This window comes from Melospiza melodia, chromosome 11 (assembly GCF_035770615.1).
Source record: "Melospiza melodia melodia isolate bMelMel2 chromosome 11, bMelMel2.pri, whole genome shotgun sequence".
In the NCBI taxonomy this organism is placed as follows: Eukaryota; Metazoa; Chordata; class Aves; order Passeriformes; family Passerellidae; genus Melospiza; species Melospiza melodia.
In genome coordinates this window covers 11,958,634-12,030,722 of record NC_086204.1, presented here as the reverse complement: position 1 = coordinate 12,030,722, position 72,089 = coordinate 11,958,634, and the positions used below count along the sequence as shown (strand labels likewise).

At 37.6% G+C, this 72,089-nt stretch overlaps 1 long non-coding RNA gene across 1 annotated transcript; it reads right to left on the bottom strand.

The window, feature by feature from the left end:
* Nucleotides 1–27,583: 27,583 nt before the first annotated feature.
* On the bottom strand, nt 27,584–68,965 carry LOC134422828 (uncharacterized). The gene is made up of 3 exons (XR_010028947.1): nt 68,862–68,965; nt 29,304–29,434; nt 27,584–27,693 (listed from the first exon to the last, which is right to left on the bottom strand). It is a non-coding gene; the product is annotated as an uncharacterized LOC134422828 (long non-coding RNA).
* Nucleotides 68,966–72,089: the final 3,124 nt, after the last annotated feature.

Below are 72,089 nucleotides of genomic sequence, written 5' to 3'. Positions count from 1 at the left end.
CATTCTAGCAGTTTAAAGAGTATTTTCATACTCTGTACAGACTACTTGCTGCTAAGGGCAGGTAAATGCTTACTGCACATGGGGACCAAGCCTAAAGGGTTAAACAAAGGCCTGGCTGAATTGTGATCAATGCAGCTACTGACTTCAGTCTACCCCAAACCCCATTTTCTCTTCATTATTTGTGCTGAAGACCTTCACTGTATGCTGAACTTTTCCTGCTAGCAGGGTTCTCTGTAACAGAGCTGGACAGTGTGAATGCTGCATTGGCTGGCAGGAATCCCCCAGCTCTGGTGCTGATATTCCCACTGTGCCTTTTGATAAGTTAATGAAGTTTAATTTAGTAGGCACTGTGGGTGCTAAACATACTGAAAATCCAACCTTGTTTGGTGGGTTTAAATCTCCTATTTTCAGGGAGATTTAGGCCCCCTCAACCACTTAGAAATTTCAGGCTTGCAGATACTTTATCAGGATTAATATGATAATACAAGAAAATTTGCTAAGCATCATATCCTATAGAACCACTCACACATGAACTTTAACTCAGACTTTCTGTGGGACATTTGAAGCCAAAAGGACAAAATTTTGTGAACAGGTAAACATCTGCCTTCTCTACACTTCAGAGTCTGATTATGGATAAACTGTATTAAAAACCTATGGAAACCTTTTCCATTAATACTTACTGGAACCATATTCTCAAGCTAAACACTTTTAGGGCTTTTATTTGCATAAGAATATCTCATAGTCCTTAACAGATTTCATCTGCAGATTACCCTTGGGACTTTCTATTCTTCTCTGAAGACAAAAAGTAAAGTAAATGGGTTTGGCCAAGGTCAGACAGAAATTTGGGCTGAGCTGCAATCTTTAAATGAAATGACTTTTGCCTCCTACCAGTTTTTCTTCCACCATTCTGTGTTGTAAGAAAGAACTTTCTTTTTTGAAGTTATTATTGCTTGGATTTCTTGTGTCACAGAAATATACAGGGCACGGGAAAACTCGGGAAAACACACAGCATACGTGTAGAACAGCAGTTTTCAGAAGCTGTAATTCAAGGGCTCCTAGAGAGAACCTGGTGCAGCTCCTCCCAGCACAGCTCTGTGCCAACTGCAGCCATCGAGGATGGCTGCAATCACTGCCCAAGCTGTTGCAGCCCGGAGGCAAAATCAAGGGAATTTAGCTTTTTAATCTCCTCTTCCTTCTTGTAGCTGTTGCCCAGACAGTTTTCTGCATATGATGAAAAGGTAGCCAGTGGCTCTCTTTGGAGAAGAGGTGTTCTCTTGGTGTGCCACAAGCTTAGGCCAGCCCCAGAGCCTCATGGTCTCCCTATGTGAAAAAGGCCGCACATTTTTGATGTGCTACAAACAGCAGCATTGGTGGTGTTCCCCTCAGATGTGATGGAGAAGTGAACAGATGTTCTTTTTATGTATCTTTGGTGGAAAGTCAGCATTCCATGGCACTGGTGCCTGGACCATTTCTCTTCCATTTAATTAAGAAACGTGGTGGGGTGATGGATGGAAAGGGCCTGGTCCCAACCCCAATGAGCTCAGGAGAATGACTCTTCAGATAAATGGACACTGCATTAGGAGTTAAGTGCCACATGGCTGTACAGACTGCTGACACAATCACTGTAATTTCACAAAATAGCTTGTTCTAAAGAGACACCCTGAAGTCTTCATGTGTTTAGAAAAAAGAGAAAGAAAGGAAAAAAGAAATTTTCCTCCTAAGTCTGTCTAATCTTCTTAACTGTATCAAAAGGCATGGGAAGATTTAGGAAAATGAAGCTCAGAGGAGAAGAAAGAACCAGCCAAAGGATTTTTGAAAGGATTAAATATTAGTAGGGGCTGATATGAAGGAAGAAAATAGAGCCACAAGACTTGAAGATTTACCTGTTCTCTGCCATTAGGTGCAATGATTATTTCCTCATGTACCATTGGGAAGAGATGCTTTGAGGGTAGAAAAGGCATTTTTGTAATCCTAACCATCACTCTTACTGTTATTATTAAACCCTTACATAAGGGAAATCCAATAGGTTCTTTGAAAAGCAAAGATCAAATTAATGAGGGATTTCACTTGCAAATAGGCAGTCTGTAAACATGAGAGACAAAAGGTAATACAAAAAATACAAATCAACTCTGAAAAAGCCTCATGAAGTTGTTTTAATTATTGCTGTCTCAGATTTAAATTGCAATTAGCTTTGAGAGGTTTTGTACAAATGAGGTGTACTTGGGGTTCTTCTGTTTTAGGGATACAAACTTAAAAGCACCCATGCAGTGATTATGGAAAGCATAGCCTGCTCTGAAAAGACTTAATCTTAATGTTGTCTGATATGAACACAAGTGATGGATAAAAGAGCATCCAAGCACCTGGAGAAAACCCAGAGAGTCTAACTCTGCCATTTTAGATGTCTGAACATTTCCACTGCAGTTTAACACATATGTATTGCTTGTTCTTTTAAATAATGCTTTAGGACTAATAGTGTAAAAGATAACTACAGTTACATGCAGCTTGAAGAGAAATAAAGCAAGTTTATACAGGTATCCAAATTTTAGAACAGGTTCTAATTTCAGTTTCTATGCATCATGCCTTCTTCACACACAACTCTGAATGTCATGGATTATTGTTCTGTATGGCATGATGGGCTAGATGTTCAAGGTGCATTGGGTGACATTTGGCCTAAAGTACTACATATAGGAAAACCTGTCCTACTAATCTGTCAGTACTTACTGTCCTTTTCGATGAACTGATCTGGGTGTGAGGCACTGAAATTCTATGGATTAAAACCAAACAAAAAGCCTGCTCTCCTATTCTTTTCCTCATGCCATCTTCCATCTCTTACTCCTGACATTCTTCCCACCCTTTAACACATTAACACAGACAGAGGATGGGCCAAGTCTGTTAGGTCTATCAACCAACCCCTCTCCTATCATTCAGGTAGTTCAGTGTTACCTATGAGGAGGTATAAAGTGAAGAAATACAGGAAATATGTTCCCACAAGTTGTTAGCACAAATCATAGAAAAATAAAGAGCTGAAAAGCTTCTCACCAAATAGATAAAATGCTGGTGTCATGCTGAGGAAAGAGAAGGGGAATAAAGGCCAAGCAGCTAAATCTGATACTAATAGGTCAAGATTTGTCAAGTATCAATGGTATGTGATAAATAGAGACAGATTCTACACCTAAATTCCATACCAAGAAGAGTTGGGTTTTCAGTCTTCGCCTTGACAAAAGAAAATATTATCACAAATATACTACAGTAACAAATTTAATTTATTGTGAATCACTAGCATTCAACTACCATTCACAGATGTACATGTAGCTTAAATATCATTGATATTTGAAATAGCTATACTAATGTTTGCACTACAAAGCATGCACCCAAAAATAACTGCTAGTATTCAAAGGGTTTCAAAGGAAATCTCCACCTGGTTGTAAGTAGTATTTTATTTGGAACAATTGGAAAGCCAATAATTGTACATTTTTTGGATCAATTGTTGTTCTCTGCAGTAGTACTGAGGAACTGTCAGTTGCATTGCTGGAAATGATCCTTATAATGTAACCTCAATCAAAAGATATAATAATAAAATTGATTTCAAATCCAGCTGTTAGTTTTCCAATAAACTCCAGACAAAACTGCTGCTATTTTTTCTCCATGAATCATATTTTGACTGTGATCTCTTTGTGTGACTGCATCCTACTGGGTTATTAGTAAAAAGAACACAACTTACAGCTTTTCTCCTGGTTTTCATTTAGTCAAATTTTGTATTATTTCCTTGACCTTAATAACAGAATCTAACCTTTGATTTGTTTAATCTCAGTCAGAGAGGAAAAAATGTTTTTACAGTCCAGACAAGAAATCTGAATAAATTGGTACAGTGAGTATAAAGTCCACAGGGTAATGTGTAAATGTAGATTCTGCTTTTCATTATAAAATACAGCCATGAAGTACTTATATGTAAAAGCTGCACTAAATTTTAACAATACACCACGTTGCAAATCTATATTTTAAAGTGCTGGGATGTTTTCTGCTACCAAATAAATTTTTATCTGTGAAACAGAAATATGGCCTCAGAAGCCTATAAATATGGGCTTTCCTTGCCTTGGAATGTTGTGAGATTTATCTAAATATGAATTGTAGGTAACAGCAATGACACACTGTAACTTACCATGATTAGGTAAAGATAGTTACATCTAGAGAACTGTTTCCTTGTATTACAGGAGACATCTTTGTGGGAGGATAGAAAAGAACAATGTAATGTATAAAACACCAGGAAAATAAAACAACACTCCACTCTTTTTTTCAGTACTTCAAAGTGAATGAATCCCCGTTTTATATTGCAGGGTGATGTATAGTAAACATCTGTGTGATGGGGCATATGTAGCAAATGTTATTTAAACTAAAAAATCATGCAAATTCACAAGGACAATATTTTTTACTTATTTGACTTCTATCACTGTTAAAAATGGTTTGTGCCTTCAACAGCATTTCTCATCCAGCAGCCTCAATATGTATGTTGTAAAGATTAATGGATGAGATGTTTAGAGTTAATGATCTGTATCATATTGCATCCATTTAGCTAAAAATATATAATCCCACACAGTTTGCTTTATATTGACTCTTATTCAAGAACTACATTTTTGAAAGGCCATCATGCTCTCCTGACAGGTTAGAAGATGAGAATAAATAAGACAATATACTCAGCCTTCTGTTTTATAGATAAAGTCTACAGGCTATTTGATAGTTTTACTTCTTATATTTTACAGTGATATTAGAGTTATTTATCACCAAATTACAGTCACATTGCATTTTATCACTTGAACTTTTTGTGCTTTGGAAACATTTGTAGTTCATTTTATTTCTGCTAGCATAAACGTATTCTATATCTGAGTGTGCATGAGTATATGTTCTGAATAAATACATCTTGTTTCAATGATTTTTATGCATCCCTACCAAATGCATCCTTTTATGTCTACAGAATGAGATTCACCTCAAAGTAACAGTTACCAAAAGATATGATGCAATTTTAAATAAAATAATTGCAAGGAGACTTAGACAGTACTAGATGTAGTTTTTGGAAGAAGAATGATTTAGTATGTTTCCTGAGCTCAGAGCTGTCCTGTGTTTCTTGGTTAATGCTGCCTTTTAGGATTACACTGCTGTGCTTCAAGTCAGCTGAAGAAAAGTCATGGGTAGTTTGTGTTTGTTATTTCCCCAGCTGTGTTGGGTCAGCAGGGCTGGACTGGAAATGCCTCATTCAGAGAGGACATTTTCATCAAGTATCAAAAGAAAGGCTGTAAAATGAACAGTGGTATTCATTCATTTTGTGGCCTTTGTACTTTTTTTTTCATCTTTATCATGTCTAAAATAATCTGTAGTCTCCAGTAAACTACTCTCAATAAGAGCAGATAGATTTCACAAAGTAACCACTGTAGGGTTTCACCTAAAATATGTTCTGTCTCCACAGCCTGTGGTCCAATATTTATATTTATCACATAATGAGTTCCAGGTGTCGAACACATGAACATGCATCGAGGCAGTGTAGAACAAACTATCTGCAGGGTCCTAAATATTCTTTTATGGATCATCTGTGCTCTCAGCAGAACCAACACCACTGATACCTAAGTGTGATGCCAGGCAGGAATTATGGTAATTTTTTGAGATTGATCTATCTCAAAATATCCTTTTACCTCAGGAGAACCAGAAGTTTTCCTATGGTAAAAGGAAAAATCCTCAAATTACTCTCTAACTGATAATGAAAATCACTTTTCACAGTGGTTTTGGCGTGGGTTAGCTGTGGAGATCTACAAGTATCTGCAAGAGAACTGGTGTGCCTCAACTTATTTATTAATGATCCAGAAAGAGCCTCTGCAGTGACAGAATGAAATTTGCTGATGTGATCAAAGTATTCAAGGTACTAAAGACAATATCTGCAAAAGGCTCAAAAGGATCTTATGATACAGAGTGACTGAAAGATAAGAGTGGCAGATAAAACTCAGCATCAATAAATTCAAAGTGATGTATCTAGAAGAAAACCAATTTTAACCATATGGATACACCAATGGCATATAAATTAGCCAGCACACAGAAAAGAAATCTTAATGTTTTCATGGGCAGACAATAAAAGGGTTATCTTAAAAAAGGGATGATGATGATGATAAAGATGATTATGAATTGTTAAAACAGAATTAAAGAGCTCATCAGAAATTACCACTGGTGTCACTGCACCATCATCCCTTGGTTTACCTGTACCTTGAATATTGCATGCATGTTTGTTTTCTTCACCCTAAAAAAGATATAGCAGAATTGGGAAGACTTAATGAAGATTCACAATTATGATTAGATCTATTAATAGATCATCTTCTGTGAAGGGAGAGAGTAAATAAAACAAGATATTTTAATTTGGAAAAGAGACATCCCAAGTAAAATATGATAGAAAATTATTAAAAATTTTTAGAGAAGAACAACGATAGATAGCTATTTTAGTTTTATAACAAAATGATAGGGAACATATTGTTAAGAAACAAATATAAAACTACTCAGAGTACTTAACACACAGAAGGCACAAGAAATTGTTCACTGCTGCACAATATTCTTGAGTAACAAAGAAGGTATTTGTTTGGGTCAGTGGGGTTTTTTGAACAGCACTATTTGAAGAAAAAATCACCAATTGCGACTAAACACCAGACTCTATCTTAGCAACTCCATTAGCCAGAGATTGCTGTAGAAATAAGTCTATCAGAGACAGTTTGACTGAACTCTTGATCTGTCCTTACAGTCTTTGCTTCAGCTTTTAATGAAGCAGGTTGCATGTTGTGCTCTTTCCATACACTGCCTTATTGACAAGTTCTCAGCAAGATAAACGTTTGCTTTCCAAAGTATGAGCATACTTTCCAGTGCATTAGGAGGAACTACTGCTTAATACCAGAGATTACATCAGTTCTACAGATTTTTAAATGATCTCAGCTGAAGAAGCCTATGTCTGACAAGGCAATTGCTGTGTCTCTATAAACAGTGCCTGACACCAGACATAAATAAATCACTGAAATTACTTCCATTCCTGTTCTTCAATAGGCTTATATCTTAGCACACTAGAACCAGCCATGCAGACCCATATTCAAAAAACAGGGACCATTTAAAGATGCATGTCTAGTCATGATAAGGGACTAAGGGATGGATAGAGTGGTACTTCCAGGCCACTTGGTGGAACACCAGTTTGGAAGAAGGAACCATGTGATCACTCACCTCTAATTTCCCTAGATTGTGAGGCACAGACCATGTCAGAGTATTGACACACAGGTCAGAGAGCTGCAGCTTTTCAAGCTTTGATGAGCCACACTTCCTGCTCCGGCAGGCCCTGCCTCTGAGCCTTTGTGCTCCTGATACAGAAATGAAATGTGAGAGAGACTGGGACAGGGGCTTGGGAAGGTGTTCTTGTGTTTCACAGATAGCTGCAGTTTGCACATGCACAGGAAGACCATACCTGAGAAGTTAGAAGACAGTGGAAAAGATATAGTCCTCATTTGCAAAGGTACAGAGCAACACGGGAAGTCAAGGGGACAGTGCAGCTCCTGGCCAGGTGACATTTTGGAACTCTGCTTTAGTCCAGCCAGTCCAGTCTTCTGTAATCCTGAAAAACACAGGTGCTAACAGCAGAAGAAAGAAGAGTGTTCATAGAAAACAGCAAATCAGCAGAAACTTCCCTAACACTTGTCCATGACTTCTTACTCACCTCTAGATGGAAAATCTCTTCAGACAACAATCATACACTTTTCTCCTTCCTGACCAGCAAAATCAAAACTTATTCAAATAACCCTAACAACCACTGCAGATGATGTGGATTTTTCCTTGTTCGTTTACATGAGCTGCTGAGAACTCCAAAGGGTCTGGAAATGGTGATAAACGGGAGCAGAACATTTTCAATGTGTGTTTTGACAGAAGACAACCTGAGCAGGATATATCAATTAATGGAAAGAGTGAAAACCTTTGGACTGAAAGAAGTTTGCTTTCCCAGTGAGTGGGTCCACTCTGGGGGCAATATGCCTGGAGTAGACTGTAGAGTTCAGCAGAGTGTTGACAGTCAGCCTCGTTATAGGCCTTGCTCCCAGATTGCTAATTAAAGAATGTACACTGCTTCCTGCAACCCCACATATAAATGGTGGAATGGAGTCATGCCTGGGGCCCTCAACTCACATTTGCCTCTATTTTCTTCTTCTGCTGAAGAAACAAATGCAAGTTCTCCCTAAATTAAGAAATGAGCCTTGATGAGGTAAATTATTATACGTTCTGCCATGCAACATCCCCATGGAAAACTCATCCTGTGTCATTCTTGCTATTTGGCAATATTTCTTTTTCTCTTCTACAATTGCACAAGTGTGTAAAACTTCTGCTACTGCTCTCCACCAATTTTCCTTTTCTTTCCATTTTCTCATGTCCCGCTTGTTTCTTGATGTATTGTATCTTTTTCACTACAGCAGGGACAGAAAATTGAAGCAAAATTGGTGAAGGACTTGTCTTATCAGAAATGTCATTGGCTACAGATGTTTGGTACAAACCAGCACTATTTACTTTTCTGAGGATCATGAGATTCACACGTGGTGGTAAAGCGAAGCTATGGCAGCGTAGAAAACACCTGAGTCCATAAAAGTGATGGAAAGAGAAAGGAGGGACAGGAACATAGAGCAACAGTGAAAGAGTAAACTACCAGCAATATTAATCTTTTTCTTGCCAAGTGGCTGCTTACCACAAAACACCAGGGACATTTAAAAGTGGTGATTTTGTGGAATTTAAACTGAAAATAGCAAATTTCATTGTGCATAGGCTCCTCCTCATTCCTTTTTGCATTCATGTGGTAGACTTTCAGGAAGGAATTTTCCATTTAATTTTCCTCTCATTCATGCTTCTCTCCAACAACTCATGCAATTACTACACACCTATATACAGGTTTACACAGCTGGCAATCCTTTTTGCATTAACTTACAGATTTACAAATTTAACCTGTACTCCTGGGCAAAGTGACACTGGAGGAGGAATAATTCCATTGCTGTGAACACTCTCCAAAGAGGAGCAGGTGAATGACTCCCAAACCAGCTGCCGTGAGAAACACAGAAATCCCACTTGGATGGGGCAGGTGGACAGGCTGGAGTCTCTTGCCTTTTACCAGCCCTTTACATCCTTTTTCTCCAATGGTGTTGGGATAGTTTGATCCCAGATCTCTGTGTTCAGTGATGAATTGCATCATGTCAGACTCCATCCTCTAGGCCTGTATTGCCCAAGAGCTGCTGCACCCAGGGAATACATTCCTGCTGTAATGTGGCACTGTGATGCTTCTTCAAGCAGAATAAATCTGTTTGGGTTTATGATAAAAAATAATGTGCAGCATGCTCAACTATGTTCACACTATCTTAAGTGCATTTCATAGAACTTTATGATTTGATACTTTCATGGTTGGACTGGAGGGTTTGAGGAAAGGCCCTGTGAGTGATGGGAGGCCTGTGAAGATGAGCAAAGGTGGAAACTTACACTGCCAGGAGCTGGGACTGGGACTCGGTTTTGTAGTAATTCCCCTGGAGCAGCGCTTTGATATTAGTTTAGAACTTCTATCTGCTCACATTTAAATTAATCTAGAAAAAGCTGACAAGCAGCAAAGGGAAAAAGAAGGCAAAATGAGGAAAGTCTGAGCTTATGCACAGAGAGCCATTAGCATTCCACACTGAAAACTTTATCATGTACAGATCCCTTAATATTACTTCCATATGTTATAGAAAAGGGAGAAATGAAAGAAATTAAATTTGACCACAGCAGAAAGAGATTTTTAGAAGCATAAATATAAAATTAACCTTAAAATTTAGATACAAATGAAATATTTATATCAGTATATCTGAATTACCTCTATGTTTTCTGAATAAATATTATGGCAAGAATGATATCAACATTGCAAGTTCTAGTCTAGTCTATCACTACAACTGCTGGCTAATTTTGTTTGAATGTTACTCTGTCATCAGAGTATGGTTCAATTACAGTTATATACATAAACATAGCTGTTGCTTAGCATTTAGAATACTCTTGCCTTATGTTCACTGATTTTTTTTTCTGTCAAATATTTCTCTATGTCCTTTCAGCTCCCCTGGTGAATTATTATAATCAACATCACCATCAGGTCTTTCTGCTGCTTTTAGTTCTAATTTTATTTTCAACTTTAACCTTTTGTTGCTTTTTTCTCATCTGCACAGACTGAAGAGAAGTCATGAGGCTTCTTCCTGTAAATCCCTCTGGAATTAACCTTTCTGCCCTCCCCAGACTATTAACTAATATATTCACCTTTTCTCCTTAAACTGGAATCATTCCTATCTCCTTGTCTGTGGTCATCACATCTGAAAACTCATCCTTAAAGTCTACTGTAAAATCACTAAAGATTTTCCTTGCTTCTTGGACCAGCTGACACATTTTAAATGCCCCAATCTTTCTTTTCCACTGCATGAGAAAAGGGTTTCTGGTCCCTGTCACAAGGTCTCTCAAGGCTGGTCTGGCATTGATTCCAGAGCAACTCTCGTTGCAGTGATGCTAAACATGCATGACGTGGGATTTTCTACTGCTCTGAGGAATACCTTCAAAAGCTTTTCCCACCTCATGGTTTTAGATCTACAAAATCCACTTTATCCTCTCTCATGTTGTTCTCATCTCTTCCATGCTGCAAGCAGGAGTCTGATTCACCAGGAAGGGAAGTATGGCTGGTGCTGCTGAAGGCCAAAGACTGAACACATTCCTTTTCCAACTGATTTGTCTTTGAAATCCTGTCATCTGTCTCACCCCCTTTTAGCTTGCAAATCCATGATTTGCAAGTCCAGGGTCTGTGATTTACAATACATTTATAATAGCTGGTATATGTTGTGTTTGGCTTTCAGTAGCAATTTAAATTACCTGTATTTTTTGCAGAGTTTTGGTTTACTTTTCCATAGCCTAAGAGGATGAGAGCTTTGCATGTGATGAAGCTTTTTTTATATTTTCCCTCTTATTTAGTTAGCAATGACAATCAACATAAACACTCCCAGAGAACTTTATTTTTCACCATTTACTCTAGTTTCCAAAACTTTTTTTCCATCTAGAAAGACACAGATGAGTACGCCAATTTTAGACATGATGGTATAAAACTAGAACTGTTTTTTATTTTCATTTTCCTACCCAGTGATGTATCAGCAATGTGAAGAGTAAAATTCCAGAGTCCATGTCATAAAATGAAAAGAGGACAGGTAAAACAAAAGCAGACAGAAGGGAATGAACAAATACACACCAAAGATGGAAATAAATGATACAATTACCTTTTGATATGCCATTCTGAGAAGTCCCTGATGTAGAGGGAATGATTTTCTTTCCATGGAATCCTACAGAATCACAGAAGTTTGCCTACTTGTTAAATACAAAAGGTTAAGTAAAGTGTTATGAAGCTAATTCAAAATTCAAGACTAATTTAGGTTTCCTGAAATAATCATTATGACCACGTCACTAGCCTCTTCTTATATATTTGCCTAAATAATAGTTATAATAAAGTTAAATAATTTTAAAACCTTTCCTGTCAGGAGCGGGTTTTATGCTCAATCCTGAAGAATGGTACCTGAATGCTCAAGTAAAGGGCATGCCTACGAGATAATAAATTGATTAATTGATACAGAAAAGCTGAATTAGGAATTTGAAAATGCCTTGAAAGATTAGGACTGTTTTAGAGGGGGAAAACTGAACACAGTTAAGGAAGATAGCAAATTACAGAAAGAAGAGTCTGAAAGAACACACGCCTAGTATAAAAGATGGACTAAAAGGGATAGAAAGGAAAGCAGATGAAAAGAACCTTATAGACATAGTAAACCATAGTAAACCATTATAGCTCTTTTGCTTTATGGAGGGTTATATTTTGCCATCTCTCACTGTCATGGTGGATTTAGCCCCTCTCAATAAAACACGAGGCTGTAGTGCTGGCCCTTGAGCAGGTGCAGCTGTGGCACTGGTCCCCCAGCCCCCAGAGGGAGGATGCTGGTGCTGGGCAGTGTGAGCAGAGCTCCTCTCTGTCACAGACATCTTTTGTGAAAAATCCTTTCTTTAGGATTTTCCCTTCTGGGAAGCTGAGGCCCCAGAAAAAGAATGTAAACAATGGTTATCTGCTGCTGTGGAATCCAACAGGTGCACCTGTGATTGGCCCATGTTGGATGTTTACAATTAAGGGCCAATCAAAGGCCAAGCTCTCTCTGGGACAGAATCAGAGCGAGCTCCTTTGTTTATTCATTCCTTTTCTATTCTTAGCTTAGCTAGCCTTCTGAGAACTTTTCTCTCTATTCCTTTTAATATAGTCTTAATGTAATATATATCATAAAATAATAAGTCCAGCCTTCTGAACATGAGGTCAAGATTCTTGCCTCTCTCTTCACCCTGCAACCCTTGCAAGCCCAGTAACACCTCTCTGGGCACCGGCATCGCCCGGGGCTGCGGCTGTGGAACTGCCAGCTGGGACAGGACAGTGGCACTGGGGACACTGCTGGGCTGCCTGCATTCCTGCAGCATTCTCTGGTCTGCCTTTTGCCCCCCTTAGAGCGTGAGGGCCTTCTGGGGATACTCAGCCAAACAGGAGGGTGCAGATGCCCTGGCTCCTGATGACGCTCAGGTCCTGCACAGCCCCAGGACACGCCAGCTCCTGCCAGCGCAGCGCGGAGCCAGCTTAGAGCTGCCAAAAGTTTCCAAGGTCTTCTGTCAGTCAGCCTAGATAAAATGGGCCTCTCCAGGAAGCAAAAGGATACAATCAGGCTTCTTATCCTCACTTTGAAAGTAGACAGTAATTTTAGAAATTCTCTAAAACATATCCCGAATTTTTGTCTGGACTGCTACTTTGCTTTGGAGAAAATAACTTGTCAGAGCCAAGAGGGTTTTAACTTTTACTTATGAATGACTTTATACCTGACTTGTGTATTTTTAAATGTATGTGCCTCTAAGGTTGAAGACGTAAAATCTAAAATAATTACTAAGCCTTGTAGCCAAAAGGAAAAAAAAAAATATTAGAATTGGACTTCTGTGCTGGAACTTTAACCTATCAGAATTACATCAGGCTCAGGTTTTCACACTGGCCAGGGACATGTTATAGCATGCTGAATAGGATTCTTTATCTAACAGTGACACCTTAGAGTGTTAAATTACAAAATAATTTTCAAGTCCAACTACTGGAAAAAATGCCTCCACTTGGGTTAGTCACAGTTCACAAGCAGGAGCAATTTTACCATTTTATACTTTCAGTGACATCTCCTTTTAATATTTTTTTAAAAAACCCTGTCTCCTAGAGTTTTTGTCCTATGCTGTTGCTTGAGGATTTAAACTTTAAATGTCAAAGTCTATCAGGAATGAAAATGTTCCTCTGTAAAGGTGAATCAACTCATGCATTAAGGAAACCATGACACGAATAAAACCTTCATGTTCAGAAAAAACTAAATCTGGGTCTATTGATAAAATAAATGCTTAGTTCCAGTGTTTGGTTTTCAGCCACAATCAACATGATGGGACTGATCATACAGGCAAGGATAAAAGCAAGAATAAATGCTTTTGAGAGGCACTTAGAGGCAAGAAACAATTTTTGCAAAGTAGACTGATAATAATTAAAAAATAATTAATAAATTGAATAAGTATTCTCATATGGGGTGAAATAAGGATTTATTTTAAATAAAGCATATTATTCTTATGACTGATACTGGGGGGGTTTAAAACAACTTAATATTTTAGAAGAGCCACTCAGGGTCTCTCAAGGATGTAGGAACCTATGAAGAGAGATCCTGATGAGAAATAATTTAAGTTAAGCAGTACAGTGTCACCAGAGTGAATATTTTTTTCCCTAGAGGTGATGACAATTTTTTCACCTATTTTAATCCAAAAATCTACCGTTCTTCATTTCTTCACTAACTGAACCAGAGATGTAACTCCAATCACAGAATTAAGTAATTTTATATTTATAATGGGTAGTTTCACTGCAGTAAATTTTGGAATGTAAATTACTGTCTGACTTCATTATTATATAATTACATTCTAATGGTCTAGATTGGTTACAGTGTTTGATTGTACTGCTTACACTACACTTAATAAACATTATTTCATTTAAAAGATTAGATATTTCATATCTATTAAGAAATATTAATTAATGTCGAATAGTATCTCTAATACATAGTGGAGCATCATATTTCACATAACAATGCAATGCAGAGAAATATCTCAACTGATGTTACTAAATGAAAATTTGCCCAAACACTGACTACTGTTATTAAGTTCTAGCTGGTGCTAGTTAGCAAGATGAATCCCACTAAGTTCATGCCAGTTTGCTGTGGCTGTGCCAAGGGGCAGTGTCAGCAAGGAAGAGCCACACAGGCTGCATTTGAGATGAGGATGCAAAGTGTGAAAGTCAGAGAGCCTCTGGAGCTCCCCTGCATCTCTGCCTCCCTGCTGAGAGGGCCAGGGGAGGATTGCTGCTTCCTGCCTTTGCTCAGCATCAGGCTCCTGCCATCCCAAGAAGCTTACAGATGATCAAATGAGCTGTATTCTGCTGCTTAGTGTGTGCAGGGGTTATATCTGTTTATATTTACTGGATGTACCCCTGAAGACTTCGGTCTAGAAGTACTGCAAGCATAATATACATAAAAATAAACATAAATCTAAGATGTTACATAACCATAAAATCTATGAGGCTGCTTACATCTCAGCAAGAACTTGGTGACCTAGTAAAAGTTACATCTGTGTCTGTGTTTGAACATTTCACTGAATGAAGATTGTTCCTCACATTGTGACCTATTAAAAATAATTCTGCATCCAGCCAATGGCTTCAGTCTTTTTTCAGTTCTGCCACTATATTTAGGTATGTATAGGATCCAAGGGGGTAAAAAAATCTGGTAATTGCTGGAACTTTATCTTCCTGAGCCAGATCTACCAGAGCTTGTTTCCTTAGAGCTTTTGGGCACCAGAGTGACCTCCCTGTCTTCAGTGTCATTCTGGAAACTTTACCCTTCTGTCACATTCTTTCCATTTTCCATCCTTTGCCTGCACTTTGGACCCTTCCTAACAGGAGTGGACCAGCTGCTTGATGCACCTTAGCACAGAACAAAGCATGCCCACTTTGCCTATTATTTCAGTTTGTTCTCGTTATTTTCTTTTAAAATTGCTACCTGGGGAGAAGGGAAGAAAAATGCTATTTGGGGACCTGGAATATGCTCTAGGTCACGGCTCTCCAGCACAGTACTGCAGCTTTTGCAGTCAATCACAAGTGCACATTGTAACAGAGAAAATGAAGGCAGAAATCTCACTGCATCCCCCAGTGCCCGGGCATTCCCTCTGTGGAAACCAGCCATAGTATACACTGACACTCACCAGCTTGGATAAATGCTGTGTTTTGTGATCACATGGACAACCACAAGGATTTCCAGCCTCAGATGTGGAATGTAATAGCAACAGAGAAGTCATTTATGTATAAAATTTGCAGCATGCTGTAGGCTATTCATCTCCCTGCTTCCCTCTCTGACCCTGTGAGGTTTAAAAGGCTGATATACATTTTACATCCTTCCATCACACATGAGGTAAGAGCATAGAAAACCTCAGTATTCTCAGGACTCATATGACCCTGTAGACCCCAAGCACCATTCCCTGGGTTCACAACAAGTTCAAGTCTCCAACCTTTAAAGAGGTTGGGCTCATTGTATTGTACAAGGCTGATTATTTTGATGTTTACACTTGAGTAACAGAAACACACATTTAAGTGTTTGCCTTAAAACAAAAAAATGAAAACCAAATTTTCTGACTGAATACTAAGTGTACCTGTGACCTTGACCTCAAAAACCCCTCCCAGGCTGATTAAACATCCAATAATTCAGTGTTTGACAAAATATTTTACTTAGGGTAGTTATGAAAGACCTAGACTAATCCCAACATTTATACCTTAGATAAACAGCACACAACTATGATTATAAATCTCCTCTAGATGCAACAGCTAAAGATCTTACTAGCCCTCTGTTATTTTGAGAAAAGAGGAGGAAGAAAGGAAATCTTAGTCAGTGAGCTTACCTGTGGCCTGAAAAATTGCCTCATCCATTGCCACTAATATGAGCTTACCGAGCAGAATTAATTTCCTTGCCACCATGATCTTTTTTCTAGCCCAGAGATCAAGGTCATGTTACACCCACAGAACATCAACCAGATGTGCATTACTCTTCATGAGACGCCCTAATTCTTATTCTTGAGGCAGTAGCCACTAGTGGCCTATTAGCTATTATATATTATAAAATCTTTCATGTATTTCTGTCATTTACAGCTCCCACAAACTGCCCTTGCACAATACAGTAATACATAAGGCTTAGGGAACTGACCCCTAAAGAATATTAAATAGCTGTGTGGCAGCTAAAAACCAATTATCTCTGTGACTATTTAGATATACCTAAGTAATTTTTAGCATTTATAGTGTTGGTAATGATCCCTCTTGGTGCTTTGATATCCCAAATCATGGCTAATCTATGCCCACTGCTTTGTGTTACAAATGCAAATGTGTTTGCATTGATATAAATACTAGACAAAATTAAATTAATGCCTTATTATTTTCAAGCTTATACATGCAAAGCTACTTGGAGCTGTCATTTTCTTTTCTATGATCTAATTACAAAGCCTAGAGGGATACAAAGAGGAAACCAAGTATTTGAGGAAATGGGATATGCATGCTCCAAGGGTAGTCACGAGCTCAGCTGTGCAGGAGCAAAGCCCACCAAGCTTAAAACAGGTTAACAGCCAGCAGAATGTCTAGGAACCATAACAAATACCCAAGGACAAATGAAAAAAGCATCCCAGGAGAGCACTGTAACTGCCATGTGTAGGAACCTGTGTAGGAAACAGCTATTTTATGCAACGTTAACAGAATAAGTAAGAAAGCAAAGTTTGTGCACCAAGGCTGTGCTCCCTTGGCTGCACCCAGGTCCAGCAGGACCTAACGTTGCTGCCACACTGACAGAAGGGAGATGATGAGTCCTATTTCTAATGAAACCACCTGTCCTTCATGGTAACAGGCAATTTCTGAGATTTTTTTACTCCAAGTTAGTGATTCTCCTGTTCTGTGCAGATTTTTAAGCATGCCTGGAGACAATTCCATCAGAGTAATAAAGATAATCTCAGGTGGTTTGAAGGAGATTGAGGGAAATAGGAATAATGATGTTTCATATGATCAAGCAGAGTAGCATTTAAAAAAAGGAGTACCATGGAAAAGGAAGTAGTTAACTTGTAAAATTTTACCTGGGGTAAAAATGATCCATTATGCAGTAGTTACATAGCCTGATTCCTCCAGCAAGGCCCACATCAAGGCCCAAAACTTCCCTACATTTAGATAAAAAGGGAATAAAATTATTCAGGATTCTGCATTCCAGTACACAACAGAATCATTTTTACCAAAGTTGCCACACAAATATTTAAACTACCTGTAAAATGTATAGAGTTCTGCATGATTTAAATGTCTTCCCAACTTCAGAAATTAGCAATGCAACTTTGCAGCTCCTAAGCAAGTTGCTTCTACAATAATAGAACTTTAAAACTCTGTGGAAGTATATGCTAGAAATTGCCTGTTCAAAGAAATTTATGATTTTATTATAGCTGCATATTGACTATTCCTACAATAACCTGAAGGCAGAACCAAACAGTTTATTTATTCAAACTGCAAATGAAATCGGGCAAGAAAAGTAATTAGCAAGCAACAAAAAATAATGGAAAAGCACCATAAAAGCGGTTTTGAATTTATGTGGGTTGTCAGATAGTTAGAAAAATAACAGCTTAAATTTAAAAAGATCAACAATTTTTTTTTTTTTACACCCAGCACACAGTATATAAAGATTAACCGGGAAACTGGTTTTGAAAAAGCCCAGAAATCACAGGGTACTCTGCACAGTGCCCAGCCACTGCTGCTTATGAGCAGAAATGCTAACTCAAGAATCAGAGGTGCTCCTACAGGAACCCTGGGGAATAGATTGAAGCAATGCAAATAATATAAACTAAAAGGAATTGATTTTCTACAATACAGATCCTGTGGAGGGTTCTTCCCTCCGCAGTATTTAATTTTTACATTAATAGGCTACATTTCTTGCCTGTGAAAATGAAAACTTCTTGGAAGTAGAAAGTTTTCTGTGGGGCCAATGATCTGCTCCATTTTCCTGTTAGCTGTACCCCCATACAGCAAATTCTCAGCTGCAGCCCTGCCCCAGCTGAGGCACCAGAATGCTCCATAACCAGGCAGGTCAGGCCCTCTGACTTTCTGGAACTTCAGGTTCCACACTGCTGCCTAACCTCCTCACCCTCTGAGGAAGGACTTCAATTTCCTGAAAAGGCAGCAGTTCCTCACATTTCTGAACTGATTTTATGTCACCAGTTAGCTATTTTGGGGAGAAATCTGAGTGTCACTTCATGTAGCAATGTTGCTCATCCCCATTTAATCCATTATCCTGTCTACTCCCAATCCTCTGCCTCATCTGTTCAGTCCCTTTCATTCTAGCTCCAAATCTGCCCATTGCAGTTTTGGTTTAATTCTCTCTGAGCTGGTTTCCATTCACATGTGATGCTCTTTCCCAGCTGGGGAGGCCAGGGGCAGGAGCACGCAGGACACACAGAAGGAGCCCCAGGAACCCAGACCAGCACCAACCCAAACTGCCCTGGGCCCTGGCAGGGCTGTGCCAGCACACAAAAATGCACCAGCAGTGGCAAAAAATGATCATGGTGCTTTTTTGCTTTTTTACCTATGCTAAAACCTGCTCAAAAGACACTCTTCTTTAATAGGACTCTCTCATTTCCCCAGCCCCTACAAATTAATTCATATATGGTTTTACCCATGCTACCTTCTATTCCCCAATTGCAATGCTATCTTTATAAATATTTTCCTAGTGCTTAATGCAGCTATGAATTTCATAAAGCTCAAGGTAAAAGCAGCAACAGCTGGATTATCACTTTGGGGTTCTGTTTTTGCATGGTCACTTTGCTCTCAGTGTGGAAAGAGAGTAAATCATGGCTATTACTATTTTGATGAATAAGCCCCCAGTGAGGACATAATCACAATTTCAAAAATAAAAGGGTGAGTTCTTATGCTTATTTTGGATATTTGTATTCCTTTTAACTGAATGGTCTCTTATACTATATTTTACTAGCAAGGCATATAATTTGTTTCTTTTTTAAATCTGGAGCAGAATGTTCCTGAATAACATAAAATCCAAATTATAACCTCCACCATGTAGCTATGGCTTGTAAAGCCAGCCTCTGCAATAAGCATTAGGGTTTCATAAAAACCATTGTAGGCTTTTGTCGTTGATTTTTACAAAATATACTCTAGCAATCAGATGTGAATCAATGTTCAAAGTCTTGAAAATCTCTAATCATGAGAATTTGAAACAAGAGAATGGAAAGAAAGAATGAAAAAAGTATTACTTCTGATATTTTGTATTATATCAGTAGCTGCAGTTCAGTGACCAGTCATTTGTCTGAGACAAATATCTAAGACACTCCTGCCTGAAAAAAGAGGGGTAAGGAATCAAAATAAATATTTTGGATTTAAAGATGTTCCTAAAACAAATTGAGGAATTAAAAAAAGCCAAGCAAACCACATATGCAAACGAAAAAAACCAAACCAACAAACCACCAAACTGCAAAAGAAACACATAATGTACAGAAAATATTTTTTCTGAACAGAAAAATATCAGCTGCTCTTTTAATATTTTATAGTCTCACATTTCCTTCTCCTTTGAAAAATAAAGACAGAAAAGGCACTCTAACTGGCAACAACAATAATGTGCATAATCCTTCCACAGACAAACTCTAATTAAAAGCAGAGAAGATTATAGAAGTATTTTAGTACAGAGCAAGACTGCACTTTTGGAAAGGATTGCTTAGTTATCCTCCCATCATAAAGTTGCTTTTGCGTCACAGAGTGAGTCTGGAGGAAACAGAAATGAAATTTGTTCTCCTTCCACTTGAAGCTTAGCCAGGTGTGGTCCAGAGAACAATTCTCTCTGAACAGACAGCCCTGGGTGGAGCCTGAATAACTCCCATGCAGCTGGCACAGTGTGGCCATGGCTTCACCACACAGGTACTGGCCCAAATTACTTCCACATGCAGATGAATTCAGCAAAATTTTTGCTTTCAACTTGCACAAACTGGGAATTCCTTTCCCATGTTCTATTGAGATGATGGCATTATAGATAGAATTATACAGCATTTATATCTGATATATTCTATTTCTTTTCAAATACTTTCATGGGGACTTTCTCAATCTGGCTCAATGGCAGAATAAAAATTATGTGCATTGGGTACTCATGTCTGCCAGGTAACTGGTTGTTTATTTGAGTATTTAATCTAAAATAATCCTACTTTAATTTCCCAGTGTACAATTTTAAGGCAAAAGAAGTAGCAAAGGAATTTAAAAACTCCCTAACATTTTGGATGCACTAATGCAAGTTAGTTGCATTTAAGTCCACAGTTAAGTTCTTTACTAGAGAGGAGTCTGAAAATACCTCCTATGTATTATCTCCTGGCTTCTTTCATGCCCTGCATTTTATCTCCATTAGCTTAAGGCTACAGCACCTCTGACAGATTACCATTATTTTAAATCTGTTGTACAGAAATAAATCTGTAGCACAAATTCTATCAAGTTTCATATTGAAAGTTCTAGCAAAAACAAGTTTATCATACAAGAATCCGGCTCCAAAATCTCTATCCTCAAAGTGTTTCATGGGATATTAAAATCCATGGGTTCTAAATGTATTTCATAACACAGCAGTGTGCAGGCTTATGGCAGGTGGTAGCAGGTGACTGGGCTCAGCCTCTGTATGTTTGTCTTTTTCCCAGCTCCTCAAAAGGCAAAACGCACTCGCTTATCTATGTCCTCTGCAGAAAAGCTCATGGGTCCTGGCCCTGAGAGTTTACCTACAAAGTGAAATCCAATTCCTGCTAAAATTCTTGTTGACCCCAATACAGCCATGGCTTCACCCAGTGAACTTCACCACAATATCCCCACAAGCAAGCCTGGAAAATGCCCTTATACTGATTCTTCAGCTCCTTGGATGCCAGCACCCAAAACTCTGCTGGTTTTTTCAGGAGCACTCCTGAAAAGAAGGCACAATTAGGTGCTGTATGTTGAGACATACCTGGATAGCTCTGAATGCACCAAGTCTCAAAACACCCACTGCTCTAACATAGCGTCTTTACACACAGGAATGATTTCTAAATGACAGACCTTAATCAAGAATAATACCCAAGCTCAGGCATGAATAGGAGACATGTACCAGGTTACTCTCTAATTAAATATGGAGTCGAATACTTAAAATTAATTAATATGTTAAACCCTTGGGGTTTATCTCCAGACAGAGATTCTATAAGAGAATCACTGGATACATAAATTACCTTTCAAGGGAACAACACTGTTTATCAGTTCACTTGTTTTGCAATATTACTCCCAGAAATTACCTCTATATATGTATTGGCCACATCACATTGATTTGTAATTAAAAGATTATTATTAAGGTTACGGTGTTAAACTATCAGAAATTAGACATATACAGTCCCAGTTTCCCCTTTAGTGCTGGCTCCCAGTCTTCCTTTCTTCTTCCCTTCCCATTCCCAGTCCTGTTCTGTCTCTCCACCACCTTAATGCAATCAGTGATTGTGCAGTGATAAATCCCCATGTTCACAGATTTGGAGCTCAGACCCCACACAGTCCTCAACAAGCAGGAGATCTAATGGCACTAACAGTGTACTTAATGAGAGCTCTTCTTAAATTATAATTTGTGGTCTCTGTTTTCCATTTGCACAGAACCTCAGTGAAAATCTTGCCAGTATGCAATATTACCAGCACAGAGTAACAGAAAGTGACTAACAGAAGTCATAACAGAGAGTAATCTCTGCCACAGAGAAACTCATGCAAACAATGAGATGGGATGCAGCAAAAGCACCCTGTTCAAAAGGTACAACACCTTTTCTGCTTAATTCTAACTCAGTTCACAAAAATATGCATCAGAATAAATTTAATCACTTCTAGATTTTTCTGTTATAAACAGGGAGGAAATTGTCAGCAGAGCAATAAGATAATAATGCTGGGGATATCCTCTGGTGAAGAGCTGAACCTTAAAGGTCCTTTATGTATGTATTTTGATGTTTAGCTATACCAGCAACTCATACTCAGTAAGGAATAAAGGATTCCCTTAACTTTCTGCTGATTGGATTAAGCTTGGGTTCACAAAGATCATCTCATTGTTTATCTGAGGTCACTGACTATGTTTTTTATGAATGTATTATTGCTTTCTCTAAAACACTTCTGGAAGGTTTCAAAACCTTAGCATGACCAGAGATGAACTACACCACTGTATTCCTTTTCCAGTCAAAAGAAGCACAGTTAATCATCTATAACTGCTTGATAAATGTCATTCTGCAGTGTTATAAAAGTAGCTGGTGTTTGTCAAGGATGCCTCAAGGCGAGGGTAAATGATTATTTATTTCAAAATTCAAAGGGTAAACAGAAATATAACTGGCATTAAATGCTCTGGCATTAACTGGCATAGAGATGCTCTGGCTGGAAGAATACCAGCAAATGTATCAGGCAGCTTTTCCCAGTCTATAGTAAAGGGTTAATTTTCATTGCCCCTTGCATGGCCACTGAGAGGTATTTACTGCCACTTTTCTGTTCCCTACTAACCTTTAATTTACAGTTCTTCCATTGAGGTTGTTACAAAGGCCTGAGAAGTCATTAGCCAATTCCTGAAGTGCTAAATCCAGAGATAGGCACTATCCCAGGGCATGCACAGCAGTAAAGCAACTCACAGTCAAATCAAAATAAAATTATTTGAGAATGACAGTGACTTAAATAAACTGGTTTCAGATTGGTTTATTGTAATTCTACAAATAAGCTTGTATAGTTTTGCTGACACACAAGTTTCAAGACAGAAATTGAGTTCAGAAATGTTTAAAATACATACACAAAAAACCCAACAACAACAAAAAACGAACCAACAAACAAACAAAAAGCCAAAAAAAGCTACCAAAAAAATCCAACCAAAAAAAACCCAATCAATCCAAGAAGAAACAAGACCCAGCAGGCTGATTTAGGAGCAAATTCTGACATCTGTACTCCAATTTTTGAATCAGGCTGATAAAAACATTAAGTCGTCTCTAACCGGTGATAATGAATGCAATCAAGCCATCTCAAGAGAATTATGTTTCTGAATAAATGCCAATTATATGATTAGAAGTTACTTATCACTGTCATCACTTTATTCTGAACAAATGTAAATTTTCTTTTTTCTTTTTTGCAACTTCTAGACATACTGTATATAAAATACACCATTAGGAAATTAAAAATCACACAATGGCCTCAAGATAAGATGCTTAAATTGTAACTATTCATTTTGCTTCAAAAATCTCTCTCTATTTGAGCAGTATTTTAAACATATTTGAATATGCAATCTTGGCAGAATATGGTGTGCAAATATAGCGTTCTATGTTATTGTTAGGAAACTAGAAACCATTTATAAAATGCTTCAGTTTCTTGTAACTGAGCTTGTGTGACTTTTGAACCTGTGGAGTTTTCTCCACTCCCTCAATGCATCCCAGCACAGAGGCTGAAGGGTTTCTCTTGTTTTGTTGGCAGACCAATGATATTTCTGACTACAGGAAGATACCACAGGTGTAACCCTTAGTGCTCCTGAATGGGCAGGTTTTGGAGTTTTCCTGCAGAAGCTTTTTCACGCATAACCCCAAAATAAACTGCAAAAGAGATTACTCCCCTAAAAAACAAAATGGTGAAAGGTCTATTTACTTCTTTGTTTCAATTATTATTTTCTTTTATTTTCATTAGTGGAAAATGCTTCTTAATAAATCTGTCAGGATGTTTTCCTAGAGCCATATTTGAATGAAGGACTCAGACAAAAAGAAATTGAATGATTAAGTAGAAATAATTTTTCTAAAAGCAGAAGGGTAAAACTAACATCTCCACTTCCTATCAATGAATAAAAAATTTCCCTTATTTGTAAAAAAGAGAGAGGAAACTTTTCAAAACCTCTATAAATTAAATAGCAGCAACAACCTGAAGCAGTCTAGACAGTAATGACCCACAGGTCAAGAAATGATAAGTATTTTAAGCAGGGATGTTTATTAAATTCAAAGTATTTGAATTTTAATTCACTTCTAAGTAAAAATGGTAATAGATATGTATCCTTTCATGTCACATAAGTAGCTAAGATATCTTACTTTATTTCAAACAGGGGATCCATATGCTCAGGTCTCAGCCATCCTCTGCCTGAAAAGGTCAGAAGCAGTATATCAGGATCTGGAGAGTCAGAATTGAGGAAAAATTTGGATTCAAGACCAGAAACTTTGCCTTATTTCATGTTTAACAAGCTCCTGCAGCAAAACCTACCTGTGCCAAATTGAACAAAATAATCTTGATGCTGCAGAAAGTCCTTACCTGTGGGAGTCATTGTAGGAAAACACAATTTCCAGTAATGTGATATTGCTCATGCAAGCTGAGACACAAATATCAAAACTGCTTCTCCAAATAATATACAATGGGGACTTGAAGGTTTGTAGGCTTTTTGCTGAAATCTTGTGTTATGATTATTATCACATCCAAGCTGGCAGACTAACAACAACAGAGCACAAACAGCAATATCATGCCATGTGAGCAGTAAGTGAATGACAATATTATAGCATTTCCCCTTAAAACAGATCTCTATAGTCTGTTCTCTGCTGTACAAACAAAAACAGGACAAAATTAGGCAGACAAGTAACTACCATTTGTCATGAGTGACAGGATTAAGGGGGTGTTTCAAATTTCAGGTGTCCTGGAGAATGCTTAAACAAATGTGTTAAATGCCTGCTTATTCTTAAAATACTTACCTAAAGTGATTCTAAGATTAAATCAACCTATGGTAAATTTAGACAAAAAATCTTAAGCATACACTTGTTGAAGTGAATTAAGAGCAACACATTTTGCTCTTGTTTCCTTAACCCTTTCAAAAATACCATCCTCACTATGCTTTATTTTTGTTGTAGCTCCTAGTGGACCAACAGACATTCAGTTCTTAGAACACACATCTGTGAAAACACTCAGGATATTTACCTTTTATGAGATTTTTGTCTCACCAGCTGCAAGAGGGCTCCACATTCCTGTGAGTACACTCAGTGGGACTAATTCCACATTGAATTGGAAGAAATGCAGATTCAACAGAAAGAAATCCACTCAAATACTCAAATATACTGAGACATCCTGTTTTATACCACTGCAATAAAGAGCAATAATCAGCACAATAATTTCTTTTGGAACAAAGAATGCCTAACTCACTGTATTTAGGATAAAATTCACCCTTTGAAGCAGATGACAGAGTAGGAACTTGTAAACAGGACAGAGGAAGCACCCACCAATTCATGTGCCTGGCAATGAGAGGGAACTTGTCCTAGGCATTCCAGACTCACAGTTTGCCATATGGGCCCTTGTAGACTAAGGATGAATTCTACTTCCAAAATGTCTTAACATTTATTAAAAACCTCTGTCTTCTTATTTCTTATATAGTTTATTGTAAGTTCAAAGTGGATATGATGTGTCAGAGAGCAGGAGATAATCAGGAAAAATAACTTCACTTTCAGATTCTCCAGGAGACATTCTAGCATGCACTGATAATAATTGTCTGACACACCAAAGCAGAAGGAAATAGATTGATTCTCCTGCTTGCCTCTGGCCATTTCACCTGGTCAGGATTATCACATTGAACAGCTTGTCACAGGCCAGGGCTGGCACTCACTGGTAACTCAGTCACAACTAAACCCCAATATACTTAGCAAAAACATGGATGTGAAGTGTAAAACACGATTTTAATTATTAGACTTTAAATTCTTAAAGAGGTAAGTAAAAAGCCTTTTACAAAAACACATTCATGGATGTTGAAGTGTTTGTACAGCTAGGAGATTTTTTTTTTTCCTCAACAAACCAAGCATATCTGTAATAAAATCTTTTGTAGCTGGAAGCTACAAAAATAGTCAAGTTCCAAGGTATGAAAATAGTGACACATGAAACAATGAGAAAGTCTCCAAAGTTGAATGAATTTTCAAAGAAAAAAAAGGAAAGTCATTAAGATAGAATTAAAGGAATAGCTTGAATAAAACAGATTTAATCATAAGGTTGATTGAGATGTCTGTGAGAGTTGATAATGGTTTGCAATAAGATTTATAAGTAAATTAGGTATAATAGAAAGGTGTTAATTTTTAATGAGAAGAACTCTCATTAGAGACAAAAAAGAAATCTAGACTTTTAAAGTTTTACATTTCATTTATGATGGTATCGGAATTTGGTCTGAACCCATGACACATTTACCAAGGCTTTTTTGTGATTTCAAGGAGGTTTGCTGACTGTGTAAGTTTGTAAAGCAGTCATTCCTTATTGGTTTCTGCTTATAAATATAAAATATAAAATACATATATTGAAATATAAAACTATATTTGTGATGGCTTCACAAATATAATCTATTTTCTAAAGATCATGTAGATATTTATTTCCATATACTTGGACCATAAATTGTTTCTCAGGTGTACATCACAGCTGTTTTATTGCCGATCTAGAACCACACAGGAAAGTTACGATTTTTCAAAGAAAACAGTGAGGAAAAGGGAAGTCAGTGCCAAAGCTCCATGCCTGAAACACATTTTTCATGAGGGCATTCACTGCTGGGACCTGCAAATCCCCATAGGCACCTTCCTCTTACCTCGTCAGCGCTCTGAGGTTGTGAGAGGGCTGGAAATTAATCCATAATCTTGATGGCACAGATTCTGTAGGACAGGAGAGCATCCTGTCCCAGACCCTGTTTTGCAGGACACTGAAAAGTGCTGCCTGATCCCTCACAGAGCTGGAAGCTGCCATTTCAGATATTGAAACCTGGCAGCAGTGCCAGGGGCACAGCCAGGGCTCAGACCTGCCAAGAGGGTCTGTCAGTCTCTGCTGCACACATGGAGAAGTTGCTACTGCTAAAGAAGTTCATATTGAACTGAGCTCCAGTACTCAACACTAAGCTCATCCTGTTCCCAACCTGCCTTTTTTAAATATCATATTTCAGGTCTTAATGTACACAGAAGCAGAACTTATCAGAGGGATCAGTACTCACAGCAGTGCTGAACACTTCATGCCTTTAGAATCCATTTGTTCATCTCATCTCTTGGGACAGAGAAGAGCTTGAAGGAACTTTCTTCCCATATTGCTGTAGCAAAGAATACTGCAGGATGGGGGAAAAACCAACAACCCAAAACCATTACATTAACATTCTGAAGAGAGATCAAAATGGGATTTACAGAGTAAGCAATTAATGTACATATTAAATCTGATAGAAAAATAAGATTTATTAATTAATTTGGGTCTATTCCTACAGCATCTGTCGTGGTTATGGATATGGCTTTGAAGTCGTAGTGTACTAATGAGAATATCAATAGAGCTCAGCACATTGCATGCATCCACTTTATTCTGCCACAGGGTAAAATATCTTGTCAGACAGCACCAAAATCTTGAGAAATTTGTGTTGTACCTTGATTACTCTTGGTCAGGAACAATCTTCACCATTTAACCCCCAGCTTTGCTAACTCATTTACGGTGTTCTACTCTTACCACGTGCATCAGCTGTTTTCTCACAAGCAATGCAGTTCCATCACCTGTAAGAGTGCAAATATCAGTGCCTGTATTCTGGTGCCAAACAAAGGACTTTCCTCTAAAAAAGCATAAAATATTAGCACAGTTGTTTGATAGGACTGGCCAGTGTTAGTATTAAGGATCTTACATCCAAGGCTACCAAAACCAGACATCAATCATCTCAATCTGTGTGCAGGCTGGAGATCCTGTGCAGATACCCACACAGGCCCTGGTGTTCCCCTGAGCATGAGGCCAGCTGGGTGCAATGGAAGCACTGGTCACAATGCAGAAATAAAAAGATACAAGTGGTTGTATTTAAACTCCTCAGTTTTGCAATATGCCTCTTTTACTTAAGCACCCCACTAGCCACAGGTATATCACATAACCTAGTAGCATCTCTTTTGGGGAGGAAACACAGAATTACAATCTTCCATAAACAGCACAGGATAAAGAATTAATAGATTTTAGAGTTATATTTTTTCATATTTATCAATAAGTCATGCACAATGCTGCACAGGAAAATTATATTCTCAAAATCATCCAAAGCACGCTAAACAGAATTTGGAGATGCTAAAGCCAGGCTGGAAAAGAAGTCATGGGATTCATTTTCTGAATACAATTTGAGAGGGTAAATTTGGGATTTTAGAGCTAAGCCATCTGACCATCATTCTCCATGAAATGCTTTGAAGAGAAAAAACACTGCACAGCAAAGGTGACCTTTAATACAACCCCTCAAAGTTTCATCCCACAAGAGGAGCTGGTCACAGAGCAAAATCTTAGTAATGCAAAGTATGGCTGCTCTCTTTTCCCTTGTTCTTCTATAGTAAATACTATTGACTTCCATATATTCATCCTATTGATTTTTTTAATGATATGCACAGAAAAAAGTGATTCCCAAACGTTCACTCTGTCACTGTGACTAATCATTTTCTCTCTTGTCTAGATTTTACACCTTGAGGAAACAGTTGCATCAATGATATTTTCCAATAAAGTGTCCTGCAGATGTAAAGAGTTAAGCATTAATGACCAGATAAACCTTATAAAGAGCAGGATGCTCTTTACGCTATAGTTTAAATACTAAATAAATCCAATAATCAATAAGAAACTAGAAGCAGATTACAAATTTGCCTAGTTTAAATAATTCCCTTCAGCCATATAAAATGCACTGCTGACTTATTACTTTCTTTTTCTCTTAAGTTCTTGAGTGAAAACTCTTTATGTCTTCCAGCTTCCTTCTCATGGGTTGTTTTAATGTTCATAAAAATGCAGCTGTGGCACTAAATTCACTGAGAAATATTGCAGACTTTAACAATATTAACAAATGCTGTTTTTTTTTGACATTATTTACTAAAAAGTCACCTGAAATGAAATTTGAAGCATGGTATAAAAAGTTGTCTACAAGGCACCTTGTTTCGAGGTTATTGGGATGTTCTCAGTTTTATTGGATGCTTAAAGCACTGGCCAAAGTGGTTTCTGAGTTTTTTATGGTTATCTCACAACATTGTCAGAAGATGGGAAATGGGACAACAAAGTATCTGTGTTACAAAAAAAAAAAAAAAACAAAAAAAAAACCACCAAAAAAACCCCCCAAAAAACAAAGAGTAAAAGTGAAAACTACAGGCCAGGCAGTTACCTTCAGTTCCCCCAAATTTCTGCAATAACTTTTCCACCTCCTTGTAACCGTCTGGAAGGCAGTACAGGAAACACTGCAGACTGTATAGATGTCCCAGCACCAGTGTCTTTTTCAACAGGCTAGAGGACCTTCTGTGTTGAAGAATTCCAAATTACCTTTTCAAACTCCAGGTTTGAATAAATTGAAGTAAAAAATTAGGATAAGTAAAATTTGCCACCTGAGTAGTAGCATCAGCCGAAAAAAAACCAAACAAACAAAAAACCCCAACACTGCTTAGGAGTTCCTAAAGAGTCTGTAAGGGGAAATAATCATTGGTAAAGGTGAGCACTCACTTCCAAAATTTATCTTACTTTCAATAGAGTTCTGTCCTTAGCTCTTCAAAACCTACAATATTTCACTCTATAAAAACTGGTGAATAGTCCATAAATTATGAACTACTCTGTTATATATGTTATTTCATACTTTTAATTCCTACAGTTTTTAGTTTCTTATAATTGAACTAAGTGCCAAACCCTATGTACAGACCTTGTGGGCTTATCTTGGAAGTCTAAAGAAGTATTTTCAGAGCAGCTACATTGCATGTGAGAAAAAGGATGAGAGCGAAAAGTTACCTGTGAGAAAAGATAAAACAGAATCAGTGTACAGAGTCAAGTAATGCATGTGAGAAAATAAAACCAAACCTGAAAAAATGAAAAATAACTCAGGCAAGAGACACACAAGAGGTTAAGAACAAAAAGCTAGATCTCAACTTTACTGAAGTAATTTAGTCATACACTTTATGGTTTCTAAAGTTATTTGAAAGCCCAGTTAAACACAAAAGCTCACCTTTGCTCCTCTCTCAATTTAAATCCCTTTCCTGGGGAGCTACTGGTTTTAAGGAAGAGCTGGTCCCTAACTGGGTTCTCACATGGAGATTTAATGCAAATCACTTCTCAATGTGGTTCCATTGCAAATACAACTATTTACTGTGAATATTCTACCACACTTTAATGAGTCAAATGGGTCACGTATTTATGTTTGTGCTCTCATCTCCAATTGAACTAAATAACATAAGTAATATTAATAATTATGATTATAATTATAATTGTAATTATACAAATGCCATTAAGGATATTTAAGGCTGGTATAATTGTTAATCATTTAATCCAGCTTTGCTGTGCACAGTCTCAGAACCACATTGAAGGTAAATGTCTAAACTAATGCATCTCTGTCTTATTTCTAAAGGCAATTTCTAAAGCAATTGAAATCTCTCATGAAAGGTATTTTGGTTCAGGAGAAACAGTCATACACTGAGAAAAAATCCCACTCATGTTTGATGGTAAGATTGTCATATAGAGGTTTGGGAAAACCATTCTTGTTGTTAACCATCAGGGTTTTTATTATCCACAGTCCACAAATTATTATTATTTCTTTAAATTATTTTCCTACTTACCTTATGAACTACACCATGGCTATGTTTATAAATGAGAATTTGTCACCAGAAATTGAGAAACTAGGGGCAAAACATAATCTATTCCTGAGCTATGTGGGACTAAGCAGGAACATTTACCCCTGCTTAGAAAGCTCACAGAAACCATTTTTACAAGTCCTGTAAGTTGTTTTTTTTTCTTTACCTCAATGTAGATTTTTCTGGGAATTTAATTGGTTTGTTAACATGCATTCACTCATTAACTGGTTCACTAAGGTTAACTAAAGACAAATGTCTTATTTAAAAATATTCTGTCATTACCCTGCACCCACATATTTCAGCTCAAGAGCAACAGAAGGTGTTTGGCTTCCTGCAGTGTTATTTAAAGACTTATAGAAATAGACATAATTTTAACCTACGTCTTTATTCACTACTTTAATGTGGGCTTACAGCCTTTTTTTTAGAATGTATTGCAATTAAATAACTCATTCACGTAAAGTAAAGATTATTACCAGACTTATTTAGATGCAACAAATCTGACCTTTTTATGTTTTCATTTTGAAAATAACATGAAAAATTTTTGGTCTTAGTTAAAAAAAAATTCAAGTCCATATATCTGTATATCTAAAAATATCTCACAAGAAAAAATGTCAGTCAAAGAATCATAGGGGAATAGGATCCCCATTAAGATTATTTTCTTAACTCACTTTTTCACTATTTTTGACTTTTTAATAATACTTTTTCCTTTCCCTCTTTTTGTTTCAATATTGTAATGTTGAATTAGAATACCCAGTCTAACGCTGTGCTTGTAACCGTAGAGAAAACTACAAAATTTTCTAATGGTCTTTTCTCCTTTAATTACTACATAGATAATTATAGTTCTAGATTTAGATCTCTGCATGTAATAATTTTTCATTCCAGTGTCAACAACGAGTAATAGAAATGCATAACGATTAGAATATACAGACCCTTACAGATAATGAATCAATTTCCAATTTTTTATTTACTTTGACATAGGCAAACCAAAGGGCAAGACATATTTACATGAAAACAACAATGCTACATCAGTAAAAAATATTTTCTGTGTTTTAAACAATCCACATCAGGGAAAAATTACACCAAATTTTTTTGTTAAGTAATCTGCTAAGGGAATCAATAAAGGGTTGTGGAAGGCAGGACACTAAGTTTCATAGCTGCACAAAAAATCCTCTGGTAGACACTACAAACAGCGAGTAAAACCACCCAAAAACACGAGGGTGGGACATGCACTGAAAGTAGAGACATGAAAAAACAGTTCATTCATATCACTTAGGAACTGCACCATATTGACAGCCTTTTTTAAAAATGCCAGGAGCTCCACTTTCCTCAACCCCTGCCCATGTTGCTGTACCAGCAGCATCAGATCTCCAAGGATCAGGGTGGGAGCTGCCCTGGCTGTGGAGGGGTGTGCGGGAGGTGCTGGGCTCATTATGGACCAGGCACAGGCTCCCTTTCAAAGACATTCTAATAATTCCAACACTGCTGCATAAACCCCTGCTGCAAACACCTGGATCTCTCATTCACAATCTCTTCTAATGTGCGATGAGATACAATAAGACATCTTTTGTGCCCTGGAACGATGCACGCTGAAATATGCTGAGCGTCTAGGACGTGCTCTCTCCTGGGGAGGAGAGTGCAGGAAATTTTTTTCCTGAAAAAAAGATAAATATTCCTTTTTGCTCCACAATTCACATCTCCTTAGTAAATAGTTTGGAAAACTGACTAGCTGAGCATAAAGGAAAGAGGTTTCACATGTTTCTAAAGCTATAACTTAAAGTGAAAAGAACATTTTTCTAAATAAACAAAGGAAGACATGTGAAAGTAGGACATGACTGGTTTATGCATCAAAATGAATGATAATAGTATCAGTGTGCAACAGTTTGTCACTGTTTCAGATGCTGTGTTTTTACTTCACTGCTTTGGCATCCCCTTTTACCATGTGAGACATGTAGGAATTGTTTCCCTGATGGTCAATACTGCACACACCAAACAACTGCCAGTGACATTTCATAGCCACCGAGTGGAAAGGTGTGATACTGACACTAGATGGAACATGACTGGAAAATCCTTTACTGGCACCCTTGGCTGGAATTCATACCTCAATAGTAACAATTTATGTCCAATTTTCATTTTTATAGCACAATCACATGTACTGCAGGACATCAGTTACTTGCAACTTCTGAAATGATCAGGCTTATGAAATCACACAGGGTTGAAGAGGGGTAGTCTGTCACCGGTTTTGTTAACAGTGGATAACTTCTGTTCCAGAAGTATTGAAAGTTCAATAATTGCAGTAATTTTTTGTTAATGGGGCTTTAGTTAGTCAGTTGGTCAGGGTTTTTTTAGGAGGTTTATTTTTTTTATTTAGAATTTCCAAGGTCCTGTTAAATCTTCAATCTATTGAATAAAAGCTAAACAGGTGAGACTCTGAAAGCCGGCTGTGTCTGCTGATTCACTTGGTTTAGAAACCACGGGAAATTGTGTTTATCTCTTACCTATAAGCCATTACTCCTGATGTCTAAACTATTTGCTGGGAGTACAAGACTAACATGTGTATCTGTCAACAAAATGGGTCACCTCTATACTCCTCTATATTTTCTTTAGTTGAAATCAATAAAGAAGAAATCAGAAGCATCAGACACTGGAGGGCAGGAATGACGAAGTGCTTAACATTTCTCCCTGATGTCTGTATCACAAGACACATGGCTGCTTCCCAACTATTTTATCAGTTGCCACATTTTACCTGTTTGTGCATCCCCTGGCCCTTCTGATTCTTTTGCCTGCTAAGACTTTTTTGTCCCTGTCACAAGCTTATGAACAATAAGGCTGAAACGTATTATAAATTTAATTTTTCATGTTTTGCATAAAATTAATATGCAAAACACACAGCTACAGATTACATCTCCCTCAGTATCACACATACAGAAATCACAGTGCAGGAAAAAACCACGTAAACAATGCAGTGTTAATCCTATTGTAACTAATGTGTATTGTTTTCATTGATACATAAGTGAGGGATGGGTAATAATTACTTCCCTTTGAAACTAATAATTATAAATAATTTCTATTTTTCTAATAATTTAAAAGAGATTGCTTCGTGACCTAGAGTGAAAGCCAGCATCAGCATCATATCACATACAGAGGAGTGAAACATAAATCAGTATTAATGCAAAGTATACACAGCAGCACCAAATCACAAAAACAGTAAAGGAGACAAATTTCCACCCTTTCAGAATGCATCTCCCGAGTACACCTTGGCTGCAAGGTCATCAACTCCAGATATAAAACCTGGAACTATTCCTCATTGGCAGTGATGTCACTACAGATGATTAGCCTGGTAACTGATTATGACACCTAGTAAGGCACAGAGGAAGGTTTCAAATTTTCTAGGTGATTAAAATAGAATGTTTTGGGAGCTCATCAGAAATCCAGCAGAAAACTAAAGACATCTATTAAGATGCTTTATTAAAATGAGAACAATGGAATGTATACAGAGAGCATGTTCTGGCTTACTACCAATTTTGTCCTGGGTTTTTCCCATAGGAGAAAACCCACATGGAAGTAACAGGACAGTCCTGCCAGAGAGGCAAGTTCATATTATATCCAAATTCTATCTATCAAGTACATGTCAAAATATATATTTTGAAAAAATACATATTCAGGATCAAAATCTCATAATTCCAAAATATGGACCTGGATTTCAAACCAGTTCAAACATCAGAGGGATTGAGATATATGCATTTTGATTTAGAGTCAGCTCAATGAATGCTGGAAGCACTCTTGGATGGCCTGGAGAGGCTGTGGATGTCCCAGGGATGTGCTCGAGGCCAGGCTGGATGAGGCTCTGAGCAGCCTGGCCGAGGGAAGTGTCCCTGTCCCTGGCATGGGGATTGCAACCACACCAATTTAAGGTCCCAAACCACAATGATCCAATTACATGCACACACCTCATTTTTTCTCCAATAAATTACCACATGGACAGCGTCCACAGCATCCATCAGAACCACTCAAAAATATTGCTGAAATGTTTGTTCATTTGAGACAGAGATAAAGAATCATGGTGTAAGATGTTTTCTTCAATATCTGTGTCTCTATACAGGGCTTTGGAGAGCAGAAGAGCACTGCTAGGTTGCCCTTAACTTTTAACAAAATATGTGCAAAAATTGTATTTAACTGTTGAATCTTTGTTCCTAATACCTCAAAATCAGTCTGAATTATAAATATCCATAACAAACCCTTTGTGTCTCTGAACAATTTCTCACTTTTGATAGAAATTTTCATATGTAAGGGGAAACAATTCCTTTAGCAGATCCATATTGGTACTGCTCATCACCAGTTACCAGGAGATCCTGGTAGAAAACACAGAGAGCGCCAAGGGAGAGTGTTTAATAGCTTTACAATTTGTTTAGTCTAGTGGGATTTTTAACACTGAAGTACAGAATTCCCAACTGCTCAGATTTATTGAAAATCCTTACAAGGGTTTAGAACTAAGAACTTAGATGACTTTAAATAGTTCAGTTGAAGCCCTGGAAACCTCAGCACGCTGAACCTTCCCCTCATGGCTGGAAACATATTGCAGTGCTCTTCTCATCTGACAAGAAAAGTGGCTAAAATATCTCCAAAAGATGCAGATGTCAAACATTAATCATAACCAATGCACGCTGCTACGGCCCAGTACCTGCTGGTACTTAATTTCAACAAAATCACAGTACTCTCTCAACCTTTTCTGTGCACTGGGTAAACATGACAGCAACTTTAAATCTTGTTGACAGTGACTTCCCTACCTGTCAGCAGGCAGGCAGCTGCAGTTCAGTGCTGCACACAAAAGCACCTCTAAATTCCCCCCCTGAGCTCCAAGCTCAACAATGTACTCTGGGACATGGTTGAATGCTAAGTCAAAAGTGTCCCTGCTTTACAAGCAATTAAACAATTAAAAAGTATGTGTACAAAGCAGGGAGCAAAGGTTAATTAGAAAGGAAAATCAACCAGAATTTGAAACAGGACAGAAAACTTTCTCAGGGATAATTAAATCAAACCTGTAAAACCACAAATATAAGGTAATTCTATCTTCAGCAGTATACCCAGATTATCATAATAATTAGGGACATGATGGACAGGTAAGTACTTTTATGTAGATTATTACACCTACCTGCCTACATACATTCTCAAATCAATCTGTTAGTAAAGGAGTAGAAATCAAAGGAGTCAAAGAGTAGAAATAAACTCATTAGCCATCCTACAAAATTCTGTTGCTTGATTATTTCCTTTAATGACATATCTTAGGTTGTTTCTCTGAGTATGTGTTTCTTTTATTTAGTAACATTCTGTTGATTCAAGTAACTCCAAACAGCAACACACACACACTAAGGGGTTCAAATATAGAATGACTTGAATGACTTCTGGCTTGTCTGTAGGCAGAACATGATTATCTGATAAAAGATTTTAGGAGAAATGCCAGATAAAGAGGATATGTCTTTTAAGCTGGTCTAAACAACATATTTAAGCTTACATTCTCTGTATATTTTTGTGCTTGGGTTTTTAATATCTATCCATATGAATAACATGAAAGATCAAACTGAAGTTGTAGCAGGGCTGTTTGTCTTTAATATCTCAAATCTGCTGTGTTTTAAGATATTTATCCCTAGAACAATTTTAGTCACCAAAAGCACCAGTGCCTGCACACTTCTGGTTTACAGAATTTTTGTTGTAAATAACTAGTATATTTCGAATTATTTTCCAGTCATCTGCAGAGAATGCCTGTATTGTAAATGCAGCCTGACATTACAGAGTGCAGCTTCTTGAACTAAATAGAGAAAGCATTACCAATTTGCTCAGTAGAACCTAACTGCTTTCCCTTTCTCATTTACAGTTTGTTAAATGAGAATCTGCATAAAACAAATAAATGAAGCAGGTGCATGTCAGGTTCTGGTTTGGAGGACTGCCAGCTGATCAACTTCACCAAGGTTTTATTATCTAACCGGAAACATTTTGTTGGTGCTCAGATTTTTCCCTCGAGAATAACCTCTGCCAACTGGAAACAGCTCAATGAACAAAATGCTCTAACTGTTGAGGATTCAGGTAAATGCTCTGTAGCAATCATTGTGCCCAACAGGCTCTTATCCCTCTGTATATGCATATTGACACGCATATATGCAGGCTAGTCTGAAAATATATTCCAAATTTTATGTCAGAAACCCACAGAAAAAACAGCAGGCCATCAAAAAGAGAGACCATGTTTTTCCACAGACTTTGTGATAAACATTAAAACAGTGATTGAACAGAAAATCTCATATTTGGTAATTTGGAGGGCATATTTTCCAGCTGGAGAGCTTCCTTTGGACCCCAGTAAACAGCTGGAGGGGATGGATAGAATATTTGGTAATACTGTCCATTTGGCCTTTCTTCTGCCTTCATCAAACTTTTAAATGGTTTGCAGTGGAAAAGCAGGATTGTAGCATGTTGTATTGGTGCCCAGTGCATGTAATTTGGAGCAATGTCAGACAGAGTGATCTGCCATGCCATGAATGCTAGCAGCTGTACCCAGGCTTTAGTGCCACCCCCAGCTCTTGTTAGGTACGTGTTGCAGCATTGCTGAAGTCTACATTTATACTGAATTTCAGCCCCTGGGCACTGTTTTTAGCCCTCCTCCCAGCTTAGATGGGAAGATGTAAATCCTGCAGCTAACACAGATGCTCAAGAATTTTCTATCCTAACAGGAGCTGCAGATTTATAGAGGAGTGTAATTTTAAAGCATCAGAATTGCTACTTTCAGAAGTATTTAAATCAGTTCAGACACTAAGGTATTTCTTCCACTCTGCATTATAAAACATTTCAACCTATTTATTGCTCCTCTTCTCAGCTCAAGGATAGTACTCATAGCATGGGAACACATAATAGCATGCTTTCCCTTGGGAAAATGTTCTATGAATAATGTTTAAACTTATTTACTTTGCATACTTTTTAATATATATATATCACTAAAGGGAAAATTTAAAAAGCATGTTTATGTAGAAGTCTAAATTGAATTGTTCTTCAGCAGGTACATATACTTTTGCAAACTGTATATCAAATTTAAAAGTAGAACCCATGTATTTTTATTATTGCAAAACAGTTTATAAAAAAGAAATCTATAACCTTTCAGAGAAAAAAAACACTTAGTCCTGATTGGTTTTTGAATATATGGATAATGCATGTAGAAAATAATAGAAGAAAATAGTTGGAAGAGACGTCAAGCAGTCCTCTACTCTCAGACTCCTACCACAACAAAGGATTAAAAATATCTAACCTATATTTGGCAGATGGTTGTACATCCTGTTCATAAAATCCCTTGGTGATGGAGATTTCATTGTATTCTATGAAACTTGTGTGAGAGAATATCTCCCACTGTCCTTGCTTTGGGAAGATTTTATTAAGGCTATATATAAATCTCACTTTCTGCAACAGAAGCTCAACTTCCTTGGAGGCTGGGAGAGCTTTTTGGATTTTTCTTCAGTTTTCTTTCAATCATTTGAAGACCTGCTATGCCTCAAGTCCTGTCTTCTCCATTCTTAATACCAACAATAACCTATTTCTTTTTTAGAAGTTACATTTGCTACACTTTGGATCCTTCCTTCTCTGCGTCACTCAATCCTCCCCAATTTGTCCTCACATTTCTTGAAGTTTATGTCAAAAAATAGAAAAAAGACTCCAACAGAGGCTTTATTCACACTGAGTGGAGCAGAATTATTATTTCCTATTTTTGAATACTCACACCTTCACATCCCAGAATGAGGGCTGCCTGCCTCTTTCCACAATAGAAAAACAACACTGATTCATGTTCAGTTTATGATTTGCAAAGGGGCATTTCTAAATCACTAGGCTTATGACCAAGTTACTGCTATCTAATGGGCCAGTCTCTAACTTTTATACATAAATTTCCTTCCTTAAGAGCAGTACTTTGAACTCTCCTTAATCAACTATAGCTTTTCACATTAGACCAACTTTCTCAATTCTTCAAAATGTTTTGAATTGCAATTCTGTCTTACAAAAGGCATGGGTCCCCTCCCAGCTTGGTGCCATCTGGAAGTGATCCTCTGTGCCATGAAAGCCATCTATAAAAAGCACTTTGAATATCCATGGGATAACAATCCCTTTCCATCTATATTTATATCTATATCTATCTATATCTATCTCTAGCTATATCTACCTATCTGATGACTGAAATGAACTGAAATGCCCAGGGTGACAGAACATTCCCTAATCTAACAGAACCAAGGTTTTCTTGTTTTGCAGAAAAAATTCCAGTTTGATGTTTCTGTACTGATGGCCCTCTCTGCCCACTGTGCCACAGCTCTACCCACAGTCTACATCAACACAAGAGTCACTGTCAGAAATGCCAGTGGCTGTGCTGTACCCCAGACATCCCTTAGCTGGGAAGATTTGTTCATGATATTTACTGTGGCGTGGGGGAAGAAATCCTGCAATTTTCTCACTTTCTGAAGCACTAAATTAATAAGAAGGGAAGTTGTTACAGAGACAACGTCCTGGGGTGTCCGTCTGAAAACTGTCCGAGGAAATCAGCCCCAGTAGCCTGGACTGCTGAAACAGCACGAGGCCTTGAGCAGCTGCCTTTTCTCTGTCATATCCTTTGCTGGCTGGCAGCCTGTTTTAAAAATGCAAGAAATGCAGTCAACACCCACTGCTAAAATTTTAAAGCTACTGCCTAAAATAATGCTTTCACAAGGAGCCAGTGCTGAAACACCTCTGCATAAATGGTGTCTGCCCTGCCTCAGCTCCCTCCCCTAGACAGCTTGAAAGGAGCTTGCTCACCTAAACTTTGTGCACTTGGAATCAAGCAAGATGCTTTCACTTTAAACTGAAAACTAATTTTAAAAAAAGATGGCACAAATTTTACCTTCAACTACAAGGCAGGGCTTGTAATGCATGGATGTGGCTTTGTTCCAAAGTCTTCTCCATTTCCGCTTAAAATGAAGGGAGACACTCATGCAACAAGTGTATGACTCAAAGTGAACTGGTAGGGGAAGAATGTGGTGTATGAGTGAGCTCAACAGGGAAGTGAGGAAAGATCCACAACAAAGGAAAACTTCTTTGTGGGACTCGGATTTCCCTGTTACAACTTGGGTATTCATTCAGGGCTGTAGCCATGCTCCTTATTTTATTGCTATAAGGAGAGGGAAAGAAAACATGGGGAAAGAAAATCTCTAACTTAGATTTCTTATGAAATGACTTAAAAACTTCACTTTCTAGATCAGGACGGAGAATTTCTGTGAGGCTTTCTGAAACGAAACTTTTCAAACTGTTGGGAAGAGAAATTCTACTGAGAACTAATTTCCTTTGGCTTAATAGAAACAAATTCATGGTTTTGGAACAGAAGAACACTGTGGACACATGGTGTGGACTCAAATAGCAACTCATGTGTTTCTGGTGTGACCCCTGACCAGGCAGACCAAGCAAAAGGAATTTAGAGTTCACAATTTGTCTAAAATCTACAGGATCAAGGATTCACCTCCAACAAAAGTCATTACAGTTTGAGTGAAGGGCACACAAACTTTTGCGTGCACAAAAATGTAAAAGATCAAAGGCATGAGAGGCAAAAACTATTAAAAAATAAAGAGATAGTCTCTAATCATCTATTAGAAAACTACAGTAATGATAAAATTGGCTTTTTCAAAAAAAATTTTCCTTCAATATTCTGGCTAACAGTTTCCTCAATATTAATCTGATTCAGGACATGAATATATTGTTTGCAACCTTTGTAATGATCTACTGGCTGCTAGCCTTACCTTAGTCTATCTTTCAGAGGTACTCCAAGCTCAGTTTTTGGTAAAACTTCATCTATATGGGATGGAATCTACCAGCTGATAGACAACAAAACCAAGTGTGCCCTTCTTCAGCCTCTTCTTCTCCGCAGGCCATCAGCAGGGTATAGGACACTACCTGAGAGACCCTTTCTGTAAGGCCCCAATGAGTAATGAAATCAAGCCAGTCATGAGTCCCACAGGAAGTCACAGAGCATCAACAGGGCTCAGCCTGAAGGTTTGCCTGGTTCTGAGATGCCAGATGGAATTTTGAACTGCCTCCTTCCATCCCTCCCATTCACCTTCCCTTGCACCCCCAGAGAACACAACTGACTGTCATTTCCAGTTGCTCCTTGTGGTCCATGCCACAACACCTCTGCCATTCGAAACACAAAATTGGGTGAGGCCACTGGTTCTGTGCTGCCTCTGGAAGGATGAATCTGTCTGATGAATCAAACCCCAGTTTTCTGTAGGAAGAATAGCAAAAGTCACAGACATTGCTGCTTCTCCTCTCTTTTCTATTTATGGCACTGACAGTATGACATTATCCATTTTGCATAATCAAACAATTTATGCTTGAGTGGCCCCATTGTAGCAAAAAAAAAAAAAAAAAAAAAAGCTAACAAAAAAGGGATCTGGGCTTGTGAAGATAGTGGTTTGTTTAGTAACCTGCTTAGCTGTGGTTCATTTTAAGACACATTAAAGCACCTAGAAGGGGTTGCTTTTCAAAATAGAGCTTATTCCCAGAGTGCATTCGTAATGCATGGCTTTATTTGGGATTTTATCCCCCAGAGTGGGTTAAGCCAAGAAAGGTAGAGGGGCAACTCAGAGGCACGTATTTATTAAGTAGCAAAAATTGGAGTGAAGAGAAACATCTTTATACAGATTACAAGAAAATCTTTTGCTCAAAACAAATGTCTGAAGATAAGGATATTGTGATGCTCAAGGGAGAAGAGCTTGACAATGAACCTAACTGGCAAACAGGACAAACACACTGGTCCTCTCACACAAATTCAGAAGAAAAGATGTTTTTTATGCTTTACAATCACAATGAAGCAGATCAGGACTGGGATAATATTCTAAAGAAGGACTGCCCACTGTTTCTGTCACAAAGCACATGCATTAACCCATGAATCCACAGACAGCAATACAAGTGTGTTTCTGATGGTTTTGTATTTACAAAGACACTTTTATCTATGAATCATTTACGCTTGAAAACTGTCAGCACCATAAAAGTAATAACTTAGCCAATATGCAGGGCTGGTTTAATACCTGAGCAAAAAAATGGCAAGCCTTGCTACTCCTCCCTTAGTAGGACCAAAAGCAAGAAAAATTGAAAGAAACCAGGTGGCTGACTAAGAGGAAAGAAAGGAAATAATCTACTTTTTGTATTAGAGACACACATCCTTATCCTAAAAGTGGAAATATGATACACATTTGAACATCAAACTGAGATCTCCTGAGTCACTTCTGCCCCAGTTTCTTGCAGATACTACATCACACAAGGCATTGAAAAAGCTTCTGTAAACTTTTGCTAAAACCACATGATCTGCATCATTTGTTTAGATAGCTAAGTTTTAACTTCTAAATTACATAACTCCTGCCTTGTGTAATCTTGGGAGTGAGAGATGTTAATTGCAGGGAATGAAATGAGCAATGTAGCTATTTTTAAAATTACTGACCAGGGGCTTGGCTGTGGCACTGAAAATTGCTTGTTGATAAAAGAACTGGATAAATATATTTACAAACAGATTATCATGATTTGTGCATGTACAGAAAACCTGCCTTCTGAAGAAAAAAAAAAAAACCTCCTAACTGTTGAGACTTAAACAAAACAAACCCCTCCTCAAAAATTTACAGTAAGAACATCAAAAGCTGAGAGAAACAAATTAGAAGCTCACAATTAGCTACGTATAAGAATGTGCAAACCTTAGCCTATTCAAGCAACACCATCTTCTAGTACAGAAATATTAGGCAAGAACATCTGTTTTGCAAACATAAACTGAATCTTTCTAAAATGAACTTGCTATAAACAACATACACCACAGCAGAGTTAGAACATTCATAAACACACTGTTTCTAAACTCCATGTAGCTCTCAAAAGGAAAAAATACATAACCTACTGTAAAGTGAACAACCATATTCCATCTATCCGCACTGACTCTGCTTTTGTCTCATGAAAACTCCACTGCATTTGATAAAGAGTCAAAATGCCTCTGGAGCTGTTCCTTGTACAGTTTTGTTAACAGGAGGCAGGACAGAAAGGTGGAAAGCAGGGACAGGAACTGAACTTGTCAGATCCAGAGCAGATCCTCCTTCCCACTTTGTCTTTTGGTCAGCACAGAAATGTTTGGCTGCTGCCAAACCCCTGCACTTATTGCAAGTCCCTCTTTCCAGACTTGGTGCAGCACAGCTCTGCCAGCTTGAAGCAAGATAAAAACAAACAAAAACCAGGCTCCCCAAAACTGTAAGAATATATAAACCAGTGACTTTTCATCTAGGCTTCTTTTTGTTTCTAAGCATGAAGAGAAAGCTCTGATTTCTGAGTATAAAAAGAATTCTTGGTTTATTCTAGACCATGTTTTTATGTATAAATGTATTCACATGGCACCAGAAACCTGATGTCTTTTTACAATCATGTCCTGTCATTCAAAACCAAGTAAATTCACAAATAGTGAGAACTGGGAATTTTCAAACACTTCCAAGTTGGCAAGTTTTGATCAAAAACACTGTCCCTCCTGAAGGTAAAGCAGCTTCAGTTGATTCAATTACTACTTAGCTTATCCAAGGGGGAGAAAAAAGAAGGAATGAACAAAAAACAATTTCATTTTCTCATTTCTAATTATGTATTTAAAAAGAGATGTTCAAGGGATGATATCTAACAGTTCTATGGCTCTGATCTGATCTGAGCTCTGTAACTCTGCTATAAAACTCCTGCAAAACAAATCAGTTTTAGCACAAATTTGTTAAATTTTATCAAACTTAACTCTACGTACACATCTAGACTTGTTTAACAAATAAGACAAAGCACAAAATAATTCTATAATTCCATCTTAATTTCCCTTCAAATACCATTAAAAGGGTAATTAAAGAAGATTTCCATGATCAGCAAACAGTAGGAAATTAAAACATATATAAAGACAAAATTGCTTTAAAAGATGAAAACCAAAGTATTTTAGCCTCTTGAGAAGGAAAAATACTTTTGTTTTTGGCAAATATCTACTGGACATTTATGTATTGGGAAGTTCTAACCAATGAGAACCTAAAATTACTTCAGAGAAAGGAAAAATAAAGCAAGCTACCATCAAAGAAAAAGGTGAAGTGAATTATTAAAAACCAAATTCCACACCATTGCTGTAATAAATGACTAGATCTGATGATTTAAAATGATCCACAGTTAATTACATACTGACTGCTTTTAAGGGACAATTAGTAGACAACTGAACGTTCAAAGATTACTAAATACTTGTGTATATGAGGAGAATCAGACATGTGAATGCTGTGACATAATATTTAAACTTTCAGTACCAAAGGCAAGACAACGCCAACCTGAAGATTCAATGCATAATCTAGAAAATAATTAAGCATAAAACAGAGATTTACAGTCTGCTGTACAACTGACCAATAGCCATTCTTTTCTTCAAACTTTAAGAACTAAAAAAACACTGCATTAATTGTCTTATTAGACCAAGAAATTTCAGAGGGCTGCAAGACTGGATGCATGACTGGTGAATGTTTCCACTAGAACTGATGACATTTGTATTACAATTCTACAAAACAAACAAACAACCAAACAACAACAAAACCTCAAAACAAATGAAAACCAAGCCCAACACCCAAACACAAGAAGTTCTGCAAACAGAAAACCAAAACAAACAAAACAAATAAAAAACCAAACTAAAACTCAAAACCCCAATCCAGCCACTATAAGGATCATTTGCACTTTCTGCATTTTCAGATTTGGGAAGTTCTAACCCATGAGAACCTAAAATTACTTCAGAGAAAGGAAAAATAAAGCTGGGCCTTTGTGTCCCCATGCGCAAAGGCTTCACAAAGCAGCAATGTGCTCCCTGAGTTGGTGACACCACAGCCCTGCAGCTCCAGGGGCTGTTCATAAACAGGTTTGTACACAATCAATATAAAGATGTCCAAATCCTCGCTGGAGTTTTTCCTCAGCTAGACCAGGTTTGAACTTTAAAAACATCAATTAAATCAGAAAAATTATAAAAGCTTCATATGACCTGCTTCTCTACTGGCTTTAACATTGAAAATAATTTATGTTTGCTCCAAATGAGTTCAGAATACTACCATTCTCGTGGGGTAATGATTTATGAAGTGCTAGCACACAGGTGAATGTGTGCAGTGCAAGAACTTGCAGATTCAAACCCTTTGTTTCCCTTTGTTGTTATTTAATTATGAGTGAAGGGGAAGCAAAGAGTTTAAATAAACCCAGTCAAGTGTACACTGCCAAAGAAACACCAGGGCATTCAACAACTTAGTACAACTTTCCACGTGTTTATACTTTTTTGCTTTTTACATTTGGGTACAGCCCAAATCATGCAACCTTCCCCACGCTCATTTCACTTTGCTCTTTTCTCTGTCAGATTATTCTCTATTTATTTTGCAGTTACTTCCCCACTCCCCCCTAGGATTGATTTCTTGCTCACACATTTCTGAAGACAGGCTCAGAATCAAAGGGGTTTTGTCTCCCTTGCAAAAAATGCTGCCCTGCCTTTGTTTTCAGCCTTCACTGCAAACCTCATGAAGAGCATTCAGTGAGGAATCAAGAAGCCAAACAATCTGAAGACAACTTTTGTCTTGTCTAGCTCCTGTTGGTCTCTAAATTAATAAAACTGCTGCCTTATCCTGTTGAAATAATGGGACATGCACCACTGCTCTGCTAAGCTAATAGTCAAATTTCACAGTTATTTGTCTTATAACTAACCAATAATAGATATCTCAAACTTTCAGTAAGATTTTCATATATGTCAAAATAATCCATTGTGAAAACCATAGAGAGAGAACAGATTCTAATAAAAAAAGAATTGAACATGACAAATAACATGGGTGGTGTCATTTCATGCTTTATTCCTGCAAGCTAAAGGGTTTGCATTTTAGATGATCTGTCTTTAAAATGTTAGGGTGAAAAATAAACCTAAATCACATTTTCTTTATAAAGAATAAATTAATTGTTACCATCAGTATAGAAAATCATATCAATGAATCAATCCAAATTCTCTATTCCATTGCATTATCTAGGATATAAAACTGTTTTCATGTTAGCCTATAATTTTATATTCCAGCAAATGTTATTTGGGAACTAAGATTGAAAGATGAAGCATGGAAGAAAATGACATTTTGTGTACCATCTAATTACCAATTATCTGCCAGTGGAACTAATCAAATTGTATAAATTTAGACTGCAGATTCATCAACCAATTACCTTAGAGAACATGTTATACCCCTCATCAGTGATTCAACCAACAGTCCAAGTATCAAACAACTTACTATGGATATTATAGGGACCTATTTTATTCTGAGAAACACATCCCCAAGCACAGTAATTAAAAGCTGCTGCAAGTTATAATATTGCTAAAATACTACCACTGATGTAAATGTATTTAAAATGTGTCTAATATTTATTTAAGCTTGTAACTTAAAAAGAAAAGGAGTGATTTACTATACTGGATTAAAGCAGACTGAATTTGATGTACTATATTATACAAAATGACACCTTCCATAACCTCTGCTTTTTACATAGTCAATAAAATGATGAAATACAGGTCTGGCTTCTAAATAACCATTCATGCATTAATTGAGGTGCTTCATTTAGATTTAGAAGAAATTGTTTGGAAATACAACATGCCAGCTCTTACCTGTGAATTACTTTTCTTAACATATGAAAATTATCAATTAAGTGTAATTCTATTTTCATACTCCCAAAATTTAACTTGAATTATCTGCACATTAATATGAGAACACACCAGCTGCTGGTTAATGTCTTTCAGCATATATTTCAAAAGAAGGAACAGAGCAGTATTTTTTCTTTCTTTTCATCAAAACACTCAAGTACATAAAGATACTCTGGTTAAAAGCACTAGGACACCTACTTATGCTAACACAATCTGATTATTTTGCACAATCTATTATTTTGCCTGAGCATTCTTCTGGAATTAATTTCTAATTGTGTTTACAGCATTATCCCCAACTTTGCTAGGAATTACTATTTCAACATCAATGAAAATATTAATACCCTCTTGAGACTCAAAAAAACAACTAGAAATTTGGCTCAAAAAATAAGGTTTTAACTCACACTTCTTTCCCCTCACAAGCAAGGTGACTAATTAAAAAAATTTCTTACTTGATAATTTATATAATACTTTGGGCAATTTGATAATTGCCCAAAGTATTTTTAAAAAATGGCTCATGTTCAGTCCTTATTTCATTTTTGTTTTAAAAGCTTTAGGTGTTTCCCAGTTGCTGCCCTGCAGTGTGCAGTGTGGTAGGGAAGAAAATCCCACACGTTCAGATCACAGCTTCCCCCAGGGAGGACCCTTCCCTTGAAACTCATCTACAGGCCCAGGACTATCAACAGTGGCAGGCGAAAATTGCTCAGATCTGTTATAGGGACAAGAGAAAGGACATGGGACAGCTACTGAGCACCCACACAATGTGCCCCAAAGCAGCTCAAGGGTGAAGCTGCAGCCCCAGGAAGAGCAAGGTGTAGAAATCTTCATAAAACACAGAAATGACCAAGCCTTTGGAGAGGAGCATGAACATCAAAATGATTGTCCCAGCAAAGGGGACAAAGAAACCTCTATCAGCAGCATGGAATTCCTTGCAGACCCCTGCGAGCTGCTGGCAATGCACTGCAATCCCAGGATTGGGATTGCAATCCCAAGATCTGCGCCTGGAAGGGCAGCAGCAGGTTGAGCATAACACCAAAAACCAGAAAGGTTCAACATTCAAGAGTTCTTTTAATTTTTAAATGTAGCTAAACTGTCTAACTACAATGCTGTAAATAGGAGTACCATTGTAACTGAACCAGTAATCACCATTGTATTTTGATGCTACTCGTAATTAAACTAACAATAAATTTTGGGCTTTTTATACCTGATGCATTCCCCTTCTTGCACAAAACAAGTTTTTGAGCATAGGAATATATAGAGGTGGAAAGGATATTTGTCCTGTCCCATTTTCATGTACTAAATTTCACTATGCTGCATATAAATAAGTCCATATGTTCCCAGAATCCATTTGGAAATCATTGCTTCCTCAGAGTGCTCATTATACCCAGACAGACTGCTTCCTACAAGCATCCTAATCAGGCAGTGGTTATTCAGCTCCCTGATGCCTCCCAAAATACCACTCCTATTTCCAGCAGACCAGCTGAACTACAGCAAAGTTAGGTCTAATTTTCCTAAATCTAGGGATACAATCAAGGAATTAGGTTTCTAAATATTTGTTTTGCTTTCAGAGGAAAATCTCACTTTTTAAAATATTTTTTTCTCTTTTTCCTTTAGAAAAATGTGGGCTGTTTGTGGTAACAAGCAGTGTTATGTACCTACTCAGCACATAATATTGGCCCCCATGGCCTCAGACTGAAGGTTGCACCTGTGTTTCCACAGAGCTGATTTAGAGAAGGCTTGGTGCCACTAAGAAATCAGATGAAATTAACACCTACTGTCATTTCTTTTACCCAAAAGGAGAATTGAGCTCTGATTCCTTTCTGAATGGGAATGGCATGCACGTTAGAAGTCAGCTTTGGGAATTCCTTTTCTGTTATTACCATGAACATAATATCTTCACATCTCTCTTCAGACAATATTGTCAGTAATACTTTGCCTAGCTATAATTCTCCCTTTGGGAGCCAAGTACACAAAGACAACAGCTTTACAACTTAATTAAAGGCAACAATGGAAAAAATGTAATAATAAAGTGAGCATAACATTTCATGAGAGTCAGATACAAAGGGAGAGATTGTTGAGCATCTCATTGATAAAGCACTGAAATCATTTTACATTTAATAAATGAGAATAGCAGTCTCAGGAGGCCCTGCTGAAATGTTGAAGGACCCAGCTTGTAGGGTGCCTTGACAGTCTCAAACTGTATTTAGAGAGAGAGGAGAAGGACACAAAACCAATGCTTTTACAGCTAAAAAGAGCATGAGATGCATCCTATTGTAGATAAGTATTAGAGAGAAGAACAGAGTCTATCTATATGAGGAATTTCTAATAACATCTGTCTACTAAGAGTTTCTGAAGTTTGACTGCAATGCCAGCCAGAAAACAAGATTTTAAGGAAAGGTGCTTGGTCTTTATGTATGTACTCTAACTTAACAGCTTTGCTGTAGTTAAAGTATATTATATATGGTCATATGTACATTCTTGGTTGAACTACTGCTGAGAGACATTGGGCTGTGCACACTGTGCCTTTAAAAGTTCCTCAGGAAGCCATTTCCCTGCCATAGGTCTAGTTTGAGTGGGAGGCTTGGCAAAGTGAGATGTGCAAAAAAGAGCAACAAGACAGGTTCAAAGGACAACAGACAACTTGAGCTGGGGCGTTCTACAGGGAAAGGCAGCCTAGTTCTGAGATGCAGCCATCAACAGTACAGTGATTTTAAATAAAACAAACAAGGACAGGTTAGAGAAGGTGATTGTACTACGGGCTTTCTCACAAGTAAGCAGGCAGAGCATTTCCTGCCATGCAATTGGCCTTTCCTACCTCCTTCTCCATGTGGGCACTCCATGCACAGCCTTCAGACAGTTTGTTTCAGTGTCTTGAGAACTCTATCACAATAAACTGATTTATCTTTACTGAATTCTCTATTATTCCTCTCCTGATCACTTCTTTGCACAAATGTCCCCCTCTGTCTATTGGTCTTGGAGGCAGAAAGAGAACTCTCTACTTTTTCTTTTCATAGGGAAGAGGCAATTTAGTGTCTTCTTCCAAGGCAGATTATCTCACTAAATAGAGATTTTTTAGCTCCTCCTTGTCAGGTGAGCAAGGACCCAGAGTGGGTCCAGCATCGTCTGTGACCCTGTGTGAGCAGGACAGAGGATTTCACAGGGCACTTTGGGTGGGGAACATTGACATGGGCAATGCAGGAGCAGCACAAACCCACACAGCCTGACTGTGGGCTTGGAGACACTCAGGGTGCCAGAGCCAAAATTTAGAGAGAGGAGATCTCTTTCAAGAACTAGAATTTTTACAAGAGTGAAGTTTTTCACTGTAAATAGCAAGAAAGTAAACAGAGTATCCATAATTCCTTTTATAATGCCTTATGATGCCTTTTATCTCTCACTACAGGCACTTACACCATCTGTGCATAAGACACATGACCACATCAAAAAGCTCATCCAACATCACCTCCATCACTGCCACTATGACACTGATCATGGCAATAACAGCAGCAGAGGAAAGCATCTCCAGGATATAAATAGTCTCTTAATTCTGTTTGTTTAGGGTTTATTTTTTAATCTTTGGATAATATCTGCCTGAGATCCCAGGAAATATGGTAATCAATTAAAAATTACACAAATACGTGTGATTGAAATGAATATTTGCCAAATCCAGTATTTGCACACACCTGTTCTTTCCCAGATATGAGATGTAGCAGTTGGCAGCAAAAGCAAGTAGAGGGAGGGAAAAAATCCTCCTGTGTAATAGAAAGAATGTCCATTAGCTAAATAGAAAAAAACCCAAGATGACAAAGGGGAAATAACAGACTAGAAAGTTCAAGAATCCAAATTAGTGTTAACAGTTCAATTTATCTTGCATAATATTACAGTAATTGGATTGTGTCTATCATACTGCTGTTGTGACACACTTGGTTTGCTCTCTTTGTTCCCCCAGTTTCCCACAGAGACTGCTGCTAGATGAGATCGCTTTGGCAAACTCCAGCATCTCTATTCTCCCTGCTACTCGTGGCAGGCTGGGCTTCCAGCACCCACAAGTCCTGCAGACCTCTGTGACCTGCGCTGCTCCTCTTCCCTGCAGCAACAGGACACACACAAGGTGAAAAAGTTCCCATGTATTAATACTTTAGGACTAACTTAATGCGGGTATTGAGAATGTCAAAGCATATTTCTTGTCTTGGTGGTTTAGTCATCAGCAGTGAAAGGTAAAGGAGTAATTTTCATCAGCCACAGAAGACTGAATATAGGTCATGGTGAGTTCAAAGACAAATAATTTAAGAATCAAAGTCTCAGTGGAATGCATCAGTGGTAATGCCAAGTAAATCACTGTGTCAGTATGACTGATTAAATATTAGAAAAGAATGTGAATTGATCTTTAAAAAGAAGAAAAAAAGAGCTTTGTATCTATTATGCTGTAAATATGTTTTCTTCCATGCCACCATTACATTTTCCATTTTATTGTATTGACCTATGATAAAACTATAATCTTTGCCTCAATAAGGTTAAGCATTTTAATTTAAAATCTGTAAAGGTGAATCTCAACTAGAAACAATGCAAAAGTAGTCAACATTGTATAATTCTCATTCAGAACACTAGTATTTTCGCATAACTCTCACAGAATAAATGTTGCAATTCATCTTAAATCTCAAAAATAAGCACTGAATTGCATGAGACTAATGTTCAAGCAAATTTTCATATTTCATGTGTAACAACAAAATCTTCAATCTCAGTGTTGCAATATTACAGACCAGCTAAAAAAAAAATTAAGAATATGTCCTGAAAAAAAGTGAACAGAGAATGTTGATATAGTCAAAAATCCTAAACAAAATCATCTCTTAGAACATAATGCACCTCTGGATTAATATATTTTTTAAAATTCTAAAACACCCATTCTACACGTTAAATCTCAGTAAGGAATGTCTTTGAAAGTGACCAATTTAAATTGTAAACGTATTGTGTTTTATAAGAAATGTCATCTTGCAACGGGATGATAAGAGAAACAGCCCAAGTTGTAACTCTGATAACAGCACAAGTCATCCCAGAAACTGGTTAAAGGGAAAAAATTAAATGAAATACACTAAAATGCTTTTGGGATGTACTCTCTTTGGAAAATAAGATGTTTCTAAGCATGTTGCGCATACATAAGAGAATAAGGGGGGAAAGCAGGGCAGCAGTGGACAGGCTTTGTGAGATTTGTTCATCAGACATTTCAGACTCTTCAAGAGGGGGTTTGCTTCTCACCATGCATGCACAGCAGTCCTGGCTTTTTCTTGAAAGAACAGACAGGCTGGCCATTTAAAAGTTATGACCTGTCCATCTATATAAAATTGCTTTTTCTTTACTTGCATCTTCATAGTTAAACAAATAATTCAAAGGGGGTATTTACAGAAGACATCCTTTTGTGAATTTCTATAGGTTACAAAACAAGATGTTTAGACAGACTCCTCTTCCTAAAGAAACCAAAAGACAATAATAAGCTCATCAGCTACAGAAGGAGCCATTTTACTGTCCAAGAAAACATGGAGTCCTTTTGTTCAGTGCTGGTAAAGCATCAAAATTCCTCTCACTCTTCGGACATCTCATGAGATTTCTCCAGCCTCAGGGCTGCAGAAACTAACTCTGTGCTTGAAGGTGGAGGTGCACATTAAAAACTCAAACTGAACAATAAGAGACCTGGAAAGCTCACCTGAGCTGCTCTCAAAACTGTTCTGGAACTCCCACATCTCTATTCATGGTTTATTTATAGGGGCTGACCCGATTGGTTACAGCAAGTAAAATGTCCTCTGGACATTCATCAATATACCCAGGCTGAACTATTAACCTCAGTTATCCTGATAAAACAAACTTCTAAAATCTAGTTCAATATACAATGTTTTAGTAATGAGAGAATCACGAATTTCTCCAAGACTTCCTTCAGTATCAACCCATGTCGTAGGTTACACAAATCATATAAATATAACTCGCAAAGATTTCACCTTCTAGTGTTATACTTTCTGGCATTAAAATTAAAATACAAGTTACAATATTTGTATTGCAATTATTTCACCTTGGTTAACTGAAAATTGTGAGCTCTTAATTTAATTGCACATATTAGTCCTCTAGATCTCATAAATAATATGAAGACATCCTTTTTTTATATTCTAATATTTTTTTCCCTGTGCTATGTTTAACCTCTGTTTCCTGTTTTTCTTCTCTTTTTCCTTTAAAACACTGCAGCATTTGATAGCTTTGTGTCCTGGGGAAAGGAAAAAAGTGTATACAAAGGAATATTTTTATCTAACCATAAAATGATGCCAGAAACCCAACAGGGACCAAACACCATGTTGGAACAAAAATAGTCCAGAGATACACTTTCAAAGTTGAGCACCTGCTGTAAAATAACCATCTGTGTTTAACTGTAATTTAATTATAGGTTCATTCCTTTTGTGTACACTGGGAGGATCTCATAGGTCTTCCCTAGTTGGTCTGCAATCAATTTCTGGCATTCTGCAAAAGCAACAGACACGTTCTCTTAATAACACCTGCTAACTTTTTACATTCCTGTTGCCGCAAAAGTCTTGTGGGATTTTACAATGCTGTTGAGAAACAAAATAAAAATTATTACTAAATCTGAAATAGAAACCTGCATTAATTAATCACCTGCCCTAGAAAGCCAATATTATTGGCTATCAGATTACCATTTCCCTTTCTACAGAAGTAAATCAAGAATCACAGAGGTAGAAGATTTTTTTAAAATTATTTTTGAGGGGAAAAGAAAATCAGTATTCTCCAAAGATCTCCAAGCTACCATGGCAATCTATATTAATTGAAAACTGCAGAGTTCTGCACAATACCTCAAAGCAAAATAAAGTTTATAGACATTAATACTTGCTGAAACTAAGCCAGTTTATTCGAATTTATTGGAACTACAACAAAAAACAACACAGCAACTTCTCACAGGTAGAAGGATCGAGTCAGAAACTCCAAATTTCATCTTAGTATGACCAAGTCATTAGGACAAATGATTCAAATATTAATGGCCAAAGTTAGCCATATAATAAAAAGCTTGATGTCAGAATAATTTTTTCTAAGACTATTTAATTGACTACTTAATTAATTACAAGATAAAGGATTGAAATGTCTTACACTTTCAGTGTACCTTTATATATTACTTATATATACACAAATAAATTGTTAGCTGCTGAATGTAAGTCCCGTGGATGAAAGTGCCAAAAGCAGTGTTAAAGCCCCAAAGCTCTGAAGACTTGTAATAAAGGTTCTAATAATGCAAACTAGCAACTTCAGAAAAAAAGTGGAATTAGACCTGAATTCAGCACTGGCTCATAATAGACCAAATCTTGAAATATGTGTATATGTGTGGGTATATATATATATATATATATATATATATATACTGAGCATTTATATAGATAAGAATAATGATAAGGGTTTTCTTGTGGACAGGGACTGAGAAATACCAACATTAGCAGGATATAGAAACTTCCACAAAAACTTAACTATTAAAAACTACAACAAAATCAGCAATGAAGATGCCTACTCAGACAAAGCAGTACTCTCCCCTAGACCCTAAATCATATATCTCTACTTCTCTGCCATTATTGTTGTTTTTTAATATCTCTGCAAATCCCTAGTTAAGCTCATGCACTCATTAAGAAAACTCCTGCAAGGTACAATATACTTTTTAGGTAACCTAACAGTGCCAGTCACTTCTCAAAGTCAGACCCACATTCTTTCCTGACAGCAAATCATTGCAATCTTCTAATCCTGAAGTAGATTTGAGGTAGAGAAGAAGAGTGGCCAACCCCAAATATGTATGTAAACCAAGGTGTCATTAAAAGCTCCTGCACTTGGCTCCCTGAGTTGGAGCACAATTGTTCAATTCTATCCGATTCTGTGTAAAGCAAAAACATTTTATCAATTGGTATTCTCTCTTTTGGTGAACTACCTTCAAAGAAAACTAATGGAAATGGCACTGAAATTAAAGTATTCAACAAGTTCTGTTCTGTCAGACTTTCTCAGTGCCACACTGATGTAAAATAAGCACAAAACACCTCTGACCTCACCCAGATCCATAGCAATCTTTCAAATAACCATCAGGAAATGCCATTCCAGTAGCACCCACCTCCAGGCAGACAGGGTTTGCCAGCTTGGATTGGAAGCAACAGCAGAGGCCATTCCATGCAGTGTAAGCACAGACAGGATGCTCACAGAGACAATGGGCACCTTGAACTCAGATTCTGGCATGTGATGGACAAAGCAAGCAGGTAGGTGCATCCTTGCAAGTGGATAACCTTTCTTCCTTCTTTTTTTTCTTTCAACAGCTGTGAACAGCTCTAGACTCACTCAATAGGAATTCCCCACCCATAAGCAGCTGTATGCATGATAGATTTAGCCCAGCTGCTAAACTAAATATAAAACAGGTGTTTCATTGCAAGTCTGACTGATCAAGTAAAAAAGTCTCTAAATAATCATTATTTCTAAAAAAAACCAACAACCTGGAAAAACCCCCACCTCACAAGTTGTGAAAGGTGTAAGTTCAGTAATAGCATCAGCAAACCAGGAAAAGCCATGAGCAATTCCCATGGTGTTACCACATTCTTGCACCAGCCTTTCACCCACAGCTGCACGGCTCTGAGCCTTGGATCCTCGGGGCTGAGACCTGCAGCTGCTCCAGCGTGGCACTGCCTGATGCAGCCCTAAGCTGACAAAACTGGGCAAAGCCTCTTTGGGAAACATCACAGCAATGGGCAGCCCTGCTGCCTTCCCTCACCTCTGATCACACAGGTTTCCAAGCCAGTCCCTAAATTCCCCAATGCCATTCCCTCATTTCAGCAGGCAGGGTGGGGATTTCAGGGACTCAGGTCATTTCTTCCAGGAGGATAATTTTGCCCCTCTCCATTACAGAACGTGGTGGCAGATCAGTTAAAGGTCTGCTACTGCAGGTTTAAAGGAAGAAGCATAAAATCAGATTCCAAATGGCTGCAGAGAGACAACAGCATATACAGGGATGGGAGGAATGCCACATGAGTAATAAATTCAGAAGACATTACAGGAGTGCACAGGAGAACATCCGCTGCTCTGCAGAGGTTTCTGAAAAGCTGGGTTTGACCCTAATCACTAAGTTCCTTCCCAAGGAGCCTTTTTGGCTGTTGATGTTTAATAATGCTGAATAGTGTAAAGAAAACGTGCAGGGGAAAATTCATTCACAACTTTACAAATTCTGCAGTAAATGAGAAACTGAAATTACAGTTTTATGCCTGCAGTACCCAAAATAGTACCCAAAAATATAGTTACAGAATTTTACAAAGCAGAGGTGACACTTAAACCATTTTTCCTCTCCTAATTAATAATTACAGTCTCTCAATATTCTGGATGCCCAGCAAACATCACCTGGGCTAAATGGACAGTCATTCTAGATGGAGACCTTTGCTTCATAATGTAATTTTCAATTTTTCTATTCAATTAAAGGGCTGGAGGTCTTTTTGTCTCTAAAAAAATATTGCCCATAAATCATTACTTCCTGCTTCCTTCTCAACTCCAGAAAAAGAACTTTCTTCAAACCTCCTAAAAGCTCAGTTATTTGTAAATCTCTCTTTTTGCCTTTAAGTAAGAGCTGAGTTTTCTGCTGTTTACACTGTTCCCTTAATTTGCTTACAGCTAGGATTGATTAAACACATAATAACTAAACCTTCCCTTGAAAGGCAATTTGCAATGGCCCTGCTGCCGTGCATTTTAGATTATATTTTTAAAATAACTGTTTCCTCAAGGGTATTACCTACCCTCTAATACCACTACACATTTAAAGGTTTGCATTTAAGAATCCAATTTCATATACAAAAATAACCCTGTTTACCACAAACCCAGCCTTCCCATCTCAGTCAAACTGCCCAAACTCTGCCTCTAACATAAATTCCTCACTCTCTGTGAAGTTATTTTTTAACATCAGGGGCTTTGATGAACTATCAGATTGAATAAGACCTCCTGATGTCTTTTAAAGACCATTTCTAAACCTTTTATCAAAACTTTTTAATACTGTTCATTGACCACAGGTGAAATTCTGATTACTGATAACTAATCCATTGCTTCCATATAAACTGTCGTTTATTGCACATGCTACTCTTGCTTCCAGTGACAGCCTCAGCTAAATTAGTTTTATTTACATTGTACCTGAATGTTCAAACATATAATTTCTTAGTTACAAAAAAGGGTAAAAAGCTGATACAGTAGAATGAAAATAAAGCAAGCCCTGTAACAACACAGATGACTAAGTAGCTGAATTGAAAATTTAAAAATACATGTATTTTGTTAAATGCTATACATGCATTAGGAATGTATTAATTGTTTGGCTTTTGCACAGTTTCTGGTGAATATTAATTACTAGAGCAATTAACAACATAGAGAATACTTAATAATGAGTTGAAGTCATATGCTTTACTGTCACCCTGGAGTTTTAAAGCACCTGCCATATGTTCTCCTAATAATTGCTACTTTTGCTTTCTGAATACAGAAAGGGAATTTATTAACTAGTGAAGCTTCTGAGATATATACACTTGTGACTGGAAGTGGGGAAAGAATGCCAAAATGTTAGTTCATTCTTATGTAGTCTGATTTAATATGAGGCTAGACCTAAAGACTAAGGCTACATTGATGTATTTTCATGGAAAAGCAAATGGCCAATGAAAAATTATCCTTTTGAAAGCATATGAAAAATTAGGGACACTCTTCTGAGTTTAGCAGTCAAGGGGATTCTCAGATCAAGTCTGTCTGATTGGGTTGCATTCCACCTGTAATGCGTTTCTCAGTTATGTTTTGTTTATTACTATTTTATTTATATCCATTTTCATTATTAACATGCTGTGCATGCAGTCCCCCAGTATTCACTCATTAAACAATAAAGTGTTACCTATTGTTGACATTTGCTTGTTGCAACAAGCTGTACACAAATACATGGAAATTGATACTATTTGTGAGCAGAATTTCTATCAATTTGATACCTGATGTTTAAAACATCTCCAGTCTAACCAGCAAACATAAAAAATTAATATAGCTTACAAAGCAGACCTTTACAAAAAAGACCCCTGCATTTTATAGATGCTAAAATTCTTCTGGTTAAAGAAAAAAAGGAGAAATGGAGTCATATTGCAAATAAAGGAACTCTAGCACCCTTATGAAGAAGTTGATTATTTAAAACTGCCCTATGTAACTCTCATTCACCACATGAAAGAGCTTTATTGTTTTGTATAATTAAATATGTAATTTACTGCAAGTCCTGTCATCCAAAACTAAAACCTTAGACTGGTCCTAAATTAATTGCTAATATAGCAATTTCCTTTTACTTCATTGCCAATAAATGCAGCAAACAAAGGTTTTAATTCATCACCTCTTGATATTTTGGAGTTGAAAATGGCATTAGCTATTCTTTTTAAAGCCATGATAATATATTTCAGCAAAATTACATGCTTTTTCTTGTGCTGAAATCTAGGTTGCATTGAAGCAAATGAAGGATTCACTATTTACCTCAGTGGAGCTGAAATCTCATACTAACATTCAAAGAAAAGAAACCATCAATCATAAAAAAGACATATTAAAAAGATAAGTCAAATTTATCAACATTTTTCTCATCAGAGGCTTCATACCAGAGTTGGTTGATGAAATTGGCTTTAAATGGTTTTAAATCCTGCTCTTCTTCAGGAGCTACCCTTACTAAAAAACATTCAGAATACCTTAGTATTACTGGAAAAACATCAGGCAGAGTTGCCCTTGATAAATACAAAACAGGAGTTAACAACAGATCACCCATGGATCTATATCTCTAATCTGCATTTTTATGTATACCTATTTATCTTTGTGTCTCTTTATGCAAGAATCTATGAGGCCAACAACAGAAGAGAATTCCTTTGTTGAAAGTTTAAAGTTTTCTTCAGTGAAAATTGCTAGAGCCCATTCCTTCTGAAAAACACCCGAATATTAAGCAGGACATTTCATTCAGCAAGGCACAAATGTTCCACCTCACCCACACCAAAACTTCACAGAAGCAGCATTTCTGGCATCTTCATATTGCTATCTTTAAAATATTCTTTTAGCTTGATGTTATAATAGACAGTCCAATTCCCAGGGCTTTGATACCTGCACTCTTAGCAAACCTTTGCCCAATGTTTTTATTAACTCAATTTAATGGAACCTTTTTTATGGTGACCTTAAGAATTTAATAACTCTGCAATGCAAGGACAATACCACCTGCAGGCTCTTCTGGGATTAAACTGTGGTAGTTCAATATGTCTGCAGGAACACATGAAAGAAAAGCAGAAAAAAATGTCGGGAACTGCACAAATCAGTCACTCATTGCTGAAGTTGGGAATTATGCCTGGTTACGGTGTCCTGCTCTGAGATGTGACATAAAGCTCTGTATCTGATACATGCTGCAGCCTACTTAATGCTGCTTAATGGTATTAATCTAGCTTTGATCATGTCAGATGTGCTGGCAATTTTCAATTCCAGAGTGGCTTCCTTTCTGACAGACACTCTGCATATCTTACAGATACAATCAATATGTTATTAGTCAACAACCTGAGAAGAGGCACATAAATTAATCCTTTTCTGTCAACCCAGCAGTTTGTAGCTGAGGGAAACCTCACTCTTGCAGTATGCGTGAGACTGATCTTAATCCAATTAGGGTAAAATGAACTTTTTTTTTCTATTGCACTCTCCATCTATGTTAACTCAACCCCCTGACGACAGCTGCTCTGAGGAAATAACTTTATGCTTGACCTTTTATGGGCAAGGTTAAAATCAGTATAGATACATATATATGCAAGGAAAGTCAACAAGTCTGCTCTCTCTCAATTCCTCCTTTAACCTCCCCTAGCACCTGTAAAATCATGCCAGGGAACGCTGCTGATTTCAGTGACAGGGATGTATTTATTTTACTTGCATAAAGGACTCTGTCGCTTCAGCTTTACACTGAGTACAGCATGTACCTTTGTTTAGCTGAGGGGCAAATTAATACAGAGTGACAGCCCTGTCTGTAGTACCAGAGAATTTGACAAGTAGAGGATGTTAGCAGTCTAAAATATGCAAAACAAATCATTTCTTCTCTTTGTGATAGTTATCAGATATAATGACAACAACCATTAAGGAAACAAGACTTGCTTGGTGCTATTATTTCTCCAGTAGAGAGAGAGGATGGAGCTAGAGTGGATTTGAGCCCATTTTGATGGTGGTGGAACAGGGTACAGTTCTGTGCTAATGATGCAGGGCATGCTGGATGGGGTCCTTAGTAAGGCAGCATTTAACTGATTCCTTTTTCTCAGTTTTTCTCACAACAATATGGAATGTCATAGATATGATTACTCTTCTTCCACTAAACTTCCTGTAGATATCTCCCTGGACCACACCTAACTTCCCTGCGTTAAAATTAGCTGACAAACCCCACCCCACCCTGCTGACCAGGCAGGGCAGGGAGGGCGCCTGGGAGCAGGCTGCAAGGACAGTGTTGCACCCCTGAGGTACCACAGTCCTGACTGCCGTGCTGCTCCCTCAGCCTGAGCTCCCGATTGCAGCCAGGAACAGAGAATCACACAGAACAAAGGCTGCTGCACACTGCAGCACACAACAGCCTTCTCCTGGGAATCCCCCGTGTGTGTGTCCCTTTCCCTCGCTGGCCATTCCCACTGCTGTCCACGCACACCTTGAGACAGGGAGCAGCTGTGGAACACTGTCTCTGTCCTCAGCCCTGCCAGCATCACCCGGGGTTTGCACAGGAAGTGTCAGCATGGCAGAAAACAGCTAAACAAAAAAGAATATAAACCTTTACTTGTTGAAGTGCAGTTTTTCCAGTCTGTATTCCTTACATATAACATTATGCCACTAACAGAAAAAAAAAAAAAAAAAAAAAAAAAAAAAAACAAACAAAAAACAAAACAAAACAAAAACCCCAACAAATAGGAAAAAAAAAAAAAAAAAAAAAAAAAAACCACAAAAATCCCCCCAAAAAACAAAACCACCACCCCAAAAATCAAAACAAAAAACAAACCCTAAAATCTTGGTCTCTGAAAACTTTCCGAGGCAAAGAAGATGAAGTGAAGACTGCTATTTCTCAACATAGTAACGTGTCATTTTTAATGTCATTAATGGGCACTACAGTAGAGACTTTACAGCCTAAAAATCCACCCAACTTGTTTCTGAACCACTGCTCTTAGCCTCTGCTTAGCCATATGTAATTCCAACAATCATTTTTCCTTGCTTAGACTTCAGCATTTTTATTCCAACTGAGAGTTTAGTGCTGAGAGTGATTCTACTTGATTTTTTTTTGTTGCTATCTAAAACAAGTAGCTTAATTAAATCAGGAAAGCCCTATTTTCCCGCATAATTAGAAATGATAAAATAATTTTATCAAACTCTCAAAAGTAAAAATAGCTCTGAATAAGACAAAGCAAAGAAATCTGTAGGGCTAAAGTCCTGAGGAGTTATGGATGAATAACATACGCATAATAGTGGAAACCCACATCCCATCACAGCATCTTGGTGCCCAATTCCAAACCTTTGAATCATCATAGCATGCCTGTGCTGTGACAGGATAAGAACAGCATTCCAGGTTTGAGCATACTATTTGTCCAGCTAACAAGTATTTTCATTTCCTCATTAACAGTATACCTACATGTACAACTATGTCAAATACTGTCTGCACAGCTCCTTCTCTAAACAAAACTCTGTTGTCAAATGCAGTTCTCAAAAACACCTACCTGAAAAAGACTCACATCCCCCTGGCACTAAGTGTCACACCATGAAGGACAGGAAAACACAGAGAGGAGATGAAAGCAAGTGTCTTTGAAGAAATATTTCCTAAAGGTAAAATTGCATGCCTCTCTTTTTCCTGAACTTCCTAATCCAAATAAACTTCTTGGCAAGTTGCTCTGTGGATGGTCTCAGGCAAGAAGAAGCAAGTTCACCATCAAAGCAAAGTTCTACTTCTCTCCAATGTCAAAAGGCTTTCCATACCCAAAACCTACAACTTCAAGGAAGAAATTATTGTTTGGCAATGTTCTAGACAGCTTAAAAGGAGAGAGGAGCTGCATAACTAAAAGCTTTGTGTATAACAAACTGTCAGAAGTGCTGCTGAATATCTGATTCTAATCAAAGCTGGCAGTGATCCCTGCCCGACTTGGTGAATTTTTCGGTTCCTGACATTGTTGATCATATTCACAAATATCTCCTGCCACCATGGAACTAAACCACTGTTTCCAGGAGTCTTTCATGACACAAAAATACTACCTGCATATAGATTTTCACATACAGATTGATATTAATGGGACTAACATTTGATTTTACACATAAACACACCTATGGCCACAGCTCCCAAAGAGCAGCAGTCAGCAGCTCACAAGGAGATGGTGAATAATTAGGAATACTTACACATACAGGAAGAAGTTTATTCAGAATGCCTTTTCCTTCTAGTGGGATGCTAATGAAATATATGATAAAAGCAGTGTTGATATTTCAAAATAGCATGTAAGTAAGCACAATAAAATTAAATTAAAACAAACCTATTTGCAATTTGATTTGCAAATCAAAAGATAATTTCTCTAACCTGGAACACTTTCAGTTAAGGATCATGCTTCAAGGTATAAAGTTTGGTTGCAAGATCTTTCAGGTTTTTTATTGCAATGGTTTCTGGCTTTTTGTTTGAAGAAAGACTGGCCTTGGTATTTTGGTACAACAGAGGTACTCAATCTCTCATCACCAAAATGCTGTGCTCCTGTCATAGCAGGAAACTCACTGAAATATTTGTTTAGTATCAAAAAGCTGTTTGGGGTTTTTTTCTACACCAGATACTTTCCCCCTTTTATCTTTAAGTGCACCTCAGACTGGAATTGGTAGTGTTTTGTAACTGGAATAAAGACTCTGAGAAGTACTATCATGCACTGAAGAAAACCAAGAATCTGAAGTACTTTAAAGTGAAAAGCAAGTTTTAATAACATATAAATTAAAATACTCGACAAGCAATAACAGGGAATTAAAAGATGGAGGGCAAAGAGTAGTCATGAAATGAAATTCAGATACTGGTTATTTCTTACCTAATAAATGGAATGACAAGCAACACAGTGAGAAATGTATTGTAACAGTTTCATAGTTGTATTTTTAAAAGCACTATTCACAATGGCAGAACTGTTGCAAATCTTAAAAGATTTCAGCAATCCTGGGTTTCTCCCCTGATACTTTTTTCTGTCTCATAGATGAAAAAGTTAAGTATTCCAAATCTCAGAAAAGGCAATTTTTGCCCATTTACACTTGAGAACTATTAAATACAACACTTCATAGAGGAAAAAGAAAACACACACAACCATGCCTACATCTCCTTGGAGATAGCCAGGGCACAATGGACTGGGTCTCAGGAAGGGGCAACAATCACATTATTGCAAGTTTCAAAACTCAACAATGACTTTTTTATTAATAATTTCAAACCTTGTCTTAGGCTTTTCATCAAGAATGAAGAACAATTAAACTCTATATTTTCCCTAATGGCATTTGGAACTTTTACTGAAAATTTCTGATTTTGCTGCGCGCCCAGTAAAAAACAAAAGGCAACAAAGAAATATGTTTAACCTTTTCTTTCGTTTCAGTTCACAGCTTCTCTAACAAGGCTACTGGAAGCATTCTAATATCTGACCCTGTGCCTCGGACATGCAATAATGAACTATTTTGTTTATATACTACTTGAAACCAAGTAGCTGCATAGAAGAAATCACAGTTCAGCCAGATCCTGTACTTTCTTGTATTTAGTTTAGCTTGATTTAATGTTCATGAAACTTCTGACTCCTCCAATTGTAGAGGTAGATGTAATCTGAAGATTACCACACTGATTTTTACAGGGATTGATAATTGCAGTTGCAAGGAATGACTTTGTCTTAATTCTTAAGGTGTTTTTACTTCACTGCGAAGAAATACCATTTGAACTGTGGTTCTCTTTCCCATTTCCTCCTGTCTCTCATTTAAAAGAGACTGATAGAAAATATAATGAAATATTGACAAGAAAGTAAAACAAAAAAGGTAGATGGGAGGTGGGGGGTGAAGGAAAACACACAGGCTCAAGAAAAGCAAATTATTTAACATGGGAAATCTTACTTTTATATTTGCTTTGGTTGTGTGCATGGCTTTTGCTTTCCCTATAAAACCATCTTTATAGCAACACATGGGTTTTCTCACTTTTCCCCTTCTGATTCTCCTCCCCATCCCACTGGCAGGGCAGGGAGTGAGCAGCTCTGGGGTTTTTAGCTGGGCTTAAACCATGAGACCTACTCAGGATCTAACCAGGACCACACTTGTTGCAAAGGCACTGCTCACACTGAAACAAAGCCTAGCTGCCAACAAATAAAATAAGCAGCCTCACACTGCACAATAAAGAAAAAAAGCCCGAAATCCAGGTATTAGTATGTCTCTCTCTGCCACTCAGTACTAATTAAATGTAATCTTAATAAAGAAAAAAATGTGAATCACAGAATATAGCATTTCAGAAAACAATATTATTGTTTCATATATAAAATGCAGTGACACTGCCTCAAGCAAAAGTAAAATCTATTTCCAATCACAAGTCTAAAGGAGAAGATAATCACTCTATGTCAGCAGCACTCAATTAATTCCTCCTCAAGAGTAGCATTTCAAGAAGCTTAAGTGAACTATTTGCTAAAGAATAACAAACTGAAACATGGCATCTACCCTTCCTCGTGAGTTGTGCTTACTGCATTGAAAAGCAATAAATAAACCCTGGAAACCCTGAAGAATGAAACAAAATCATGTCAAGAAATTTAATAACCAGCAATTAACCCAGTTTTCAATCTTGTTGAAAACTTTAATGTTTTTCCATCGTGTGCTCTGAAAGGGTACTACCAACTTTTTTGTTGGTAATAAAAAATCTTCAAAAAAGCCCAGAGAACCAACAGGTCAGTTTCTGATATAGGAGTTGCAAGTGAGAGCATATTCTGGACGGTTTAGAGCTCATCTGCCAGGAGCACGCTCTGGAAAGGTGCTGAGGTCTTGCCTTCCTCAACGTTCGAGGGCTCACATAACAAAGTCTCAACAGCCATGCTGGATGAAGCCTTGCCACTGAAAGAGTTCTTCATCCTTCATTCTGCCTTCAGAGGTTATTTTCCCTTTATAAAGATCAGCTGAAATACCATCAGTAGCTTAGAAATTGCCGGGAGTAATGCTAGAACATTGTGTAATGAAAAACCAGTTTGTTGTCTGGGACACTGGGGTAGAGTTTGTGTCATGGCACTGTTCAACTCAGACAGAAACACAGACCTGCATGGGCTCAGGGCTCCCAAATGGAGTCTGAGCATGTAAAACAACTTGTTGTGTCTTGGGATCCTGTTTTAACCTCAAGTCAATATTTCAAAAACATTTTAGCTTAATTTAGAGTCAGGTTTTTGCTTATCCAGATGAGTTATTTGCATGAGCATTCTCCTAGTTGCTTATCTGTAAAGGGCAGGAGAAGGATCTGCCTCACCTGACTTCTGAGCACTGCCCCCTGTGCTGATCATTCCCTGGCAGCTCATGGAGAGACTAGGCAGCTGATCTGTGTCAGACTTCAATTTTGAATAAAATGGATAACTGCATGGGAGACTAAAACCCAAAGTTGCTGATGTACAGATGCCTTTGCTTAGACTGATGGGTCCTGCCTTGCTCACCCAAATAAACCTGAGATTTTGGGAATACAGCACTAAGGTACCGAAGGCCACCTAAGATACAGTTTGAATAAAGAAGTTTTGTTTTGCTGTAACTCTAACTCTCACTATAATTATTCAGATCACTAAAATTACTTGAAAGTCAAGAGACAAACTAATGGCAAATATCCAAAGTTAAACCACAATAAAACACCTGCTAGAAACTGAAGTGCAAGAAGATGCAGATCAATCCAAAATGGATGGCAGAAGGAAAGAAAGAAGGCTCGGTGGTCTTCTCCATCTGTTTTGATAGCATAAGGTCAAGAAGGTCAGAAAACAGGCAAGAACAAACAATTTTTCTCTTTCTCTTCCACTCATCTTTTTCCCTTCTACTACACAGGTTCATACTTCATCATCTTCTGAGGCTAACAAAATTTCAGTTTTTGTGTACTCCTAATGAATTTAACATGACATCATCACATCAGAACTCCAACACTTTCTGCTGTAGTGTGCACTTTTCCCAGGAGTGATTCTCAAGGATAGGTCAAACCCACAAGATTTCATCAAGTTCTCTCAGCAGAAATGTCAGCATATTATTACTGACCAGGAAAATTTATAGCAAAACAAATATCTCAAGGGTAATTTCTTGTTCTATTAAGCAAGAGAATATTATTTTCAGCAAGAAGGCTGATGTGACAAAACACAGTTACAGAATTACAAAATTAATGATATGAAGTCTCCAAAAAGATGCTTAAAGAAGTGACCCAGCTATCAGTGTTCTTGACATGCCAGAGAATATTCCTGAGCAAGCATTTGATATGCTAACATGATTAAAACAAATTTTTTAAGGTTTGTGTTATTATTAGCAATTTGAAGCCAATTAGCAATGAATAAAATGAGAAACAAAATTCCATCTTCCTGGTAAAAGAAACTGATTACTTTTCTACATTCCTTTCTAGGAAGAAAAATGATTTTTGAATTAAAAAGTGCAGTTCAGAGCATTCTGCAACAAACTGGACTACAAGATGTCTCCTAAAAAATACTTTATCATCGAAATCAAAGTTTATATTCCTTCCTTATACATGTAAATCATGCTAATATACGCCTGGCAGGGGAAAAAAAAAAAAAAAAAGAAAAAAAAGCATTATTTTATATGTAATACAGGCTTATCATAAAGATTTCCCACAGTGTTTTCTAGATGCTATCAAGACACACAGAAATCAGCATCCTTTGATCATGGTACTTGTCAGCCATCTGTTTTACTGCCACGTGCAGCAACAGCTCCAACACTGCCCCGCTCCTCAGATTGCCCTTTCCTTCCACAAAGGCCTCAGCACATGAGAAACCCAGAAAGGAAGCATTGCTCAAAATGCTTAAGCCAGATTTGATGCTTCAAATGAATGGGAGAGTTGGAGTTGGAAGGCACATCTGAAGGCCTGCAAAGACCAGCTTCAAAGTGTGATCAGGTTACTCAAGGCCTTGCTCAGGCAAGATTTTTACAACTGCAGGGTTGGAGTTTCCACATCCTCTCTGGGCAACCAGAGCATGATCTATTGGCATCTTACCTTACAGTTTAAAAAAATCTAATTTCCAATGATTTTCTTTTATTTCTACCTATGCATTTTGCAATTTTCTAGCACTACTAAAAAGACAATGAAAAAGATGGTGATAAAAGTCATCATGACACCATAGATAAGTGTGAAACGCGTAAGTATAAAATACACATCAGAACACCCATGTTTATTAATTTCATTTCAACATGCTATTATATCAATGGCCTACACTGATCTTTACCTTGCCTTTTACTTGCTTCAAATGTCAGATAATACACTGCAAGGAATTTGGTTTATTTGGTTTGACAGATACTGGAAAAAGACTGAGCAAATGGACAGCTGACTATTAGCAAAGACTAAAAATGCCTCACAGCTTTATCTGATTGAAAGTTTCTCTGATGACCAAAGTTTAGGAGGGTAATACAAAGAATTTCTCTGGCAGTCACCTAGTAACACATACCTGTCTGCTGTGAGATATTGCTCCATATAATGTGGTCAGCATACAACTTGAAATGTTCCTCAGTAGCCACATGCCCAGACGCAAAAGCAGTTTTTATACTCTGGGTTCTCTTAGAGCTCTCCCTCTGTGAATTATCCTGCTCAATCCAAAAATCATAAGGACACTAAAGAGGTGGGAATACGTTGTAAGTCCCTAAAAATGGGCAGGGCAAAGAGCTGGGAGCTGACAATGACACCAACCAACTTGGGCAGAGCAGTGGATGTCTCATCTCCTGCAGAGTAAAGCATCTTGAAGAGAAGCAGATGAACATTTTTCCTGGTTGCTACAGAGAAGGGCAAGAAAATGGCCTCATCTCCTGCCCTTAGGAAACTCTGGCATAAGGAGATTAGCAGCCCTTAAAATTAAAGGAAAGCATTTGATGTATGGTGATTAATTTTCTGAAAGTGAGAATATACCTAAAATTCTTAGTTCTTTTGAATTGTCCAAAAGTAATAGCTGCTTTCCAAATTTTGTTTAGAATCTGCTCCTTTGGCCTTCAGCTTAATTTTATTTTTGAAATGGTGGATTCTTTGGTGAGCTACAATGTGTACAAGGTAAAGAAATTCAAATCTTGATTAGAATAGCAGAGCATCTACCCTACTAGCTAGTCACAAATACTTCTGAATAAATCATAACAAATGCTCAATTTTCCCAGAGAGACCATATACTCCTGTTTCCTACTTTTCATCAATTCCAGATGATAATTCTGAAAACCATCCAATGTTTATTTACATAATCTTTCAGGTTTCTTCCAATCCCCTCCAGTCCTAACCATTATATGACTCTATGAAATATTGCAAGGCAGCAGCTCCTCCAGACAAGAAATATCCTGTACAGTGGTCTTGCTTGTACTATTAATCTGGGTTTTTAAAGTTTTCCAGCATTAGCACTTCCCTGTTTAGCAGTGCCAGCCATGGCATCCCTGTAAACACAGAACTGTTTTGGTGTGGGGTCAGAATGAGACAACATGACAGTTCAAACCTGAAGGGATGCTCGGGTCATGAGTCTTCAGACATGGCACCATGACCAATGGACATGGTAATGTGCCTGATTTAAACAAACCCCAAACCTGAAATAACTCCAGAAACCTGGTTCAGCATTTTTATAGCTCCTGTTCTCCTTTTAATCTAAATTAAATTAGCGATGAATTTGTGACTCAGGAAATCACTTGATCTCAGAATTCTCCGCAGTTCTCAGAGTCATCGCTCACGCCTAGCCTTATAACCCTCTCACCTTCATGTCACACCATGTGCTTCTTACAAGCTCACCTTTCTTTACTTGTCTTAAGAGTGATGAAGTTCTGGCATGGCCTGCCCAGGGAGGTGGCAGAGTCACCATCCCTGGATGTGGTAAAACAAGACTGGATGCGGGACTCAGTGCCATGGTTTTGTTGAGGTGTTGGGGCATGGGTTGGACTCTATGATCTTCAGGGTGTCTTCCAACCTAATGATTCTGTCACCTTCTAACTGCTGCTGTGCTATTGGCAATGCAAATTGGCTGCCAAAGCCCGCATGAACATTCTCACTCTTTTCCCCTGTCTCTTCTTTAAGAGTTTCATATTATTACTTTATTTTACACTGGTTTTTCAGGAACCTTTAGCTCATTCCCTTGGCAATACTACTCATATTTGGCCAACAGTCAACAAACATTGACGCAGAACTGCTTTCAAACCAGAAAGGGCTTACCAGGCTGAAGGAATGGCTATGTGGTTGGATTTCCTGGTTTTCCAGCCAATTTCCATGACTAGAATATTGCAAACTGGTTGCTTCTCCTCCTGCTTGCCCTCCTCCATATCTAAGATAAGAGAAGAGCACACATCATTTTCTCCTGATAATAGCAAGATTTTTTGTATCTCTAGGGGTTAAATACTTGAGTACTTTGAATTTCTTTAGTCAGAAAATGAAAATTTCATTCCTTTAGAGCTCGTGGATATGTAAGATTTTCTGACTATAAACCTGTCAGGTGCAGACTTATCCAGACAGGAGTGACTAAGAAGCTGCTCTTTATTCTCTTCTACCTGCTGTATTACTTAGCACAAATAAAAAGACAAGTGACCACACAGTAGGTCTGCAAGCTGAACTAATGTGCTTCACTGCCTCTAATCTCCCCAATTACTGCTGAATTTTCAGTCAAGAACCATGACTGATTTTATAACTCAAATACCATTTTATTTTCTTTAGTTCTTATATAACTGTGGTTATTTATTCTTTGGTACTTGAGAGTCATTTTTCAGTAAAATCAAAAGAGCAAACTGAACATATTGCCAGTAATCCATTGCAAAAAAATCATAGCATTAATTTAATGAGAGCCCTGCTATTCATTTGGCAAATGAGAGAGTGGAGTGGCAGTGACATTATGTAGAGCAGGGACCAGTCTGAGATGAAGTGGCAAAGAGCAGCTTAATGTAACTCACTGATAAAACTGTCACTGATCTTGCTCTCTATCTGGGATTCCAAGAGAAAATGATGGGAAAGACATTCTGTGCCATTAATGATAACTGAGTAAAATGTGCCAATGAGAGATAATAATATACCTACATGACACAGACCATTAAGCAGCCAGTTACAACAGTCTCAAATAACACAAACAAATGGAAATAACACTTACGGTCAAACCCTTGTCTTATTAAGCTGTTGAATGGTTTTCAGAATAATTAATATGACCTGGAACTTATAATTCAGAAATTTAAACCATTTCTCTGTTTTCCCCCAGTTAATAATTATTTAATACAGCAATGTCAAGATGTGCAGCAGTAACAAGCAGAACTGTGCTGAAGGAAAGGCTTTTGGGTGTAATTCCATCTGCAGAAATAAAAAGAAAGGACTTCCACCCCATGAAAAGCCATTGCCAGTGTGTTCTCCCAGGTATGTAAGTAAAATTTGCTTTGAGGTTAAAAGCAAAAATGAATAAAATTGAAAATTGTAAGAGTGAGAAATATCCATAGCATCCTATTAATCCTCTTTCCACTGCACTGGAGAGATGCATGAATATTTTTTGCTCTAGTTTTGATTTCTTCTCTAAACAACAGGTACCTCACACTGTCAAATATGGGGTACGCTTGTCCTTTCTGCACACACAGGGCTGATGCAAGAGCTGGCTGAAAGAATTTGGAGGTACCACTCCCATGGTACTGTCACCTTCCTTGTGTCCTTATGGGAACCTCAGGTTCAATCACAGGAAGGGAAAACATGAAGAGTTCTTGAAGATATTCTGGAGGGCACGTGATGGCCACTAACATATGCAAGCCCACATGCGAGCTGTGTGCACCAGAAGTATTGCACCCTCACATATTATAACCTTTATGGACACTCAGATGAGAGGGTTGGCAGGACCACAAGAGCCCTCTGGGAGGGCAGCAGGACAGAGTCTTCTTCCTTCTCCTCCCCCAGCCCTGTCTTGGCCACTCAAAGAGGACACTGCTGCTCCCTCACCCAGTGGAAGGTTACCAGCTCCTGCTGGTCTCATCCCAGGGCTGGGAACACCAGGTTGGTTACCCTGGATCAGTTTCAGCATCCAGAGAAATGAAGGCAATACACAGTTGACATTACCAAAACAGTATGGATTCAATAACTCTGGAATACTGGGGACTGAAGGGAGCTGGGTCACAAATGTTTCATCAGATGCAAGACCCAAGCTAATACTGCAACAAAACAAGGAAAAACCCCCTGACTAAATGAAATTATATTCTTTCAAGGATTTTAAACATCATTGCAAATATGTTCAATCTTTTAGATTTCTTTTTGCATAACTCTGTTCATACTGATTAATATCCAAAATCTTGTCGCAGCAGACAAAATTTATAAGCCAAAAGTATGGATAACTAAATGCCCAATTTAAATATATCCTGCACTGCAATTTAGTGCCACAGTTTTAAACAAAGTTTAATTTTAACACTTCTTAGTATTTTTTTGCGAGTAATGATAAAAGGTTTTTATTCGGAAAGCCTAGATCTAATTTCACACCAAAGCAGATCAAGCACTGTAATGCACTGTAATGTTGTTTCTTTAAGTAAAGTAAAAAATTTAGAAGTCTTTAAAAAAGCACCTTACTGGTTACCTTTTAATTAGGAAAAAAAGTTTGAATCAGACCTATATAAATTTCTGCATTAATTTCTGAATAAGAATAGCAGTTTTGCTTCTTATTGAAGCAAGCTAGGTTGGTGAGTGTTTAGATTCTGGAACAAAGCAACCAGAGAACAAATCCTGTACATGTTCCCTAAAGCAAGGAGATAAAATTCAGATATCTTTTACTGCGCAGATTCCCACAAAACATGACCTATTAGCTTCCCACTCTTCCCTTTTTCACAATTATCAAAGTAATCTGTTAAGTGAGAGGCACTCTAAACAGCTCTCTTCTTCCACTGTGATGTCATCTACTTAACTTGGTTTAGCTCAAGTGTATCTTTGTCATTCTACTCAAATGCAGTTGCCTTGGTTTTTCCCTTGACTTGCTGCTATTTTTTTGTTTTGTCAGTCTGGTTGCAGATTCTCTTGGGCAAAGACCAGCTGTTAATATGCACAGCATCTCCCTCTGTAAATCAAGACTTTTGAAAGGTTGTTACTAATGTTCTTGGAGAACTACCACTGACCATGAATAAACAGCATGCTTACACCTTGGCTATTAGATCACTTCCTTTTATTTTCCTCTCTTTGCACATCACCTCATATTTTGCCATTAACAAAATAAAACCTTGGGCATATATACACCATTTAACCCAAAAGGATGTTCAGTCATCCTGTCCTTTGATTCAAATGGGTATTTTTTTCTGAATGTTGTGCTCAAATCACTGCATTCTGCAACAAAAAAATGAACTCATCCTGCTTCCCACTTGTCCCCTTCAGGGACACATCTCATTAGAAGCCTTTCTGGTGCAGTGTACCCTTTCACTATCCCTCCAAGAAAATGGAAAAATG